At 37.4% G+C, this 72089-nt stretch overlaps 2 protein-coding genes across 3 annotated transcripts; both read left to right on the plus strand.

The window, feature by feature from the left end:
- Positions 1–18839: 18839 nt before the first annotated feature.
- Positions 18840–28848, plus strand: LOC113288863. Of its 2 annotated transcripts, XM_026537994.1 has the most exons (11): positions 18840–19299; positions 19408–20977; positions 21273–22607; positions 22696–23042; positions 23364–24880; positions 25778–26210; positions 26943–27105; positions 27299–27402; positions 27507–27598; positions 27722–27804; positions 28264–28848. In XM_026537994.1, exons 1-10 carry the CDS (start codon positions 19037–19039, stop codon positions 27796–27798), a joined length of 5901 nt encoding a protein of 1966 aa, XP_026393779.1. In that variant the 5' UTR covers positions 18840–19036; the 3' UTR covers positions 27799–27804; positions 28264–28848. The 2 variants fall into 2 exon arrangements, with proteins under 2 accessions (XP_026393779.1, XP_026393780.1); XM_026537995.1 differs by lacking the exon at positions 28264–28848 and having other exon boundaries at positions 27722–28245.
- Positions 28849–29272: 424 nt separating this feature from the next.
- LOC113288864 (flavanone 3-dioxygenase-like) lies at positions 29273–30971 on the plus strand. The gene is made up of 3 exons (XM_026537996.1): positions 29273–29744; positions 30013–30441; positions 30532–30971. Exons 1-3 carry the CDS (start codon positions 29379–29381, stop codon positions 30841–30843), a joined length of 1107 nt encoding a protein of 368 aa, XP_026393781.1. The 5' UTR covers positions 29273–29378; the 3' UTR covers positions 30844–30971.
- Positions 30972–72089: the final 41118 nt, after the last annotated feature.

Here is a 72089-nt window from a genome sequence, read left to right on the forward strand (position 1 = left end):
GGTTAAGGGGTACCTCAATTACTAAGGGGAACCTCAGTGTCTATTTACACCCATCAAGGCACGTACTATTCGCACCCCTACTCTGGATAGGTGGCAACCCTTTCTTCCCCACGGTTTGAATGTTTTTGGCGGGAAAACGGTGTGTGAAGCTGGCTGAAATGAGGGTTCATCTCCTGGACTGGATTTAAAGAGATTCAATCACTGGAATCTATTGTGATGGGCCTGTTTCGTCTTAACAGGCTTGGTATACTCGATGGATTTGATCAGGTTGGGCTGGATAAGCCGGGAGAAGAAAAACAGAGAGTGAGAAATTTCGGTCTCTGTTAATGATAAATTTGGGAAGTTTCAGTCGGATTTGGATGCAATTCTGAATTGGAAACACCCTGTTACACTTAAACAGGGTTTGTATGTGTTGTACGATCTAAAAGGAAGGATGATTACACGTATTCTCTTTAGGAAAGGGAAGAATATCTACTCGAGATATTATGGGATTTTGGTCGTGCCTTTGGGAAGGTTCCGTGTGCTACAAAGAGATAAACTCAATCTAAGTTATTTTTCCAGCGTGTAGGAGTGAATCTGCATATAACAGACGCGTGAAGGAATTAAAAATGGTAATTATTCCCAGTGAACTTCCGTGGAGAATAAAGGTCATTAATGGAGAATTACATGGATTTATGGAGGACATTTCTTGTGCATGGGAGGCTATATAAGGAGTTGAGGTGTAATAGAATGGTTAGGGAGAGTTTGGAGAGGATTTGGAACATCACAGAGGCGAAATACGATCGCCAGAGAAAACTATTGCTGCTGCTGCCATTGAAGAACATAAGACCCCAAGAAGCAGTCTTATTTTTCTACAGTATTTGCGACTGTTCATCGACAGTCTTAGATCTACAGTAACAGTGACACATCCTCTGTATCGTTTTTTGGTTTGTAACAATTATAAGCGTTACAAACCCGGTTTTGAATTATTTCTCCCTTTTCATCATTTGTAAACACCATTTGAGCAATGAAATCAACTTTTGAGCGTGTTTCCAACATGATAATGAGCTAATTCTCCCACAACCAAGGCAATGAGGAAGCTATTTACGCATGAATAATTGGTAACTATTTTATTTTCTCTTATTTATCATTTATAATTCACTCAATCACTGCTTTTGCAGAGTTTTAAATTGTTTTCATAATTTTCTTAATTAGTTGTGATTCAATCTGATAGGTTATACTTTGTTTAGTCAATTGATAACCTATGCTTAGGGAATACAATTGATATTTGAGAATTTGCCTGATTATTTGTGAACCAAGAAATAAGGGACTTAAAAGATAATTAGAGTTTGGATTATTTGCCATAATTTATTCATGTGTGATAGTGGAATCGATGTCTTTGTTATTCCTAATAATCTTGAATTAAGTTTTGTTTGTTTTTAAATTTCATTAAATCTAAAATCTTTTGCTTTCACAAGTCTCAACGAACTTTTTACTACAACTCCATTAAAAATCTTATCAATTTTTGACGTCGTCGACGCGGAATTGTCTTTAGGCTAGAGTTTTTAGATTTATTTTTTAGGTTTTTATTTGTTTTTCATTTTTATTTTATTTGTTCTTCTTTAAGTTTTTGGGTTTTTGTCTTTTCCTTACGGATTTTGGAGTTTGGAGCGAAAGAAAAAATTTCCAAAGTTTTTGGTGAATACTTAAAGATTTGGAGTAAAAGCAAAGTGAAAGGAACGAAAGAAAAGAAGAATAAAAATTAATTAAAAAAAAAGAGAGAGAGAAAGAGACAAATTTTTTTTTTAGAATTTTTTTTAGATTATCCTTTTCTTTTACACTTTATTTTTGGACTTTGGACTGTGGACTTGGGGGACTTTATTTTTTTGAACCCTACGGAAGGGTAGTTTAAATATAAACTGTTTGCAGAGAAGGACAGTGATTACGATTTCCGCCTCGGCCCCTCGGGTTCGTACATGACATAGGAGTCGTGGCCCGAGTCGACTTCAGCGGTTCATCCCCCGTCCGATACGTGAGGTAAGTTTGTCGAAACACTCGCGAATCCCCTGTTAGCGAGTTACTGTATTCCTTCGTTTGCATATATGCTGAGGATTTGAAAACGGCTGTTTTAATTTCCTAGTAAAGGGAAAGGACTGGCCATACAAGATAAGGGTTCGGATTTCATCACTGTTCCCTTCTTGCCCGCCTTAGGAAAACGAAACCAAACGCGAACCTAAGCCTAAAATTTGACTAGAACGAGACCTACAGGGTAAAGAGCTTAATAGGAAAGTCATTCGAAAAATATTGGTTACTCTTTTAAGCATCCTTCGAAGTTCATGATGGTTTCTGTGAGTTGAATACGCCGCCTTGTAACGCCGGTGAGGCCTTGGGTATCAATGCTCCACTGAGCTTCCCTCGTCTCGATTCAAGTTACTTAAACTCAGATTGATTCCAGAGGGGTTTGCTTAAATTGTAACGAATTATCTTTCGAAGGATTAGAAGTTGGTCTAGAAACAATCTAAGTGGAGCCATCATGCTTTTTGTTTGCTAGAAATCAGTAGGTTTGTTGTGGTGGAGTCATCCTTGTTTGTGTTTGCATAGAACTTCCCTTCTTTTTAGGATTTCTTTCTTTTTCTTTTGTTTTTCTAGTGTATGCCCAAGGTTATTAAAGAGCGGGCTTGGAAAAGAAACACTCTAGGTCATTTGATTAGTGATAAACCTAGTAGTTCTTCTTGTGAAGGCGGGGAGCTCGGAGACTCTTCTTTTGAGAGCCCTGTTTTTGGAAACTTCAGTTTTGAGAATCTATCTCTTCGTGAGGAAAATACCCCTAGTACTTCAGCTGTGCCAGCAATGGCGACTTTGAAAGATTTCATGTTCCCAACTAGGTCCACCCGAGCTTCGTGCATTAAATTTCCAGCCACTACGGCTAATTTCGAGATAAAACCTAGTATTCTTCAGATGATCCCTATATTATTAGGGAAAGATGATGAGAACCCTTATTTTCATATTAGGGACTTTGAGGAAATTTGTGGGACAATTAGAATAAAAGATCTTACTGATGAAGTCTTGAAACTTAAGATGTTTCCCTTTTCCTTGAGAGATAAAGCCAAGACCTGGCTGAACAACCTACCATCTGAATCCATTGAAACATGGCAGGAACTTATTGCTGCTTTCTATATGAAATTCTACCCTAAGCAAAAAACTGTGTCTGTTAGGCAGAAAATTAGTACTAGTGTGCAACAAGAGGGAGAGTCTCTTTATAGGTTTTTAGAGAGATTCAGTGATCTCCTATCCCAGTGTCTTCACCATGGATTTGATAAGATGAAACTCGTAGAGATTATTTATGATGGTTTAGACTATTCAACCAAAGCCATGGTTGAGTCTATGTGCGCTGGTGAGTTCACTAGTAAAAGTGATGATGATGCTTTTACCTTCTTAGGAGCTGTCGCTGAAAAATCCCAACAGTGGGAGTCTTGTGTTGAACCCCCCAAAAGACTCTTGGTCAATATAAGTAGCACCAATGTGGTAGATACAAGCTTCGGGTCTGATGCTAAGTTTGCTGCTTTTTCTAGAAGGTTAGAAGCTTTGGAAATGAATCATCCTAAACATAGGTCTCTTGTTGAACCTGATGATAGGTTTAGAGCCTCTCAAGTGTCTAGTTGTGGAGTAGAACCCAATAACTCGTTTTGGGAAGGTCAGGTTAGTGAAGAGCAAGCCGCTGTCTATAACAATGCTAGGTTTGAGAACCATCAGAAGTTTGACCCATACTCAGAGACTTACAATCCTGGTTGGAGAAACCATCCTAATTTTTCTTGGTCTAAGGGTCAGAATCAAGGACAGTCTAGTAATTCTCAGCCTCCCCCAGGTTTTGGTTATGCTAAGAACTCTTCAGGTCAACCCCAGTTTCAGAATGAGAAAAAGATCTCCACCTTAGAAGAAACCCTTACTATGTTAACAAAGAACCATGAGATGTTATCAAAGAACCACTATGGTTTTCAAGAAGAAACCAGGCAGAATTTTAAGAATAATTCCCAGTCTCTTGCTAACTTAGAACTTCAAGTCGGCCAAATAGCTAAGTTTCTTAGTGAAAGAGAAGATGGAAGGTTCCCTAGTCAAACTGATCCTAACCCTAAAGGAGAGAAATCGTACAATCATGTGAATTCTATAACAACCCTTAGGAGTGGAAAGAAAGTTGACAATAAGGTTGCCATGCCTGATAGTGAACATGTTGTAGTTCACCCTTCTGAGCCAGAAAATGAGGAGACTGATAGAGTCTCCAAAGAGACCAATGAGGGTCCTGCTGAGCCCGGCTTTGTTCCCAGAGCCCCGTTCCCCCAGCTGCTAGTTCCAACTAAGAGGGAGTCCAACTTTAATGATATATTGGAGGTTTTTAAGCAGGTTACTATCAACCTCCCATTGTTAGATGCGATTAAGCAGATTCCCGCTTATGCCAAGTTTCTTAAGGATATGTGTACGCGAAAGCGAAAACTTAGTGTCCAGAAGAAAGCCTTCCTAGCTAGTCATGTGAGTTCTATTATTCAGAATACCACTACTCCTAAGTATAAAGACCCAGGGTCCCCTACTATTTCTTGCACAATAGGTAAATCGTGTCGAGAAAGCTTTGCTTGACTTAGGAGCCAGTGTGAACTTACTGCCATACCATGTGTACCTTAAGCTAGGACTTGGTGAGATGAAACCTACCCAGATGACACTTCAGTTAGCTGATAGGTCCGTTAAAATTCCTCGTGGTGTGATCGAGGACGTTCTTATTGAGGTCGACAAGTTTATTTATCCAGTGGATTTTGTTATCCTAGATACCCAACCTGTCCCTGACCCAGAGAACCAAATACCAGTGATTTTAGGTCGCCCGTTTTTAGCTACATCCAATGCGATCATTAACTGTCGAAATGGTATTATGAATTTGTCTTTTGGTAATATGACTATTGAGCTGAACATTTTTAATATTAGTAAGCTACCCTCTGAACTAGATGACTCGAGCATAGAAGAGGTGAACATGATAGGAACATTAGTCGAGGAGTCATTACCAAACACTTTGTTAGAAGATCCATTAGAGAAATGCCTAGCCCACTTTGGGATTGATTTTGATGACGATGTGATTAATGAGGTGAATGCTTTGTTAGATTCAACCCCTTTGATAGACACTAGTAATGGCTGGAAACCTAAGTTCGAACCTCTACCCGTTTCTGAGTCTACCCTAGTTCCTTCGTTAGAAAAGCCTCCTAAGTTGGACCTTAAACCATTACCAGATTCCCTGAAGTATGTGTTTTTAGGCCCATCTGAAACTTTACCTGTGATTATAGCATCCGACTTGGATAGTGATCAGGAAAGTAGGCTAGTGACGTCCTTCAGAATAACAAGGAAGCTTTAGGGTGGACCATAGCAGACATTAAGGGTATAAGTCCTACTGATTGTATGCATCATATATTAGAGAGTGACACCAAACCTTCTAGGGAGATGCAACGTCGACTGAACCCTAATATGAAAGAAGTAGTTCGAACCGAGGTTCTTAAGCTGTTAGATGCAGGCATTATCTACCCCATTTCAGACAGTAAGTGGGTCAGCCCCGTTCAGGTTGTTCCCAAGAAATGGTATTACTGTAGTCCAGAATGATAACAATGAGTTAATCCCAACCCGGGTGACCACGGGTTGGCGTGTCTGTATTGACTATAGGAAATTGAACAAGGTCACTAGGAAGGACCACTTTCCCTTCATCGACCAAATGCTAGAGAGATTAGCTGGACGTAGCCATTATTGCTTTTTAGATGGATACTGCGGTTATAATCAGGTTGTATTCCCCAGAAGACCAAGAAAACCACTTTTACCTGTCCCTTTGGTACCTTTGCGTATAGACGCATGCCTTTCGGGCTATGTAATGCCCCTGCGACCTTTCAGCGTTGTATGCTGAGCATATTTTCTGACATGGTAGAACGGTTCTTAGAGGTCTTTATGGATGATTTTTCAGTGTTTGGTTCGTCTTTCGATGAGTGCTTGCATCATTTGTCATTAGTTTTGACTAGGTGTAAGGAAAAGAATTTAGTGCTTAATTGGGAGAAATGTCACTTCATGGTTCGTTCAGGAATTGTTCTAGGGCATATCGTATCTTCGAAGGGTATAGAGGTAGATAGAGCCAAAGTTGACCTTATTAAAACTTTACAGGTCCCAAAAACCGTAAGAGATATTAGGTCATTCTTAGGGCATGCAGGTTTTTATCGTCGATTCATTAAGGATTTTAGCTTAATTTCTAGACCTCTTTGCAATTTGCTTGCAAAAGACGTTAAGTTTGTCTTTGATGATGCTTGTTTAGAGGCTTTTGAGAAGCTTAAGAATTTACTCACTACCGCCCCCATAGTCCAGGCACCCAACTGGAACCTACCCTTTGAGATCATGTGTGATGCTTCAGATTATGCTATTGGTGTTGTGCTAGGTCAGCGAGAAAATAAGTTACTTCATGTGATTTACTATGCTAGCAAAACTCTGAATGATGCCCAGTTGAACTATACCACTACGGAGAAGGAACTATTAGCTATTGTGTTTGCCTTAGACAAGTTTAGATCCTACCTCTTAGGTTCTAAGGTCATAATCTTTACTGATCATGCTTTGAAGTATCTTCTTTCCAAGAAGGATACTAAACCTAGATTGATTAGATGGATCCTATTGTTGCAGGAATTTTCCTTAGACATTAGAGATAAAAAAGGTGCAGAAAATGTAGTAGCAGACCACTTGTCTAGGCTTGTTGTGGATACCCTTAATGATTTCCTCCTGTTAGGGATAGTTTTCCTGATGAACAACTGTTCTTTGTTACCCAAGCACCTTGGTATGCGAATATAGTGAATTATCTTGTTACTGGTCGAATGCCCCAACATTGGGGTAAACAAGATCGTTCTAGGTTTTTAGCCGAGGTGAAGCACTTCTTTTGGGATGATCCTTATTTGTTTAAGTATTGTCCAGACCAGATTATTAGGAGATGTATACCTGAGAGTGACCAGTCCAGTATTATTTCCTTTTGTCATGATCATGCTTGTGGGGGTCACTTTAGTGCTAAGAAGACTGCTGCTAAGATATTGCAGTGTGGATTCTATTGGCCTTTTGTTTAAAGACTCCCATAGTCACTGTGTTACTTGTGAGCGTTGCCAGAATTAGGAACCATTTCCCGTAGGAACATGATGCCCTTGAACCCTATTTTAGTTGTTGAGGTCTTTGATGTGTGGGGTATTGACTTTATGGGTCCGTTTCCTAATTCTTTTGGTAACCTTTACATCCTTGTCGCTGTAGACTATGTCTCTAAGTGGATTGAGGCGGTTGCGTGTAAAACCAATGACCATAGGGTTGTGATTGAGTTCTTGAAAAATAATATACTTACACGTTTTGGTACACCGCGAGCTATAATTAGTGATGGAGGGTCGCACTTTTGTAATGGACCTTTTAGGCTTTTGATGAAGAAATATGGTATTACACATAAGGTAGCTACCCCATATCATCCACAGACTAGTGGTCAGGTAGAGGTTTCCAATAGGGAGATAAAGCGTATATTAGAGAAAACAGTTAATCCTAATCGGAAAGACTGGTCGTCTAGGCTTACTGATGCCTTATGGGCTTACCGTACTGCGTTTAAGACCCCCATTGGAATGTCACCTTATGCTTGTGTATGGCAAGGCATGTCATTTACCTGTTGAGTTAGAACATAGAGCTTATTGGGCTGTTAAGCAGCTAAATTTTTCAGACAAGGCAGGAGCCCATAGGAAACTCCAGCTCAATGAGTTGGAAGAGATTCGTAGAGATGCTTACGATAGTGCGAAGGAGTATAAGAACAAAATGAAACTTGTGCATGATAAGAATATTTTAAGAAAGTCATTTTCTCCAGGTCAAAAAGTTCTTCTGTATGATACCCGCTTGCATCTTTTCCCTGGGAAGTTACGTTCTCGGTGGACGGGTCCTTTTATTGTTCGCACTGTCTTTCCTCATGGAGCTGTTGAGATTGAGACACCGGATGGTAGTAGTTCTTCGAAGGTTAACGGTCAGAGATTGAAACCCTTTTTAGAGCCCTTTCCTACAGGTGATGTTGAGGAGGTCCCTCTGGAGGACCCTGTTTACCCTTGATTGACCATCGAGGCGATTGTATGTTGTATATTAGTTTTTGATTTCTCTCTTCACCCAGGTACTATCTTTCCAACTTCTCCTCGTGTTATTTTACTTTTGGTACTGCTCTTTCATTAGAAACATTGAGGACAATGTTAGATTTAAGTTTGGGGGTGGGGAAGAACTTTTTAGTTGCATTTTTGAAACTTCTAGCGTCACATAGTATCCGGTTAGCTAAGTTTACATACGGTTTCTCACCGAAAAGATGGAAATTGGAATTGCTAGGGATAACATTCTTCTGAGACATTAGAGAAAAAGACATTGAGATCTTTGACATTCAGGAGAGAACTTGTTCCTTTTAGAGGGTAACCGTGATGGACCTAACCATCCATGATGGAAAGGCAAGTAGGTCAGAAGGAAATGCCAGAAAGACAAAGCAACCTCACAATGTAGTCTTAGTTACTGGATTACGACTCTCTCTCAGTAGAAACTTATCATCATCAACAAGCGGAGCGACAAAAATCTATGAAGAAAGTTGAAGACGTTTAAGGTTTAGAAGCAACAATAGAAAAGAATAATTCAAAAAAATCAAAGTTGAAGATTGAGTTACAAGAGCAAAGAAAATCAAACGATATACGTTGTTGAAGTTCATGATACCAAGACATTACAAGTTGTGAAGATCCAAGTTCTAAAGTCCTTCTCTAATGGCCATGTAAATTGTTTTTGTTGTTTAAAGCAAAAAGTACATTTAAATTTTTTTAATAAGGCCATAGGGAAGTAGAAATCTATAAGGAAGTTTCAAGCAAGAAATCGAAGAGAATTAATTGTCAAGGTTCTACGAAGTTCGAGGTTTATCATCAACAGTTGAAGACCGAAGAAGACGTTGTTTCTACTGAGCACTATGAGAGAGTCGAGGAGAGATGCATATTGGTTGCTTTTTAGTCCGCTTTCCATCTGGCACAAGATCTTTCTAGCACTGGTTCAACTCATCACACGTAATTAGTCCAGCTGTGTAGCAGATGTCCCTCTCATTTTTTTCTCTCTCCTAATCTTATCCAGCTGTAAAGCGGACGCATCTTACAATGTTTATCTAGCTGTGTAGCGGATATCTCTTTATCTAGCAGTGTTGCGGATGTGTCTCCCCTATTCTTTGTTCAGCTTTAGAGCTGGCACCTTTAATTTCTCTGGCATTCTAGTTACTTGGAGATAGGTTGAGAATCTGTATGTCCTCATAGCTCTTTGGATACTTGTGACCAATTAGAAGTCATGGTTTTGTGGGTACACCTCTGGTAAACCCTCCGAGACTATATCTCGGTCTGAGTTAGGAGATTTTATTTTTTATTATTTTTGCTCGAGGACTAGCAAATAATAAGTTTGGGGGTATTGATAGACACATTTTTGTGTCTAATTTGTCCTCAATGTTCTGTATTGTTGGTACTCGATTTCGTACTTATTATGGTATTTTATGTGTTTGTAGGTATTTTTGGGAAATAAACATTTTTGGAAAATTCGGCTCGAAAAGTTTTATTTGCACCCGGAGGACACATGTTATTCGGACTCTCGATATTGGTTAACGGGTACCTCAATTACTAAGGGGCACCTCAGTTTCTCCTCAATGCACCTACTATTCGCACCCCTACTCTGGATAGGTGGCAACCCTTTCTTCCCCACGGTTTGAATGTTTTTTGCGGGAAAACGGTGTGTGAAGCTGGCTGAAATTAGGGTTCATCTCCTGGACTGGATTTAAAGAGATTCAATCACTGGAATCTATTGTGATGGGCCTGTTTCGTCTTAACAGGCTTGGTATGCTCGATGGATTTGATCAGGTTGGGATGGATAAGCCGGGAGAAGAAAAACAGAGAGTGAGAAGTTTCGGTCTCTGTTAATGATAAATTTGGGAAGTTTCAGTCGGATTTGGATGCAATTCTGAATTGGAAACACCCTGTTACACTTAAACAGGGTTTGTATGTGTTGTACGATCTAAAAGGAAGGATGATTACACGTATTCTCTTTAGGACATAGAAGAATATCTACTCGAGATATTATGGGATTTTGGTCGTGCCTTTGGGAAGGTTCCGTGTGCTACAAAGAGATAAACTCAATCTAAGTTATTTTTCCAGCGTGTAGGAGTGAATCTGCATATAACAGACGCGTGAAGGAATTAAAAATGGTAACTATTCCCTGTGAACTTCCGTGGAGAATAAAGGTCATTAATGGAGAATTAAATGGAGTTATGGAGGATATTTCTTGTGCATGAGAGGCTATATAAGGAGTTGAGGAGTAATAGAGTGGTTAGGGAGAGTTTGGAGAGGATTTGGAACATCATAGAGGCGAAATACAATCACCAGAGAAACCTGCTGCTGCTGCTGCCATTGAAGAACACGAAGAACATAATCCCATAAGAAGCAGTCTTATTTTTCTACAGTATTTGCGACTGTTCAGTGACAGTCTTAGAGCTACAGTAACAGTGACACATCCTCTGTATCGTTCTTTGGTTTGTAACAATTATAAGCGTTACAAACCTGATTTTGAATTATTTCTCCCTTTTCATCATTTGTAAACACCATTTGAGCAATGAAATCAACCTTTGAGCGTGTTTCCAACATGATAATGAGCTAAATCTCCCACAACCAAGGCAATGAGGAAGCTATTTACGCATGAATAATTGGTAACTATTTTATTTTCTCTAATTTATCATTGATAATTCACTCAATCACTGCTTTTGCAGAGTTTTAAATTGTTTGCATAATTTTCTTAATTAGTTGTGATTCAATCTGATAGGTTATACTTTGTTTACTCAATTGATAATCTATGCTTAGGGAATACAATTGATATTTGAGAATTTGCCTGATTATTTGTGAACCAAGAAATAAGGTACTTAAAAGATAATTAGAGTTTGGATTATTTTCCGTAATTTATTCATGTGTGATAGTGGAATCAGTGTCTTGGTTATTCCTAATAATCTTGAATTAAGTTTTGTTTGTTTTTAAATTTCATTTAATCTAAAATCTTTTTCTTTCACAAGTCTCAACGAACTTTTTACTACAACTCAATTAAAAATCTGATCAATTTTTGGCGCCGCCAACGCGGACTTGTGTTTAGGCTAGAGTTTTTAGATTTTTTTTTAGCTTTTTATTTTTTTTTCATTTTCATTTTCTTTGTTCTTCAGTATATCATATGTGTACTGCAAATTATAGTGTCTAACACAGAAAACTCAAATATGTAAGCATAGGCATGGTTTTTTAATCAGTGTGGCAGTTATGTACTGAACATTCAGAGTTTTTTTTTCCGATTTCAGTTAGTGTTGCTTTTTAGTTTCTGATAGTATATCATATATGTATTGTTATATTTGCTTTAGTAGTTGAATTTTACCTGCTATAATGCTCTGGTGTTGGTTGTTGTCCATGAAACGTCATCGATGCTGCTAAACAAGTTAAATCGGGATTTGGGAAGAGCAATTTAATTGCTCTGGGCACTATAGCAGGTTCACTTGTGAAAATGATGGAGGAAGTCCTTGCATACCTGGAGTTAAAAGTGAATGAAAGTTTTTTCATCCAGTTTTTTTCCTTCAGTGCATCCATTGTGCACCCACTTTCTCAGTACGTATCAGATGTACTGATTTTTTGGTTGCATGTGAAGTACTTGAAAATCAGTATGTAATAAGTCAACACGCCTTGGTTTTTGCTCAAGATTATGTAATTTTTTATTTATTTCTTTCATTGCAGTCATTGCTAATTTTGAAGTTTTCACTGTGCATGTTTTTTGTAGTACAACCAATATACATTGTATTTGTTTTTGCAATACAACCAATATATACTGAATTTTTTTTTTTGTGGTACAATCAATCTATACTCTATTAACTGAATTTAAACTAGTACATGTGATATATACTTAAAACTAATTAAAGTTGTGTAGCAGATATACACTGAAATTTATCACATACATACGTTGAGTGAGACTACAAAACGGGCACCATAAAGTTAAAAGAATAAAATAATATGTGCATAAAAAATGCTCAGATGTAAATTTATTTGAGTTTTAACTGTGTTTTTTAGTACAACCAATATACATTGTAGTATTTTTTTCCCCAGAGTACAACTAATATACACTGCTAATATTGAACACCTTTACTTCCATAAGAATCTGGCTTTACTTCCATAAGTGTCCAATGCTTGAAGGGAAGTCCACGAATAACGATGCTTCATCTATCTTTTATAATTGCGCATCACTCAAAGTATATCCACTCAATCTCACGTTGGATACTAGAGTATGTAAGGCTTTGAGTCCCGATCTATACAACTTCGTACCAGGTTTCTGCTTTGAATCCCTACAGTTTCTGAGTTATGTACTGGCAAATCTATGTGCAAGAAACACAAACAATTTTATACAGGAGCATAATGAGTGCAACTATGTGCACCCCCACTAAACCAGGGGTGCAGGTTCCCCCCCTTTATTATTGGTTGTTTATCTAACTATAGTTTGCGATTTTTGTAGCTTAAAAATGGGTTATATACCTAGAGATTGGAGAAATAAAATTGAAAACAGAACCCAATTAATCATTTGTACATCTCTCTTCTCTACATGTGTTTTCGACTTTGCTCAATTCTTCTGATTGAACATTCAAATTTAACTTGAAACATCTCTAATTTTTCTGGATAAGAGCTTCTTCTACCTTATACGATCTTCCAGTTGAAACTTCAGACTCCAAATAGTTAATTAAAAAGTATAAAATTGATTTAATCTCCTATGATGTTGATTTAATTATACTGTCCATTATCCGTATTTGACATTGAAAAAGAGGAAATTTTCTGTTTGGTTTTAGTATCTATTTTATCTTCAGCCCAACATTTTATGCAGGTATCCATTCCAAAGAAAAACCATCGTTATCAAAAACAATTCCAATATTGTCCCATCTCCGTCTCAATATCGGCTACATTTAATGCCTTGCTAGTTACAAAATTTTTACTGTTGGATGCCTTCTGACCATGAAGACATTATTTGATGATTCTAGCAACTAGGATTCTTTTCAGTGTATAACAACTAGCATTTAGTATGTTGATGAATAAAAAACTACAGGAATTAGTGACAGATAAAAAAAATTGTTACATGACGATTTTACTAAAAAGGAAGTAGTAGTTTTGTTAATTTTCAAAGACATCTCATTTGGTGTCAATCGAAACCGAATCAAAATTTCGTTGAAGAGTGAATGATATGATCTGCTACTGGTAAAGGTTTCAACTATAAACAGATAAGAAGGGTGTTAAGAAGAAAAGATAACTTGAATTTCGTGCCGTTTTGTTTTTCCCGTTTCTCCGTTCTCAAGGTGGATTTTTAATTTAACATTTAATACTCTAAAGAAATCAAATAACCAAAGTTAAAACTAAGGCCAATGAATAGGGGAGGAATGTGCACCCCGGGTTAAGGGAAATTCACACTCGAGCATAACCAATGTTAATTAATCAGCATTAGCCTTATGTACTGCATACTCATACGCCTAAAACACCCAAAATCACATGTGAAAGCATAATAATTGTTACTCTTCAATAGGTGAGTTATGTACTTGATGTTCATAGTGCTTAAATCCAATGAAAGCATAAAAAACTTATTTCATAAGTACTATAGATATGTACTGGTGGATGATTATCTCATCAACCAAAAATAATAAACAAGATAGTGATTTTTTGATTATATAAACAACATAGTTATTTTTTACTTCGGTATTGTATATATATTGGTGGATCTATGTGTCAGAAAATAATAAAAACACAACGCATGTCACTTTGATTGTTATTCAACAGTTTTGGAGTTACGTACTGGCATCTATGTGCCAGAAACACAAACTGCATGTCAATTACGATGATTTTCATCAGTTTTTAGTTATGTACTTCTGATTTGAACAGTCAAAATCTAAAAAAAAAAACATCTTATACGCAATGATGTATCATATTGGTTAAAATAAACTAGGTTTTTTTTAGTATAACATATATTTACTTATGAATATTATACCTTTTTCTGCTACTGATTTCATTACTCTTGTTTTGTTTTTTGCTCGCTTATTTGATTTTTGGTGTTGGTGATTCTTCATAATCATCGTCTTCTTATATGAGAGCAGTACTATCTTCGTATATCTATAAAAAAATATTGATTCAATTTGGAAAATTGAAATCTAAGTTTGGATTTTTGAGTTTTGGTTGCTCATAGATCAGAATCTAGGTTTTTGGTTTGTGCCTCCCTAATTGAATCACAAGAATTTCTAATAGAACAGAGAAGGGAAAGGAAAAACGAAGAGAGAAAGAAGGTAGAGGATGAAATGTTTTCTGCTAATCAGTGGGTTCGAACTTCTAATAGAGAAAACAAAGGGGCAGTCAGGTTTTTTCCATCTTATGGGCCTAAGAATAATATTAATTTCCGGATTGACCCAGGAATAAATAACTATATGGGCTTAGGACCAAATAGCAAAATTGTGTTACCAAACTAACTTTGGGCTTTTGTTTTTTTCTTCGAGTGTAGAATCAAATGTTTTATAGTACCTACAGGTTTTGACCCAGTGTAGGATGCAGTGTTTTAGTAAACGCTGCCGACTCCAACAAAACTAAAACCCTACGCTCACAGGGGTTTTTCCTCTAGCTTGTGTTTCTGCTACCATTTAGCTCTTCCAAACCTAAACGAAATACAATCTAGGGGTTCAGGGTTCTAACTTTGGGCTTTTCTTTTTTTCTTTGAGTGTAGAACCCAGTGTTTTATAGTACCTAAAGGGCTTGACCCAGTGTAGGATGCAGTGTTTTAGTAAACGCTGCCGACTTCATCAAAACTAAAACCCTACGCTCACAGGGGTTTTGCTCTAGCTTGTGTTTCTGCTACCATTTAGCTCTTCCAAACCTAAACGATATACAATTTAGGGGTGCAAGGTTCTAATAGAAGAGGTAGTATCAATATCCCTTAAATATAACCATTACAGAGATGGTTGATTCTATTTCAAAGAAGAAATCAACAGATAAAAGCAGAAATAAGAAGAGAAAACTAGAAGGAATGAAGAGAATGAAAGAGATTCAGAACCAGCTCAAATAGTTCCAATAGAAGAGATAATACAATACATAAAAGATAAAATTGAAGAAGAAGAAGAACAAGGAGGTTAGAATAAAAAGACTAAACTAACAGAAGGTCCTTACCGTAACTTGGAATTGATTTCATCACTTCAGAAGAGAGATATAGATAATCAAAGGTTTGCATACATTTATACTTCTCAACTTTTATAACACATGTTAAACCTTTATAACACATTCTCAATAAATATTTCTCGTGATAGCCGCAACATTCTTGCTTTCCTGCCATAAGAGATATGCATGCCAAGAATACCCCTTGCTGACCCAAGTCTTTCACAACAAAATACTTTCTCAACTCTGAGTTCAACTTATCAATTTTGTTCTTGTCTTTTCCAACAATCATCATATCATCAAGATATAACAAAAGAATGAGAAAATCATCATTAACAAATTTTTGAATAAACACACAATGATCTGAAGTTATTCTCTTATACACACATTCTTTCATGAACATTTCAAAATTCTTGTACCATCTTCTAAGATGAGCTTTCTTCAAACCATATTAACTCTTCTTAAGCTTGCACACCATGTGTCTCTTTCATTTGACTTAAAAACCTTCAGTTTATGCCGCATACACATCTTATTCTAACTCACCACGAATAAATATTTTCTTGACATCTAGTTGCTCAATCTCAAAGTTCATACTAGACATTAATACCAATACCACCCGGATAGAAGGAAATCTCACTACTGGTGAGAAAATCTCGTCAAAGTCAACACTCTTTTCTTGCTAATTTTTTTTCACAATTAAGTGAGTTTTGTACCTTGGTTTTGAGTTGCCATCTCCAATCTTGATTTTTTACACCCATTTTTTTTTTGTCCCCAGGATTGTCAACTAACTCATAAGCGTCATTCTCATAAAAAATAAACAAATCACACTCTTGTTTCATGGATTTCATCCACTTCCAACTCTCAAGAACACAAAGAGACTTTTCATAGGATTCTGGTTCACCTGCCTCTGTGAGCATCACATGCTCATGTGGTTTTTACTTTGTTGAAGATATCTCAGGCCTGCTGGATCTTCGTAACTTAGCTTATTATGGTTCTTGTTGCACTTATTTCTCACTATTTCCAACTGGAACATCTTCATGATTATGTTCCTTTTCTGCATTACCATCAACATCATCATCATGTTGTTCAAGAGAAGGAATAACCGGATTTGGATCCAAGATCATGTCATCTTAAAGCTTTGGCATCTGAATCTTCTTAAAGTCTTCAATAGTTTGATCTTCAAGTAATATTGCATGTTTACTTCTGATAACCTTCTTGTCAACTAGATCCCAAAATCTGTAACCAAACTTATTTTTTATGTAATCTAGGATCACATGCATCTTGCTTCGATTTATCATCAAGCTTTAATCTATAGTCATTTGGGATATAAAGAAACACCTTGCAACCAAACAACTCTCAAAGTGATTATAAGTATGTTTTTTGTCTCTCCCATATCTCCTCAGCTACTTCTACATATAAAGGTCTTGAAGAAGATTGATTGATCAAGTACACAACAATATACACTGCTTCACCCCAGAAGTGCTTATGCAACTTGGAATGAGATAACATGCACATATTTCTCTCAATAATAGTGTGGTTTATCCTCACTGCAATACCATTGTGTTGTGGAGTCTTCGGAACTGATTTTCATCACGTGTAACCATGCTCTTGCAATATAATTCAAGTAATGTTTGTTTTCAACTGTTTTTGTCAAATATTTGTTGATGAAACTAACAATATGGGTCCAAATCGTATAGCTCAGTGGTTTCCTATCAAATCAGGTATTAAGGAAGTCAGGGGTTCAATCCCCACCGTAAAGGTTTGTATATAGTTGGGTTTGACGGGTTGGTACTGGCTTGGTTCGGTTTTCGTAAAAAACACAATCGGTGATACAATTAGTTATTGTCTAAATAAGATTTGATTTTGGTCGTTTTTGTTGAGTGTAGACGAAACCATGTTGCTGGTGACATTGTTAGTTTTAAATTAGTTTATTTGCAGGGGCAGAATGTGACAAGACCTATAAACGCTCAATGTATATACAGAAATTTAGTTCTCAAAATAAATCTCAATTTGAGCCAGGAAAATCTAATATACACTAGGAATGCGCTAGTAGTATTCCAAAAATGTGGAAGTAAAAGTAAAGAATCTAATTTACACTTTTTAAAAACGTTCCGAGAATGTTGTATCACTTTCGAGGAATATGATATTTTTATAGATTTTAACTCATGATTGGTGTTTTTGTATTATAAATTTGGTAATTTTGGCTTTTTATACCATTTTATAATTCTTAAAACAACCATTAGAGGAATATAGTTTGAGTCGTCCCAACGAAACATTGGATATCGACTGTGCCGAAAGGCACAAAACATGCATGCGTTGAAAATCCCTGTTAATGATCTGTTAAATCGCGCCAAAAGTCCATAGGATAGTCGGTTGAAAACCATTAAAACTACAATCGTCCTTCTTACGTCCCGTTAGTCTATCGGTATACCGGTTGCATATGAGCTACGGTCGAGGTGTATAGTTCATTTTCTCGTCCATTACCCTTCAACACGGTGAGTAGGCGAAACATGGGTTATATTCGTAGATTGTTCGGATACTAGAAATAAAAGTGCTTTTACTTCTCTAGAAGCATAAGAGGGCGTTTAGATAGCATATCATAACTTTAAAAATGACTTTTAAAATCAAAAAATCTATAATTTGCTTTACAAATTGTTTTTGCTTCTGAATTCTGAAATTGATTTCGGCTTGTGTGATGAAGCTTCTGATATCCAAATAGGTTATAAAAACGCTTCAAGTTAGAGCATTAGACTGGGTCTTATGGGCATGCCCAACCCCTTCCCAAACACAAAAACCGTAGCCATATATATCTCTTCCAGCTAGCCTTTCCTTGTGTGCGGGAATCCCGGCGGGAAGACTCCAAATACAGTTAATGGTTAGCCGTTCTAAAAAAGTGAAAAACGGATAATGATTGTCCATTCTTTCTTAAAACCCTTGCAACTTAGCGGAGCCAGGAGATATTTTAGCTTAGAAATCGTGTAGCTTATATAAACCGGATAACGATCATCCGTTTTGGGGAAAACTAGTGGGACTAATAAAGAAATAAGTGGGGTTCCAGGAGAAATAAATGGGGTTTCAAGATTTGGTGGACCCAACAAATTAGAAAACAGCCGCTCTACGAGGTCGTATCGATTGGTTGAAAGGTATGAAGGAGAACGTAGATACGGGAATCCAAGCCCGGGCTAAATGAAATGAGCCTCTTTCTCGCTGTTTCAACCGTCTACTCGATGGCAATACAGATTATTGGTAACAACACACTAGGCGCTTTAGGTGATCGTTCAGCCGGTGGGACCTGTGACAAATGACTTTTATCCCACACTATTAAAAGGGGGTTCATTGAAATCTTACGTTTTTCTCTTAAAACCGGGAACAACCACAAAAGCTAGGTTCTTCCCAAACTGATGTGTAAAGGTACTTGGGAATAGGCTGGAACCTATACAAGACCCGACCAAAAGTTATATTTTTCCCAGTGGAAAGTTATTTTGAAATTGGGTTCGCAAACTCACTGAAGTTTTTTTTTACAGGGCAGGACCTACGTATGTTTCAAAAGATGAGGTTACCAAAGTCGGGGTGCGATTGGTAACGAAGCCGCTTACATACCCAAAACTGAGGTTATCAGTGTTTGGTGTGCAAACACTGCCGACTCCAAAACTAAAACCCTACCTCCCGGGGTTTTTTCCTCTCGCTTGTGTGCTGCCATTTAGCTCTTCTAAACCTAACAGAGCAAAAACTCAAAAACCAAATACAATCTAGGGTTTCAATTGAAGAGGTAGTATTAATTTCCCTTAAACATTACTATTACAGAGATGGTTGATACTAGTTCAAAGAAGAAATCAGCAGATAAAAGCAGAAATAAGAAGAGAAAAGTAAGAAGCAGTGAAGAGAATGAAAGAGATTCAGAACCAGCTCAAATAGTTTCAGTAGAAGAGACAATACAATACACAAAAGATGAAATTGAAGAAGAAGAAGAACAAGGAAGTCAGAATAAAAAGACTAAACTAACAGAAGGTCCTTACCGTAACTTGGAATTGATTTCATCACTTCAGAAGAGAGATATAGATAATCAAAGGTTAGTATACATTTATACTTCTCAACTTTTTTTTTCTTTTTCTTTTCAGTGAATTGAATTATATGGTAATTATGATTTTTTAAGTAAATTAGGGTTTAATTCTTGTAGGAAACTTGAACTTGCATTGGAATACGTTAATTCGTGGAAGTGCAGTGATTATGATGGAGGTCTTCAAATAGTTAGCGATTCTCATTTGATTAAGGAACTCAATAAATGGGTTCAGTCACTGTTGATTGTTGACCAAAGACAAGGGGCTTTAAAATGTTGGGAGATTTTTAAATTCTGTTTAGAGAAGTCACTCTATTTACAAGTTCCATTAAGTTTTAAGCAGGAGAAAATTTTACGTGGAGTTTCTTGTGTTGGAAAAAATGCTTTGCTAGTACTGGAGAAGGAAAATTCGTGTATTCTGAGTGAAAATTCTGACTTTTACAGTTTTGTTTTTGATTCTGTTGCGTTGCTATTTACTTCACATGGAAGGGCATTTAGTGCTAATATGGATGTATTGTCCTCGACAGTCAGGACAATGGTTGATGTTCTTCACAAGGTTTACTTGGTTAGAGTATCCAATGACAAAGCAGGCGTTTTGTTAATTCGCTTATCATGTTTCATTTTTGAGTATTTTGCTAATTTTTTGAGGGTACATCCTAGTCCAAAGAAAGTTTTCCCTGATTTCTTAGATAAGCTTCTTGAACCATTGCTTAGTTTGTTAGTAATGGTGAATAAGCAAATTGATAATTGTAATTCTACATTGACACCAAATTTGTTGAAGACAGTGGAAGACATTTTATCTTACGGGTTGTTCCATTCTGCCCATGTCAAGGAATTTCTAAGTTTACAGGGTACAGATATGGGTACTGGATTTCGTGGTGGAGCTGAAATGAGCAATAGAAGTTATTGTGTACGTCTTTTTGAGAGATTGGAAAAAATCATATCTGAGAAAAGAATTTCTTCGTTGGGGGCTGTGGGAGAGCTGTTTCGCTTGTTTGTTGTCACAGTGAAGAGGCAAAAGGGAGTTGCTGTGCTGTCCCAGGGGATAAACATGACATGGGAAGTCGGGATTTTACAGCAACTGGAAAAAGTTAATACAAGTTCTGACTCCAACATATCTCTTGGGAATGCTAGGACAGTCATCGGCAGCACTCTTTCTTCTGATAGACTTGACATGGAAACCGGTAAGGCAGTATATGATATCTTTTTATGGTTCATAAAGCCTTTGAAGCGGGAGATAGAAATATATAATGAAAGGAATTTGGAACAGGGAGTCATGCTGTTGGATGCTGCTCGTTGCACTCTCGAAGCTACCAATAAGATAATTGCGGGGTTTATGCATCAAAAAGTATATCTGAGGACGGAGGATACATCTGATGGAGAGCGTCTTAATTTCTTGAAGGGGTTGTATCAGACTCTTGTCTCATTTTCATCGAGGATACTTCATTGGTTATCTGGTTTGGATAATGGGATGCCTGTAGATGGTGTACGTTTGATAGCAAAAGAGATTATAGTTGCTCTTGGGTCTTTGTTAGAAATTGAATACGAGGTTGCTGGAGAGGATTTGGTAATCTTGTGGAAAATTATGTTGTCATATTTAGCGGTTGATCTACCTGTAACAGGTTCCCTCTCTTCACATGTTCTGCACTTTGGACGCCGGTTGATTAATATATACAGTGAGCTTCGCCAGGTTAGTGAAATTCACTTTGATTACTTGCATTCAGAACTAAGATGCTTTCTGAACCCATATAGAAGTTAGTCTGCGCAATACCGTGGTAGTCATCTGATGACCGTTAAAGCTTTATTTCGCCTTGATCTTGGGCTTGAATATTAGTAGTTACTATTGTTTCTTAACATCTTTCGATAAAACATCATTATTCTTTTTGTCATTGCGTATGCGCATTGTTCTTTTGGTTTTACTGTACATAATTTCTTCCCTTTCCCTGTGTTGTTCTAATTACAGTTTTTGGTTTTTCTTGCTGTAGGTTAGTGAGCCAATATTTGCACTTTGTAAAGCTGTGAGGTTATTTTGGATTCCTGACAGTAAAGCATGTGTAAAATCGGTGACCATGTTATTATGCTTTCAAGAGTTCAGGCTTGCAGTTTGTAAAGCTATCAAAAACATACCAGAGGGGCAGGCAAGTGGTTTCATCAAACAGCTAGAAAAAGATGTCTCTGATTCTTTAGTCTGGATGAAGACCAGCAGTTCAAAGGGAAAGGGGGGAGAGTTTGGAGAACCTTTACATACACGTAGCAAGCAATATGTAAAATTGCAAGCTGAGCTTCTAGGAAGGGCACTATGTGAAGTATATTCAATTTTATTAGACAATTTAGCCGTCACAACAGGGAACAGTATTGTTGTTGGGAATTCCATACAAGACCTGGTGAAATTTCTAGGCACGTTTCTAAGTATTCTGGTAAGAAAAGAACATCCGGAAGTCGGTGAGTTCCTTTCGTATGTCACCGGACAAAGCTATTCTAGTGAGAGCAAAACATCAAGATTCAGTGCTTCATGGATTTCAGTGTTCTTCTTTCGCATATATACTTCCTGCAGAAGCTTATTCAGGGAATTGATAAGCCTCATGCCTCCTGAACAATCTAAAAAGGCGTCAAAAGCAATGGGAGATCTGTTGACAGCATATTCTGGAGACGACTGCATGGAGAGAGCCGAAGGTTATTTTTCTTGGATAATTAGACCTTCAGACTCTCCCTTGACCGTTATAAAATCTATAGAAGATTTTTGTGGTCAGGAAACTGTAAAAAGTTGTGCACCCCTGGTTTATGTGATGCATTCCATGGCTTGCCAGAGGCTTGCTGATCTGAGCCAGCAGATAGATTCTTATAAGTTCTTACAACAGGAGCAGAATAACATGACATTGACGGATGATGATACCTCAAGTCTGATTGTTAAAGAAATCAAAACCCTGAGGAAAGAAGCGAAGAGTGTTACCAAATATATCACGAAAAAGGTCAAAATGATGTCTGCTGATGTTTGTATAATTGCTGAAGGCAAAGAGCAACCCGCTACACCCGAAGATGATGCATGGGACTTGTGTATTCTCTCTCTGAATGAATATTCATTGCCTACTGCTGTTTGGTATCTTCTCTGCCAAAGTACTGATATTTGGGGCCCTCATGCCACGAAGAAGAAGTTGAAGATGTTCCTGCGTCTGTTGTTCCATATTTTCCAGACCAGGGCTATAAGCAGTGGCAAAGACTTCATAAAGCATAAAGTAGGAAAATCTCACAACATGGAGAAAATCGCTCCGTATGAGATCACAATAGAGCTGCTACATGATAGTTTATTCCATGAACAAACAGTAAGAAGCACTGCTACAATTTCTTTAAATTTTTTTTTTTTTTTGCATGAGATGGTTGTGATGTTTACATTGTTCATTCTCGTCCTAGTTTCTATGCAGGAATTTGCCATCATGCTTTTCTGATGTTCTCAAGCAATCTCTAGTATCTATATTTGGTGGTTCTTTCCTGGGACAAACTGACATTAATGAGTGGAAAGTAATTATAAACAAACTTGAGAAGGCATCATCAATTGCTCTTAACAGAAGACATGTGGCAGACAATGAAGTTTTGCCGATGAAGCCAGATTCCTTATGTCCTGATTCCCCTTTCATGAAAAGCACCAAGGAACTTTTAGCTTGTCGAAGCTTGCTTAATCTCTTAGCTTGGATGCCTAAAGGTTACCTAAATTCAGAATCATTTTCAGATTGTGCCACTAATTTACTCAATCTTGAAAGGTATGTTCACTTTTTTGTAATTTTAAATTTTCTTGTGTAATTTGCTGCGATCTTGTTATGTATCAGTCCAGTTTTCAGATTGATGCAATGCTTTGTGCATGTGTCTCCCCGGATAATCTACTGCATAAATATCTGGCTTATTGATTTAGGTTAATGATGTTACAAAATCAAGAATCTTTTCTTAATATCTGTCTTTCTTGATATCTGTCTTGTTATGTTGTAGTCATTTCTCATAACTTCGTATTACATTCTGCTGTGTAGTTCTTATGTGTATAAGCTTGAAGTCATGTTTTGAAGTTGTATCACTTAATCTCCTTTCAGGGTTTTGGTTGTCACGCTCTTACAGGATCAGGGTGAATTACAGGTGGATAGTTACTATGAGCTATTTAGATTGTTTGTAAGTTGTAGAAAGGCCTTTAGATGCCTGTTAATTTCATTTCACGGTGCTAGTGGTGAAGCTAAACAGTGTTCAATCAGTACAATATTTTCTGGGAATTCATATGCTGTTTTATGGCTTTGGAAATCCGTCACTGCATTGATTGAACTTCTGCCTGCATTTCCTGAAGAGCAAGCTACTGAAGTGAGGCATTTGAGTCTTTCTTTGATGGATGATACATCTTACATACTGTCGACATTAACCAAGGAGCAGTTTCGGCTTTCCGTTTTTTCCGCAATAAACAACAACGCAGAACTATTACAAGAGTTACCTATTTCAGATGGGCTCAGCAAAAATAGAAGTTCGGGTGAATCTTATCCGAGTTTAGGAACCTGGATGGAAGATATGATGAAGAGTTTGGAAAAACATGCGGATACTACTAAAGCTAGTCTCAAAACTGTGGAGTTAGACGATTTGTCTTCTTTAGTTACAAGCATTTATGGTTTCTTGTGGGGCATCAATTCCACTTTGCAAAGTTATAAGAAGAACACTGATGAGCACAACTTATTAGTTAGTTGGCTTTCTCCTGAGTCTGAGGACTCCAAAGACTCTAAACTCAAGCTATTTATAGCCTCTTCCGAAAACTTCATAAATTCATGCTTACACACATTCTTTGTTATGGATTCTAAAGATTTGAGCTTGAAAAAAAACCGATCTAGTTCGGACAATGCAAGCTTTACTGTCGATATTCTGATTGATTCGTATGAGAGACTACTTTTGAAGAAACCTTTATCAAGATTATTGAAAGGTGACAATCCTAAACTAGCAGCTTGTGTCAGGCAGCTTCTGATTGGATCTTCAGCTATTTTAAGTCTTAAAAGGCAGATATACAGCGGTAGTTTTTTTTCAAGCTCCATGCCTGTTTCTATCGCAATTTCACAGTACTTGCTGACAGAGTTCACAAATATGGTTCAGGAACCTCACTCATTTTCTTATATTTGTCTGGATGGAGTTGTAAAATATCTGAAAGTTTTGGGGAGTTATGTTTCAAAGAAGAACTCATTAAAAAATGTGTATGCTAGGTTGATTGGCATACATTTGCAGGCTATAGGGAGATGCATATCGTTATGTGGCAAAGAAGCTACACTAGCATCCCATGACACAGAATCTAGTACCAAGACACTCATGGGTCAAACGGGGTCATTTAAGTTATCTACTGGGCACGGATGGAATTGTCTGAATGAATTTAGAGACAAGCTTAGGCTCTCATTCAACGTCTTAGTCACTTCAAAGTTGCATCTAGAGACAGCTATTAAGGCTGTAGAAAGAGCACTTGTCGGAGTGAGCAACCGCTGTAGCATGGGTTATGAAATATGTACTGGAGGTCCAGATGAAGGAAAGGTTTCTGCAGTTGTAGCAGCTGGAGTTGACTGCTTTGATTCTGTTATCGAATCTGTTTCAGGTATTTGCCATTAATTTGATAATAACTCACTGGATCCACTTATAAAGATTTCATTAGGTTTACAAAAGTGTTCATTTGTCTTTACTCTTTAGGCTCTTCTGAATGATGATGTTAATGATAACATGTTAATATATCAAACACATTAGAAGGAATTAGATAGGTAAATACATCAGCCATCAGCTACTGGTATTCACAATGCATAATCTGCAGCTTTTAATTTGTTAATCATAGATTTTACCAGTCATTAACTTGCTACCGTGTAACTGTTATAGCCCCAATGTTCTTTAATCCTACTATTTATACAACTGTACCTGTTTTCAGCACATTCTTCCCTTCTATGATATATTTTCCTTTAAACCTTACTATCTTTGTGGAGTTGAGGTGTGGACAACTGTTACACTCCTTATCTAGAAAAGTCTGGAGCAGTTTTCTGGGAGAATGTTCATGGTAAAATTTTCAGCTGGAGAGAAGTTGGTGTTTGTTCACCTACCATCCTACGGGGGGTAGTATGTCGACCCCGAACAGTTTGATAGTTGCATCTCTTCACACAGATGCTAAAATTCACAAAGCTACCCTATTTGCTTGCTGCCTACTATCTCTATCTTTTTCCTCCTCTCTAGGAAGTGCTTAAAATAAATCGTACCTTCAGCTTCTCATGTAGCTTGGTAGCTTGCAATTTTCATTCCTTTGCTTGAGCGCAAGTTGTTAATTATGGCACTTGATGGTCTTTGGTTGCACCTTTGTTCTGGCACTAGACATTTTTCTCTCTCGATAACATTAAGTCGGTGCTATCCTTGAAGGATTTCTTTTTTTCAATTATGAATAGTAGTAGATATTACTTATGAAAATTGAATGCTTATTTGTATCGTAATCTTGCAATGTTGACATGTTATGTAGGCCGGGACTCTCTTCCAACCCTCCAAAAATACATCCAAAGTTTAACTAGTGCTGTGTTCAACATAGTTGTGCACTTGCGAGGTCCACAAATCTTCTATTCAAAGGTTACATGTAGCAGTGGAGATATTTGTCCAGATCCTGGAGCAGTCATTCTTATGTGTGCTGAGGTGCTAACTAAAGTTGCTGGAAAACCTGCTCTCTTTCAGCTGGATTCCTCACAAGTCGTACAATGTTTGCGTTTACCTGCGGCGCTGTTCCAAGATTTCTGCTACCTAAGAAATTCCCTAACTTCTCCTAGTTCCTCGGTGGTGTCAGCTAACGAGAAGTTCACTACTGCTGGCAGTCATCTATGTACTGTGGATCAGAGGTTCTCTGTAGATCTATTTGCCACATGCTGCAGGTTATTGTCTACAGTTCTTAGGCATCAAAAAAGGTATTTACTGGTGTCTTTTCCGTTGTTAACTTGCACGAGATCAGTTATATTGTTCTTTATACTTTCTACACTAAATCTTGGACTGCGATATACTTATTTGTGCTTCTTTTTTCGCTGCAAAAATCTCTGAAGTTTAGATTATGTTGGTCAAACTTTTATGGTTCTGTTGGATGCCATTGTTTTGGAATATAGCATTCTAGTCTTTTTGAAAATTGATCAGAAGTTGTAGTTTATTGAAGGTTCAAAAACAAAACCTTTTTCCCCCTTTCGTTATTCGTCTTCGGTTTGCCTTTGCTGAATTTTCAATGACCCAGCATGTTTAAGTCTAAGTTCTTTTAAGTGTGTTCTTGATTTTTTAGTTGTATTAGATCAGAATTGCAAACTGGGCTCCCAAACTCTATCCCAAATCTTGTTAGTTTGTATTGTGTGCACAGACATGCATACATATATAGTTTCATATCTTCATACACCTACTCCTCATACTAGGTCCTTCATCAACCTGTAGTTTTTCTTAGCATTTTTGTTTAGGTTCTCTTGTTGTTTGATAGCTACCATCTTTCCAGTGAAGCCATATTCTACATTAGTTTCCTTTTTTATTTGAATTTTTTTTTTCTTCTTGATGAAATGTAAATTTTGATAACTTATTTTAGAAGATTATGTTAGTTTTCTTTTAAAATAAATAAATGCAGATCAGCAGTTCACTGTGATGTGATGACCATGTATTTTTTGCAGAGAAATTAAAGAGTCCATCTCTATTCTCCAATATTCGGCCTCAGTTCTTCTTTGTTGTTTGGTAACAAGAGATATGGAGTCGGTTGACGAAAAAGGTTATTATACATGGGAGGTACAAGAAGGAAGAAAATGTGCTAGTTTCTTCTGCAGGATTTACGAAGAGGTTTGAGTTGTTCTTAATATCCCATTTTCTTTATCTTATAGACAAGCTTATTGTTTTGATCATTCCCTTTTGGCTTTCTTTATCTCCATATATAACTGAAAGGAGCTATTGTTTCTCAGATAATTCAAACCCTGATTGATTTATGTCGTCTCCTGCCCTCTTGTTAAGAATCATTCTGAATCTTCTTTTGCAGATAAAACAGCAAAAGGATGTCTTTGAACGATATACTTTGCATTTTCTATCAAATTATATATGGATTTATTCAGGACTGGGTCTCTCTAAAACAGGGATAAGACGGTATTGTTAATCATTTTCTCTTCAACTTACTTATGTCTATGAAACAGATATTTATTCTCAACTTTCTGTTTTACATAAAACTTTCTTTTATTTCGAAACAACAGAGAGATAGACGAAGCTCTCAGACCAGGTGTCTATGCTTTAGTAGATGCACATTCAGAAGACGATCTTCAATATCTTCATACTGTTTTTGATGGTTAGCAAAATAATCCTTTTTTTTTTTTGCAAAAAACAAAACAAGAAGGGCATCTATTCTGTAGGATGAAGATTTTCATGCTGAAATTTACTAATCATGTTCTCTGATTTTCGTATTTTGTAGATGGTCCTTGCACAGGGACTTTGAAGACTCTGGTACAGGATTACAAGCAAAATTACAAATATGGAGGGAAAGTCTGATTTTGGGTAATCCCTCAAACTGTTTCATATCAACATCAATTTTATGGAACTATTCATTGTATACTTGAAAATGGCTACAAAAACGATAAAAGAAGACAGATCTATGATGACATGCCCAAGTTCCTTGACCACAATTGTGGTCCCTTGAGCATAAAAGCTCAAGGTCTCATTTCAAATTTTATTCTAGTGTTTGTCTCGAGCTTACGTTTTTTGCAAGGGACATTTTCTGAGGTAAAAATCTCAGTAGGGGATTGAGTTTTATTATGTACGGGGTAACGGTTTACTGCTCATGCTTTTTATTATTCTTGATTTTGTACCAAATCTCAAGATGCCCTCTCTACATTATTCTGAGGTCCGGTAGAGCTGAAATTTTCTCTTGCTGTTCCATTGTATGTATACTAGCTATATTGATATTAATGAAATTGATTTCATGATTTTTTTCTTTTACTTATTCGTCTCTACCAGCAAGTCCTGTGATTGTTGAAGCTTATTATGAAGTGGTAGGCGAGTATTTCTGGTTAGCTCGTGACAAGTTAAGTTGGTTAGTGAGAAACTTAGATGTTCACGTGCATGTAGAAGGGAAAGTGACAAGTCTTGGAGTTAGGTATGGATGGATCCACCAACAGGCAGCAGCACTGCATGGTTAATGTATCTTGGAATCCTTCTAGAAGCTGAAATCTACGCATATTATTACTGTGTGCTAGAGTATGTACCTGGGCTGTTATTTGGGGTTTAAATGTGTCTGGTCAGTGTGGTGTACAAAATATCTTGGCCACACAATGACTCCGTTTGCTTGTTTGTGACTAAATGTCAAAAACTAGTACAGAAAGGGAAATGTATTCTAGAAGACTAAAAAGCAACTGTTGTTATTTGCTATCCTAGTTAATCTATCTGAGATATCCTACTTCTTGCGTCCCGTGACTCCCGTCACTTAGAAAGCTCAATGAAAAGATTTTTAGATGTTATACCATGTCACGAAAGATGATTGACATTGTTGCTCATGATTTTGCAATTGAATTTTTTTTTTCTCTCGGTATGATTCACCAATCATTGAAAGATGGAATTTTTTTAACGAAAGGCGAGATAACAATTGTTCGGGCAACTCGCTCAGCCGGCAACTGATGCAAGTTTTTTTGATTGGTAAAGAATTCGATGCCGACGAGTTTCGAATTTGATGCAAGTTGCAACATCTCCATGGATAAATCTCATGATAGAAGGTGAATAAGGTGTGAGATCCATTTGCGAATTTGCCCCCTAAACTTGTTACCATTTTGCCACAATTAAGCTGGTAATGAATGAGGAGTGTCTGTTTTGTTTTTCTTTAATTACTTAAGTCAGTTTCTTACTAAACCGTTGGTTAAAACATTTATGGCTGCTTTACTTCACAAAAGGGTAAGTTGGCACGAGAGGTAGGTAGAGCTGCCACGAGACTTTTTATATCTCACCTCACTTTCTTATTTAAACTCCTCCTCGCTTTGTCCGTCATTTACATCCATCCACCATTCTCGTATTCTACTTCACTCTCTAATTTGCAATAAATAGCCTAAAATTATCTGAAAACAAAACACAGTTTTAGAGTAATGGCTCCATCCACATTAACAGCATTGGTAGAGGAAAAAACATTACAGCAAAGCTTCGTACGGGACGAAGATGAGCGTCCGAAAATAGCTTACAATGAATTCAGCGACGAAATCCCTATCATTTCTTTATCCGGCATAGATGATAATGAAGCAGAAGGTAAAAGATCAGAGATTTGTAAGAAAATTGTTGAAGCCTGTGAAGATTGGGGTATATTTCAGGTTATTGATCATGGTGTTGATACGAGTCTTGTATCCGAAATGACCCGCCTTGCTAGAGAGTTTTTTGCGTTACCACCAGAAGATAAACTTCGTTTTGACATGTCTGGTGGCAAAAAAGGTGGTTTCATCGTCTCAAGTCACCTTCAGGTAATTAATAGGTCTTCCCATGAAAGTTCAGTACTTGAATTAATTATGCCCATGAAATTCAACTAACGTCAAGATTTTCAGTTTTCTACTTCAAGAATTTAAGACCGAACTCAAGTTGTTGATCATGACTTGGGTCCTCAAAGTCATGATGACGGAAATATTCATCTAACTTAACAAAAATGACGTCGAAAGAAGATAAATCAAATTGAACATTAAAGTTGTTTATAATTTGCTTGGTAAATATTTGATTGTGTACTCTGGATTACAGGGAGAAGCTGTTCAAGATTGGCGTGAAATTGTGACTTATTTTTCGTACCCGATTAGGAACAGGGACTACTCGAGATGGCCTGACAAGCCAGAGGGATGGAAAGAAGTGACAGAAACATACAGCGAGGAACTCATGGGTTTGGCTTGTAAATTACTGGAAGTATTATCCGAGGCCATGGATCTTGACAAAGAAGCTCTTACTAAAGCTTGTGTTGATATGGACCAGAAAGTGGTGGTTAATTTTTATCCAAAATGCCCACAGCCTGAGCTCACCCTTGGATTAAAGCGTCATACTGATCCTGGCACGATTACCTTACTTCTGCAAGATCAAGTTGGTGGTCTTCAGGCGACTAGAGATGGTGGCAAGTCTTGGATCACTGTTCAGCCCGTTGAAGGAGCCTTTGTCGTCAACCTCGGTGATCATGGTCATGTAAGTAGTTATGTCTACTGAAATGAAACATGTTAAAATATTGAGATTACAGTGATTTATACGGTGTCTTGGTTTTTTGTTGTGAATCAGTATCTGAGCAATGGGAGATTCAAAAATGCAGACCACCAAGCAGTGGTGAACTCAAATTACAGCCGTTTGTCAATTGCGACGTTTCAGAACCCGGCTCCTGACGCCACTGTATACCCACTTAAGATCCGAGAGGGAGAGACGCCAATCTTAGAGGAACCGATGACGTTCATGGAGATGTACAAGAAAAAGATGAGCAAGGATATTGAGCTTGCCAAGCTTAAGAAATTGGCCAAAGAGAAGATGGTGGAAGATTTGGATAAAGCCAAGATTGAAGCGGCCATACCAAAATCCACTGACGACATTTTCGCTTGAAAAGTTTGAGTTGTATGTTATTAAAGTTGGATCATCCGTCCAACCTATTGTTCTATTAAAATGTATGCAGTTTTTATTTTGTATGTTGCTTAATATTAATACAGTAGAAATTTATCTAATTGTCGCGACGATAATGTCAATGTATATCACTTGTCAGTGTCTATCTCTTGCCATTGTGATTTCCCTGACTCCACAGTGCAGATCCAAAACTGAACTAGAGAAAGGCTGAAAACCTTGTTTGGTATTCTGTGGATTTTCGCATTGTAGGAATTACCTATAGGTACTATTATAGTGGTACTAGTTAGTGGCAGGTCCACCCATTAAAGCCCAGTAACAGGAGGTCCATAGTTTTAGAGAAGAAAAAAATTGGACCCAAAATTTTATTCCCAGGTCCTAGACACGTGCGAGACTATTGGTGTACATATTTATAATACCCAAATTAACCTTTAGTGCAGTAAATATATAAACAAGGGATTGATTATTTTTTCCAGATTTGTTTTTTCTTTTCTCTTTCCTCTCACTGATGCTACTGGATTTTGATGAAATCCAATTCATTTTCTTCATCCTCTCTCGTTTGTGTATCATGAAAAGTTCTGGTGATGAATATTTTTATAAGGTCTTGATCGACTCACGAATCCAAGATCGATTATGTTTATATGGAGCTTCTGGTAAGTTGATTTAATCATTAATTAGTTGATGTTTGATTATGTTTTCCGGTCTTCGTGCTTAATTAGATCTGATATTTTAATTTCATTTTGTTGGTCTTTGATTTGTTTTTAGTTTGATTTTGTATATTAATCATCAGTACGTATATGATGTACTGGTGGAATTGATGAAAATAGTTCAGATCTAGTTATAAAATCATGTTTTATGTTCATTTCGTTACTAAATCTGATATTTTTAGTTTTGTTTTTGTTGGCTTTTGGTTTAGTTTCAGTTTGTTTTTATGTATTAACCATCAGTACGTGTATGACGTACTATTTTTCTGTGTTTACTATGCATCTATAGGTTTGGTTTCAGTGTTGGTTGTGTATTAACCATCAGTTCGTATATGACGAACTGTTTTTATGAATCTTGATCGTAATTATTCGATCTTTTTGGGTTAGATTATGATTTTTTTAGCTTATTTGAACTTTCAATTTGATTATCTTGTTATTTTCGTTTCTTTATTTTCTCAAAATCATGTTTGTTTGTTGTTTCACGGGTATTATCCGGCAGTACATATGTTGCATACTAATTTGAACTTCTTTTGATTTTGTTTTATTCTTAATTTTATCACTTGTTGTGGTTTGATCCATAAGTACATATCTTTCATACTAAAATAAGACTCTCGATTATGTTTTTTTGATAGATTCATTACATGCGGTTTGTTTTTTAGTTCATGAATCAGCAGTACATACGTGTCATACTGATACGAACTGCTTTTGATTATGTTTTATTCTTAGTTATATCATTTGTTGTTGTTTCATCCATAGTACATATATGTGATACTGAAATAAGACTCTCTTGATTCTGTTATTTTTCTCCATGGAGCTGTTTTAGATAGTGAATTAGCAGTATATATATTGAATACTGAAAAACTGCTTTTTGAATCAGTTTTATACATATATTTTAGTCAGTTAATTCTTATGATTTTGGCAGTACATATATGGAATACCGAAATAAAATTGATTCATGAGTACGTATGCAAATTACTGAAATATGTTCTTTGATTATGTTATATTCATGGATTCATCAATTCTTCTTTACATGCAGTTGATTTTTAGTTCATGAATATGCAGCACGTATACGTCGTACTGATAAAAACTTCTCTCGATTCAATTTTATCCATATTTTGCCACATTTTTTTGTTTGATCCATGAGTACGTATGCGAAATACTGAAATATGTGCTAGCTTTGTATAGCTTATTCTGTGTTTACTGTGCATATATATGTTTTCCTTTATTTTTTATATGATTTAATACTGTATTGAAAAAATATTAGAGATTAATTTGGTATGATCCTACAATATATGTGATGTAATATGTTTTCTAATTTATTTTTCATTGATTCTAATAGAAATATACTCTACCTGTAAGCAGTGCAGTAGATATGTACTCGAATTTGTGAGCAGTGTAGTACAGAAATATGTACTGAAATTTAAAAGCAGTGCAGCAGACATGTACTCGAATTTGTAAGCAGTGTAATATAGAAGATATGTACTCAAATTTGTAAGCAGTGCAACAAATATGTACTCGAATTTGTAAGCAGTGTAGTATAGAAGATATGTACTCAAATTTATAAGTAGTGTAGCCGATATGTACTCGATATAATGATGGTGTAGGCACACACGTTTGGCAGTAGAGGGTATTATGGTCATTTCAATGTTTTCAACTAATTTTGGACCTCCAAATAATAACAAATTCCGGTTGGACCCTACTATAAATAACTATATGGGCTTAGGACCAACCAACAAATTTTCCTTTCGCATTAGCTAAATTTGCAAGTGCCTCTAAATTTAGAATTGCTTGGTAGGCTAAAAGTTCTTGCGAAAATTCAAAGCTAATGCCAATGATATACATAGCAATGTGTAAAAGACCTTACTCAAACCTTCTCAAAGACACTACGAGTGGGTTTGTTTTCTATTGACTCGGCGTCTGAATCTGATTCGGCCCCCAACTCGTCTCGAGTTAGATGTGAAATCATATGTTATTTATTTTTCAGGTGTAATCTGAAATTTAAAATTGAATATTTACTTGATTTTTGCATGTTTGTCTGGGTGATCCAAGTCAGATTTGCCACTAGCTATCTGACTCGGAACGACATCATAACCATGGTTACTTAATGTAACTTGCGATCCTTTCAGAACCTGAAATCTAGGTCGGTAATGAGCCAACAACATTAATAAAAAGTGGAGAACGTGGGTTGTTGTTATTTGGGGTTTAAATGTGTGCACTGTAAAAGGAAGATATCTAGCCTAGGCCACACAGTGACACTTTTGTTCGGTAAATGACTACATGTCAAACTAGTATACAAAGGGATATGTATTCTAGAAGGCTAGAGAGGGACAACTGCTATTTGCTATCCTAGTTAATCTATCAGATACATCTTACGCCGGTACACCCCTTCATTTAGAAAGCTTGAATGAGGAGATTTTCCGTGAAGGTGTTACACAATGTCATGATCTTTTAATCCGATTGTTTTCTCTTGCCATGATCAACCAATTATTGGAATCCAAGTCTTTGCCAAAGTATGCACAAGTAAAGATGACAGTACCATAGTTATCGAACTATCTAACAAAACTAACGGTGTCTTCTTGAAACGATTCAAAAGGCCTACCTTCCCATAACGGCGGGCCCGCCTTCTTAGAATTAGCAAGGGTTACTTTTAGGAAACGGTTTGACGGGAACGAAAGATTAGAATGAGATTTACTTAGAAGGGATTTTGGGAAAGAACACAGTTCAGTCCAAAACCGCCCCAAAAAATACAGATTAGTCCACCCCGATCCAACTAGGAACAGATTAGTCCATAAAATGTATAAAGACGCCGCTGACCCCCACACGTGTTTCATAAAGCACCTGTGCATCGAATGGAATCAGTTTTGTAACTGACACAATGAACGTGATTGCGACACGTTTGCTCAAAAAAGAAATTGAATTAAAAATTAAAAACTGCGGCATAACGGACAAAACATTAAATTCATTTTAGTTGTTTTGCAGACTAAAAGCAGAAGAAGAAAATCTTGAAGAAATTTTGCAGACAAACCCTAGAAATTTCTTCAAATTATTGAAAACATTTAATCAAAAACCCTAAAATCTTACTAATCAAAACACCTAGATGATTGCAGTATCAGTAACATCATGTTGAAAGGAAAAAAAGTAGCTTCAAAGACAAACGCACCAACAGTGGGAGATTCAACATCAACTGAAGAAGATAATCCATCAGTTGCGGTAGAAGAAATTCAAAAATCAACATCAGCAACGACGAGATCAAAGTCAGCATTAAAAGATTCAACATCAATTTCATCCCCAACTCCATCAGTTGCAGCAGAAGAAATTCGGAAATCAACAGGACCAAAAACGAGATCGAAGAGATCATTAGAAGATTCAACATCAATTTTAGTACCAGAAACTTCAAAAACATCAACAGCTAAGAAGAAATCAAAGACTTCAAAGCCTACAAAGCCTTCAAATCCTTCAACATCTGTTAAAAGAAAAAAAAAGGTAACAATTCAAGTCCAGTTATTATGTTTTTGAGCAATTTTTATGAGATTTTTTGTATATGTGTACAAACCTGTACACCGCCATGTTGTTGTAGTGATTCATGTCCAGTTCTGTCTATTTTCGAGCAATTTTGTGAGTTTTTTTGCTGGTGTGTACATACTAGTACACCGCCATGTTGTTGCAGTGATTCATGTCAAGTTCTGTCTATTTTTGAGCAATTTTTGTGAGTTTTGTTGTTGGTGTGTACATACTAGTACACCACCATGTTGTTGCAGTGATCCATGTCCAGTTCTGTCTACTTTTGAGCAATTTTTTGTGAGTTTTGTTGCTGGTATGTACATACTAGTACACCACCATGTTGTTGCAGTGATCCATGTCCAGTTCTGTCTATTTTTGAGCAATTTTTGTTGATGGTGTGTACATACTAGTACACCACCATGTTGTTGCAGTGATTCATACCCAGTTCTGTCAGTTTTTTGAGCTATTTTTGTGAGAATTGTTGCTGGTGTGTACATACTAGTACACCAACATGTTGTTGTACTACTTCATGTCATGATATGTCTGTTTTTGAGCAATTTTTGTGAGAATTGTTGCTGGTGTTTACAGATTTGTAAACCAACATGTCTTTTTATATGAGTGTGTTAGTGGTTTTATGGTTAATGGCATGTTATATGTGTGTTGGAGTTGTTTCTTTTCAGATGTGTGTACAGATTTGTACACAAGCATTCTATTGCAGTGATTCATGGCATGTTATGTGTATTTTAAAGATGTTTCTGTAGCAGTGCACTGGTTTGTACACCAGCATTTTTGTATGAGTATCATGTGTTATGCTTCTCTTTTCTTATTCCCATTTGCCTATTTTCGTAGATACAAAAAAACCTTATAGATCAGGTTTTCATGCAATGAATGAGTTTGTGAACAAGCACCTTGAGGAGGATGGATAAGTAAGGAAAAAGGATCCTGAAAAAGTCTGGTTCACAGACTTTCAGTTAGAGAAGCAAAATGAGAGCCCTTTTGTCCTATATTAGATGTCTTTGTTCACAAGAAAGCTGAAAAGAAAGAGGAGAACAAGCCAGAAAAGAAAAAGGAGAAGAAGAGAGATGTGTGGTTCAAGAATCCAGACTCAATCTTGAAGGTTGTGAACCATTTCCGCCATGATAATTCAGGGGGAAATGTTTTCGTTTTCAATACTGCCGAGGAGAAAAAGTTTGTGGAAGTAGAAAGTATGCCAGAAGATTTGGTTTTAATTTTTGGATTACCTATGGTGGAATCGAAACCTGTAGAAGGAGAAAGTACCAAAACTCAAGATGAGATAAGATATGGTTTGCTGATAACCCGAAAGAAACTGAAGGATCCAACTAAGTTGGGGAAACTAGATATGGAGAATGAAATCTTGCATATAATGAAGTTAAAACCAAAGTTGGATAGAGAGATTGAAAGAAATGATGAGGACTTGGTAGTGTTGTTTTGGATGTACCTGTGCATCACTGTTTTTTTACCACAACAAATGGAAGTGCGCTTATCAAGAGCCATTTTGCTTACTACTTTGAATCATTGGATAGAATGAAGAAAACCAACTAGCCAGTTCATATACATAAATATCTAATGGATAACATTAGGAAACTTGTCGTGTCACCACTTAAAGTGAATGGTTGTATGGTTTACCTGTTGGTGAGTTTACATGTGTACATTTTTTTACACCAGCTTTAAGTTGTACCAATTTACATGTTTTGCTTCATGTGTATATTTGTTGGGTCCTATCACATTTCTAACTCTTTACCTGTTTTTCAATGCAGTACTGGTTTGCTGAACACAAAAAAGCATGACGCCAAGCAATGAACAAGGTTTCCCTAGGTTTCTAAGGTGGGTAATAAGTGACATCAGCAATACAATTGAGAAAGACATTAATGAAGCTATGAAAAAGGTAACTTGATAACTTTCTTACGATAGTGATTTCTTCCTAGATGTGTACATTAATATACACCTTGATAAGGTGTACAGAATGGTGACAAAATTCAAAATTCTGACTTGCAGGTTAAACATGAAAAGCTTGTTAGCTTCATTGAAGAAAAAAGTAAAAAAATCCATGCAGCTGATTCGAGGAATGTGGAAAATGATAAGGATCTTGTTGATTTATTTGTTGACATCTTGCAAGAAATCATTTCATTTAACAAAGAATTAAAACGAGAGGATGAACGTGATGATGATGAGCAGGAGGAGGAGGAAGGTGATAAAGGTGAGAAAAGTGGCAAAGGTGGTGACGATGATGATGATGATTGTGATGATGATGATGAGGAGGGTGAGAAAGTTAAGAAAGGTGGTGATCTACATGATGATAGTGATGATGATGATGAGGAGGAGGAGGAGGGTGGAAACGGTGGTGATCTACATGATTATGACAATGACAAAGATGTTAGCAAAGGTGGTGATGAGGAGGATAGAACTGAATCCGAAAAGAACAAAGTTCCATCTGAAACTCCTAAAAAGCCAAGGTATAACATCACTTTTATCAAATCGGCAAGTCATTTTTTTATATTATTTATGTGTTTACATAGTTGTACACCAGTGTGCTAAAAACTCATACCGTTTCTAAAAACTTGCATCTTTTAGCTCTACTTCAACAAAGATTAATGAGGGAAATGAAGAAAAGGATATGAAGGATGGAAGTGAATATGACAAAGTAGTTGAGTCTGAAACCGCTAACAAGCCGAGGTATGATGATCTAAGCTCGCATTTCTTTTCATTTTTTGTATATATAGATACTTTTATACCACTGATAAAAATCAAATCAAATTGTATTTCTCAGCAGCCCACTGTCAAAGTCGAATAAAGAAGAGGATGGTAAGGATGCAACAAGCCTAGGAGTTGAGTCTGAAACTGCTAACAAGCCGAGGTATAAAGAAATTGATCTCATCTCGAATTTCATTTCATTCTCTATATATGTGTACTAAGATGTACACCTTAGTGATTTCTTGTGTGTGTGTGTACAATAGTGTACAACTTTGTACAATCTAACAAAATTGTTTTTTTTTTCCAGCACGTCTATGCCACAGACAAATAAATATCAACAAGACCAGATGGACCTTGATAACAAGGATGTGAGAAATACCACTCAAACAGATGAAATTGATGAAGCTACGATAATCGCAGCTCAAGCCATATCTCAGCTGGACCCTAAAGGCATGTTGCCGGTTGAAGAAGATAGGATTTTACTCACACATGGAGAAGATCAAAAGAATGATCCTTATACATTAATTTAGGACCTTCTAGATAACTTTTCTAAAAGTGTTTTCATAAAGCTTGAAAAAGGTTGTTACAGAACGACACCATCTGACGTGAAGGAAAAGGTGGCAACCGTGATCCACGATTGTCCAAGCTTTCAATTATTGAGCCAAGAAGATCCAAAAGAAGAGTCATCGCAAAGATCATTATCCAATGAAGATGTACGAGAAAGGATCGTTTCTGAAGCAGTGCAGTTCATCCAACATCATGGAGATGAATTTTTTAGCAGTCAAGAAGTAGAAGAGCAGAAGACACCACCAGTAAATACAATAGCTGAGAAGATGAAGGAAGCGGAGATGTTGAAGATAAAAGCGGCTGGCAGGTTGTCCAAGACACCACCAAAGAGAGCCGCAAAGAAAAAACTAGATCCTGATTTCACTGCCGAGGGTAAAACCAGACAAGTTAGGAAGAAAGTGGATCAAAAAGGCAGGGGGATCCAAAAAGAGGGAGAAGAACCAGGTTATCATGCACCAATAAATAGAAAGGAAAATGAGTACCATCCTTATCGCCCACTGCCATGCCATGAAACCAGGACAGGACAAAAGAAGGATACAAAAATTCTTCGACTATGCAAGCCTGACGTAAGTTCACAAAACAGTACGTCGCACTATAGGAATGATTGAATCTTATTGAAAAAAAGGTAAGTGCACCACTATGTACACCATGTTAACATTTCCTTTATGATTCTGCAGCTCTGTAGCTTGGGAACTAACAAAACTCGAAGATCCAACAGTCATGGAACAAATTCTGATTGTGGGAAAAGTACTTCGTGAACTGATGTTCAACAAGTATCTGGATCAAGAGGTACTACAGTTTTACGTCCATCGACGTTGCGATGCAATGGTAAGAGATAACTTCCGTCAACCAGATGTTCATAAGTACATGAGATGTGAAATAATGAGTCCTACTGCATGTGTAAGTTTCTCAAAAACAAATCAAAAATGTCATATATAGATACTTTAATAATGTGTACATACTAGTACACCTTATTGACATGGTGTGTTCTATGTGTTTGTAGATTTCTTTAGGAGTGGACATAGATATACACCAGTATGCCATATGATTGACACATGCTCTGTTAAGTATTTGCGTGAATTCTTGATTTTTAGATTTTATATAGGTGTGTACATAGTTGTACACCTATATCATACGTCATGGATACATCTATATCATACGTCTGTTTGATATGTAGTACATGCTTGTTAGTTTTCTGGTCTGATTTAGGTGTACCTAATTCATTTTATTTTCCAATAAATTATTGATTGCAGTACTATGTGAAGAACAATATCATCGGCGAGGTACAAAGGCTTGTGGTTGATTTCATACGGGACATGCCTGAAAATCTGGAAGTTCTTGTAATCCCCGTCAATCACTCTACAGTACAAATGGCAGTAGGATTTCACTGGTCGCTTTTGAAGTTTGTTTCATAGCTGAAGAGTGGAAGTGGTACAAGTCATTGCACTCAAATGAGGACTATAAAGATGACGCACGGCAACTGGAAAATGTGGTGCAATTGGAACTCAACAAGAAGAGAGCGTTAAAGGGCGATGCACCTATAGAACCGCACGAAATAAACATCATGCAATGCCCTGCACAAGGAATCAATCCAGACTGCCTTCTGTACACTTGTTACTTTATGAAATTAAGTATGAAGAAGAGAAAGAGTATCGAAAGAGATCAGCAGAGGGTTGAAGTCATTTGTCAGGAAATGAGAGAAAAATTGGTGGCAAAGATGCTGAAAAAAGTCGGAATATATGAAAAGGTGTGGGATATAGCAAAGGATGAAGAGAACAAGCAGTGGAACCTGAGTATGGAAAATAATCCGTTGAAGAGGAAGAAGAGTTTTTAAGCTTCATTATACAAGATCACTTTCTGAATTGCCTCTAACGTTTTTTATATTCAGATAATCACTCTTTTTATTAGTACACTTTTCAAATTTCTGTTTTCAATACTATAAAGACCTTCAATTAATCTTTTTATTAGTTTCAATTTAAGACTTATGACATTAAAAATACTTAAGACCTTGAATTAATCTTTTTATTAGTTATGATATGCATGTGTTGAAAGTATACTTGTGTCAGTAATAAGGTGTATATTACAGGTTAGTAAAAAAATTAAGGTGTACATGATTGTGCACATTTACTGACACAACAGAGATTTATAATGGTACTGTAAGGTGTACATAATGGTACACATGTACTGACAGATTTTAATAATTATCCAGGCCTGCAGAACTGAAAACATAGAACTGAAACACTAAACATAGAATTGAACATGCATTATTAGCAAAATAAAAACAAGTAGCAATTATACATAAGTGAAAAACATAGAATATCACTAAACAAAATAGACTAGTAGCATCCATTGTACATCAAGGTGTACACAATGGTACACATGTAAAAAAGACATGTAAGGAAACTGAAGTGTACATGAAGGTGTACATAATGGTACACAACTTCTGAAACTAATTATCCTCGCTTAGAAAAATGAAAAGACATTACCAAAAGTAAAAATAAAAAACATAGAATCTTTTGAACAAATCAAACATAGTAAAAAGCATCAAATCATGGGGAAAGTATCTCTATTGTGGTGACCAAAGGTGAAGCACTTTGTGCACATCATAGGTCTATTTTGCTTCTCCCAAGCATTCTTGAAACGTTGTGCTTTTCGTCTACCAAGTGGAGGAACATGAACAATAATCCTATATTTAGGATCATAAGACTGCGGCTTGTCATAATTGGGTACACACAAGCATTCAGTAGTGAAGTATGGCTCAACAAATGAATAAATGTCCTCCCTCGTACCTTGAATGGCAGCATAAGCATGTACACAAGCAAAACCATTTACTCGCCACCTGTGACACGTATAAGTTCTCTCCAATAGATCTACAGAATGAGACCGGGAGACTTGACTTTATACAATATTTCCATGGACTAAACAACAGTCCAAGTACGACCAATGTCGACGTTATCTTTTAGTATAGCCTCGTATACGGGAGTGAGCCTAGTGTTGAAATTCTCAAGACCTTCTACCCTTCTCTCAGAATTCCTCTTCATAACCTTCAAACTAAGATAATAAAAACACAGAACATAAAATCAAAACATGATATAGAAGAAATACAGATAAAACATGTGTACAACAATGTACACATTAAGGAAATCCATGTGTACAACAATGTACACACAGTTGCAGAATCACAGATAAAACATGTGTATAAGTATGTACACATCAAGAAAATCCATGTGTACGACAGTAAAAAATAAATGAATGAAACATTAAACTTAAAACTCACCGTATCACATCGACAAAAGAAGGCAACTTTTTGAACTCAAGAATCCAGTTGTTGAATGACTCGGAAATAGATGAAGAGTGAGCAGCATATCTGCATACAGGGAAAAATGCATTTTCCCATTTCTCCTTTGGAATAATCATGATATAATTACCAACATGTCCACAATCGATTGCATGCATGCCCCGCAAAGCTTCTTCAAAGTTAGTTGTTGTGTAAGAATAATCCGCTTTGTAAAACAAATCAATACCGACCTTGGAATTCGCATCACCTGATCCAATAAGGAGATTGCACTTGATGTGGTAAAAGCAATAGCTGTGATGTGAACCAGGAAATACTCTTGGAATACCCTGCAAAAGTCCTTCGTGACGATCACTAAGGAAAACAATCGGACGACCATCGACAACTTGTTTAAGATTATCTTGAAACCAAAACCAATTATCTTTGTTTTCAGTAGACACAATAGCAAATGCATATGGGTAAAAACCATCATTTTCGTTGATACATGTTGCAGCCATCAAAGTACCCCTGAATCTACCAGTAAGGAAAGTAGCGTCCAAGTAAATCATGGGCCTGAGATACCTATATTTATGCTTGCAAGCACCGAAATAAATGAAAATCCGCTGAAATCTTCCGGTTTCTTAATCAACTTCATGTTTCACAAATCTATCAGGATTAGTTTGCTCAATGGCTTTGACATACCAAGTTAAATCGATATACGACTTCTCGTCGTCACCAAACTATTCTTCAAATACGGCTTCTTTCCCTCTACGGGCATGGTGATACTTAATATTGGACCCATAAGTCTTCTTAAAAAGTGACATGATCTGTCTGGATTTTAAAGTGGGATCACCCTGTATATTTTCAGCGATCAAATTCTTAACTAACTTGGTTGTCACCGCAAGACTTTTCAACCTCAAACCAACACCACATATACAAAAAAAAAACTGGAATAAGTAATGTGCACCACAATGTACACCTAATAAGATCTCAAAACCAACAACACATATGCAAAAAGAAAGCACAGACCAAGCAAGAATATGAAATTTATACCACAATGTGCCACCTAAAAAGACTACAACAAGTAAGGTGCACCACAATATACACCTAAAACAAGTGTACATATTAAAGCCTAAAAATAAATAACGTGGATCACAAAAACAAGAATAAGTAATGTGGACTAATATGAACACCACTAACCTGTGAATAACATTAGAATCTTTCAGCACAAACCGAGAAATGTCACCATTCACAGGCCCAAAGTGAATCCTCCAACCACAACCATCTTCTTCGCACTTTGTAGTAAAACGAGTCCTGTCATTTTTAAGAATAACAACCTTGTGACCAGTAGCCATCTTGTACTTATCAACAGCAATCCTTATATCTTTAACACCACCCATAAATTCTCTACCAATCTTATCAAAAATATAATTCCATTCATCGATAATGAGAGGCTTGGCTTTGTATGCATCATGATCGACCATCCTTACAAGCTTACGATTTTCACTTACACAAGAACAAGAAGTACTAGCACCAGAACTAGTGCTACAACCAGAATTATAACGAGAAGTATGCTTCGGAATCACATCGACATTCAAATAGAAAACTTCATTGTTCATATGAGTAACGAGAGCAATTAAACCTTTCAGTTGTGTATCACCTTGTATAAAAACTACTTAACCACTACCATATAGGAAAAACATATACTCCAAGGAGACAAATACCTCCACTGCTTATAGGCAAGATGCTTCAAGTCATCAATGGTGCTCAAAGTATTAACACGAAAAGTAGCAGAATGCTCACCATAATTCAAAATAACATGAATAAACTTCTCAGACATATTTGATACCCCTACATATAACAAAAGAAATAATAGTAGTTTCAGATTTGCACAACCTAAAACTTGAACAGTGCACAGGAAAGTACACATTTAATTGAAGCCAAACATCAAATTTCAGTAAACCTAAAATCAAAGATACTCCATCGACTAATCGAAGATATAAGCTTCAGAATATTACTAGAAAACATAATTGAATAAACCAGAAGCCTACAATCTAATATCAGTTCAATATCATATCATGCAACATAACACCAAAACCAAGAGTAATCAAAATCATTCAACGAAAATCAAAAGCTAAAATATAACAAAAATCAAATCAAGAACATACAAACAATAAGATATAACAGATCGAATTCATATCATCAACTGATAAAATCAAAAAAAAAAAAACTAAATATCAGAAACGAAATTCAACGATGAAGCAAAAAGAGAACTAACCTGAAGTTGAATTTTGTTAAATATCAGAAACGATCAAATCCAACCTAACCTCTATAAATATGTTAAATCACCTCTGAAATATATATCTGGATCGATCTATCTTTGAATCTGTCGTGAATTACAACAAATTCTCTCTGAAACTGTTAAATCGCCTCCTCAATACTTCTCTCACCGGCTCCCTGTGTTGAGTTCATGTTTGAGATCTGAAATTTTCGATTTCAAATACCGATTATATATATGGAATCGGTTCAAGGGTAGTTACGGGATATTGGCAGTACAGAAAATCGGGATCGTGAACCACTTTTGGACTAACTCGTTCATATTTGGACTAAATTGTTGGAGGCGGGGCTTTTTTGGAATAAAGAGTACTAGGCCTGAGATGAGTGGACTAAAGCTTCCAAACCCAGTAACTTTTGGACTAAATGTCAATTTCTACTTTGGGTAATGTCCCTTATCTGTTGGATGTGAATGACAGCTGCAGATTCTTGGCAAGTGCCCAGAAATGTTACGAGGTTTTGGATGAGAACACAAACCATTGGCACTATCAGAAATATTTGTGGGATAGCGACATCCCCAACAAGGTCAGTTTTATGATTTGGGCTCTTTTGAATAATTCTTTACCAACTAGGTCAGTTTTAGGAAAAAAACAGTTCAGTCCAAAACCGGCTCAAATACTACAATTTAGTCCAGACCTAGTTGACTAGGTACAGATTAATCCAAGAATTGTGTAAAGACGCTGATATCCTTCGAACGCTTTTAATAAAGCACACGTGCAGCGAATGGGTACAGTTTTGTAACTGACACCATAAACGTGGTTATGACACATAGCTTGAAGAGAAAAAAAGGAATTAAAAACTGAATTAAAACGGCGTAACGGACAAATCATTTATTCCTTCTTTTTCTATTGAAGAATGAAAAGCAGAAGACAAAAGTCAAAAATACTCCATACCTCAACATTTTGAACCCTAGAATATTTTCAATTCACAGAAACATTCAATCAAAAACCCTAACATCTTACTAATCAAAACAACTAGATGGTTGAACAATCAGTAACATCATGTTGAAAGGAAAAAAAAGTAGCTTCAAAGAGAAACACACCAACAGTGGAAGATTCAACATCAACTGAAGAAGATAATCCATCGGTTGCGATAGAAGAAATTCAAAAATCAACATCACCAACGACGAGATCAAAGTCATCATTAAAAGATTCAACACCAATTCAATCCCCAACTCCATCAGTTGCAGCAGAAGAAATTCGGAAATCAACAGGACCAAAAACGAGATCGAAGAGATCATTAGAAGATTCAACATCAGTTTCAGTACCATAAACTTAAAACAAATCACCAGTTAAGAAGAAATCAAACACTTCAAATCCTCCAAAGCCTCCAAAGCTTTCAACATCTGTTAAAAGGAAAAAAAAGTTAAGAATTCAAGTCCAGTTGTGTCTGTTTTTGAGCAATTTTTATGAGATTTCTTGTGTATATATATACAGATCTGTACACCGCCATGTTTTTGCAGTGTTTCATTTCCAGTTCTGTCTATTTTTGACAATTTTTGTGAGTTTTGTTGCTGGTCTGTATATACTAGTACACCAATATGTTGTTGCAGTGTTTCATGTCATGATATGTCTGTTTTTAACAAATTTTGGTGAGAATTGTTGCTGGTATGTACATACTAGTACACCAACATGTTGTTTTATTGTTTCATGTCATGATATGTTTATTTTTGACCAATTTTTGTGAGAATTGTTGCTGGTCTGTACAGATTTATACACCAACATGTCCTGTAATGCGAGTGTGTTAGTGGTTTTATTGTTAATGGCATTTATATGTATTTTGGAGTTGCTTCTTTTCAGTTATGTGTACATATTTGTACACAAGCATTCTATTGCAGTGATTTATGGCATGTTATGTATATTTTAAAGATGTTTCTGTAGCAGTGCACTGGTTTGTACACCAACATTTTTGTATGAGTATCATGTGTTATGCTTCTCTTTTCTTATTCCCATCTGTCTATTTTCGTAGATACAAACAAACCTTATAGATCAGGTTTTCATGCAATGAATGAATTTGTGAACAAGCAACTTGAGGAGGATGGAGAAGTAAGGAAAAAGGATCCTGAAAAAGTCTGGTTCACAGACTTTCAGTTAGAGAAGCAAAAGGAGAGTCGTTTTTGGCCTATATTAGATGTCTTTGTTCACAAGAAAGCTGAAAAGAAAGAGGAGAACAATCCAGAAAAGAAAAAGGAGAAGAAGAGAGATGTGTGGTTCAAGAATCCAGACTCAATCTTGAAGGTTGTGAACCAGTTCCGCCATGATAGTTCAGGGGGAAATGTATTCGTTTTCAATACTGCCGAGGAGAAAAAGTTTGTGGAAGTAGAAAGTATGCCAGAAGATTTGGTTTAAATTTTTGTATTACCTATGGTGGAATCAGAACCTGTAGAAGGAGAAAGTACCAAAACTCAAGATGAGATGAGATATAATTCGCTGATAACCCGAATGAAACTGAAGGATCCAACTAAGTTGGGGAAAGTAGATATGGAGAATGAAATCTTGCGTATAAGGAAGTTAAAACCAAAGTTGGATAGAGAGATTGAAAGAAATGCTGAGGACTTGGTAGTGTTGTTTGGGATGTACCTGTGCATCACTGTTTTTTTTACCACAACAAATGGGAGCGCGCTTACCAAGAGCCATTTTGCTTACTACTTTGAATCATTGGATATAATGAAGAAAACCAACTGGCCAGTTCATATACATAAATATCTAATGGATATCATTAGGAAACATGTCGTGTCACCACTTAAAGTTAATGCTTGTATGGTTTACCTGTTGGTGAGTTTACATGTGTACATTGTTTTACACCAGCTTTAAGTTGCACCAATTTACATGCTTTGCTTCATGTGTACATTAGTTGGGTCATATCATATTTCTAACTCTTTACTTGTTTGTCAATGCAGTACTGGTTTGCTGAACACAACAACAGCATGACGCCAAGCAATGAACAAGGTTTCCCTAGGTTTCTAAGGTGGGTAATAAGTGACATCAGCAATACAATTGAGAAAGACATTAATGAAGCTATGAAAAAGGTAACTCGATAACTTTCTTACTATAGTGATTTCATCCTAGATGTGTACATAAATATACACCTTGATAAGGTGTACATAATGGTGACAAAATTCAAAATTTTGTCACGTGTAAAACAATATACACCTGTAACACAGGTGTAAAAATATGTACACCTGTTATCCATATTGATACTTTGGCATATTTTCAGATGCAACCAGAATGGGTAAAAGCATGCAGTGATGAACAACAACAGATCTTGGATGAGTACAGAAAAAATAGGCAAGAAAATAGCACAGAAGCACTGAAGAGAAAGCAGTACATAGCACTACAACAAAGAGATAAAGTATTGGAAGAGATTTCTGACTTGCAGGTTAAACATGAAAAGCTTGTTAGCTTCATTGAAGAAAAATTAAAAAAAATCATGCAGCTGATCCGAGGAATGTGGAAAATGATAAGGATCTTGTTGATTTATTTGTTGACACCTTGCAAGAAATCATTTCATTTAACAAAGAATTAAAACGAGAGGATGAACGTGATGATGATGAGCAGGAGGAGGAGGAAGGTGATAAAGGTGAGAAAAGTGGCAAAGGTGGTGGTGATGATGATGATGATGAGGAAGGTGGGAAAGGTAAGAAAGGTGGTGATCTACATGATGATAGTGATGATGATGATGATGATGAGAAGGAGGGTGGCAATGGTGGTGATTTACAAGATGATGACAATGACAAAGAGGGTAGCAAAGGTGGTGATGAGGAGGATATAACTGAATCCGAAAAGAACAAAGTTCCATCTGAAACTCCTAAAAAGCCAAGGTATAATATCACTTTTATCAAATCTGCAAGTCATTTATTTTATATTCTTTACGTGTGTACATAGTTTTACACCAGTATGCTAAAAACTCATACCTTTTCTCAAAAATTGGATCTTTTAGCTCTCCTTCATCAAAGACCAATGGGGGAAATAAAGAAAAGGCAATGGAGGATGGAAGTGAATATGACGAAGTAGTGGAGTCTGAAACTGCTAACAAGCCGAGGTATGATGATCTAAGCTCGCATTTTCTTTTCATTTTTTGTATATGTAGATACTTGTACACCACTGATAAAAATCAAATCAAATTATATTTCTCGGCAGCCCACTGTCAAAATCGAATGAAACTGCTAACAAGCCGAGGTATAAAGAAATTGATATCATCTCGAATTTCATTTCATTTTCTCTATATGTGTACTAACATGTACACCTTAGTGATTTCTTGTGTGTGTGTACAATAGTGTACAACTTTGTACAACCTAACAAAATTGCATTTGTTTCGGCACTTCTATGCCACATACAAATGAAGATCAACAAGACCAGATGGACCTTGATAACCAGGATGTGAGAAATACCACTCAAACACCTGAAATTGATGAAGCTACGATAATCGCAGCTCAAGCCATATCTCGGCTGGACCCTAAAGGTACATTGCCGGTTGAAGAAGATGTGCTTTTACTCACACAGGGAGAAGATCAACAGAATGATCCTTATACATCCATTGAGGACCTTCTAGACAACTTGTCTGAAAGTGTTTTCATAAAGCTTGAAAAAGGTTGTTACAGAATGGCACCATCTGACGTGAAGGAAAAAATGGAAACCGTGATCCACGATTGTCCAAGCTTTCAAATTTTGAGCCAATAAGATCCAAAAGAAGAGTCGTCGCAAATATCATTATCAAATAAAGATGTACGAGAAAGGATCGTTGCTGAAGCAGTGCAGTTCATCCAACAACATGGAGATGAATTTTTTAGCAGTAAAGAAGTAGAAGAGCATAAGACACTACCAACAAAGACAAGAGCTGGGAAGATGAAGGAAGTAGATATGTTGAAGACAAAAGCGGTTGGAGGTTGTCCAAGACACCACCAAAGAGAGCTGCAAAGAAAAAACTAGATCCTGATTTCACTGCCGAGGGTAAAACCAGACAAGTTAGGATGAAAGTGGATCAAAAAGTCAAGGGGATCCAAAAAGAGGGAGAAGAACCAGGTTATCCTGCACCAATAAAGAGAAAGGAAAATGAGTACCATCCTTATCGTCCACTGCCAGATATTCGTCAATCACCACTATACCATGCCATGGAACCAGCACAAGACAAAAGAAGGGTACATAAATTCTTCGACTATGCAAGCCTGACGTAAGTTCACAAAACAGTATCTCACACTACAGGAATGATTGAATCTTATTGAGAAAAGGTAAGTGCACCACTATGTACACCATGTTAACATTTCCTTTATGATTCTGCAGCTCTGTATCTTGGGAACTAACAAAACTCGAAGATACAACAGTCAGGGAACAAATTCTGATTGTGGGAAAAGTACTTCGTGAACTGATGTTCAACAAGTATCTGGATCAAGAGGTACTGCAGTTTTACGTCCATCGACGTTGCAATGCAATGGTCAGAGATAGCTTCCGTCAACCAGATGTTCAGAAGTACATGAGATGTGAAATAATGAGTCCTACTGCATGTGTAAGTTTCTCAAAAACAAATAAAAAATGTCATATATAGATACTTTAATGATGTGTACATACTAGTACACCTTATTGACATGGCGTGTTCTATGTGTTTGTAGATTTCTTTAGGAGTGGACATAGATATACACCAGTATGCCATATGATTGACATATGCTCTGTTAAGTGTTTGCATGAATGCTTGATTGTTAAATTTTATATAGGTGTGTACATAGTTGTACACCTGTATCATACGTCATGGATACATCTATATAATACGTCTGTTTTATATGCAGTAGTGTACATGCTTGTTAGTTTTCTGGTCTGATTTAGGTGTACCTAATTCATTTTATTTTCCAACAAATCATTGATTGCAGTACTATGTGAAGAACAATATCATCAGCGAGGTACAAAGGCTTATGGTTGATTTCATACGGGACATGCCTGATAATCTGGAAGTTCTTGTAATCCCCGTAAATCACTCTACAGTACAATTGGCAGTAGGAGTTCACTTGTCACTTTTGAAGTTTGATTTCATAGCTGAAGAGTGGAAGTGGTACAACTCATTTCACTCAAATGAAGACTATAAAGATGATGCACATCAACTGGCAAATGTGGTGTAATTGTAACTCAACAAGAAGAGAGCGCTAAAGGATGATGCACCTATAGAACCGCACGAAATAAAAATCATGCAATTCCTTGCACAAGGAATCAATCCAGACTGCCTCATGTACATCTGTTACTTTATGAAACGAAGTATGAAGAAGAGAAAGAGTATCGAGAGAGATCATTAGAGGTCGGAAGATATTTGTCAGGAAATGAGAGCAAAATTGGTGGCAAAGATGCTGAAAAAAGTCGAAGTGTATGAAAAGCTGTGGGATATACCAAAGGATGAAGAGCACAAGCAGTAGCGCCTGAGTATGGAAAAGAATCCGTTGAAGGGGAAGAATAGTTTTTAAGCTTCATTATACAAGATCACTTTCTGAATTGCTTCTAACGTTTTTTATGTTCAGATAATCAATCTTTTTATTAGTATACTTTTCAAATTTTAGTTTTCAATACTATGAAGACCTTGAATTAAACTTTTTATTAGTTTAAATTTAAGACTTATGACTACTAAAAATACTTAAGACCTTGAATTAATCTTTTTATTAGTTATGATATGCATGTGTTGAAAGTATACTTGTGTCGGTACTAAGGTGTATATTACAGGTTAGTAAAAAAATTAAGGTGTACATGATTGTGCACATTTACCGACACAATAGAGATTTATAATGGTCTTGTAAGGTGTACATAATGGTACACATGTACTGATAGATTTTTATAATTATCCAGGCCTGAAAACATAGAACTGAAACACTTAACAAAGAATTGAACATGCATTATTAGCAAAATAAAAACAAGTAACAATTATATAGAAGTGAAAAACATAGAATATCACTAAACAAAATAGACTAGTAGCATCCATTGTACATCAAGGTGTACATAATGGTATACATGTAAAAAAGACAGGTAAGGAAACTGAAGTGCACATGAAGGTGTACATAATGGTACACATCTCCTGAAATTAATTATCCTTACCTAGAAAAATGAAAAGACATTACCAAAAGTAAAAATAAAAAACATAGAATCTATTGAAAAAATCAAACATAGTAAAAAGCCTCAAATCATGGGCAGGTAGCTTTGTTTTGGTGACCAAGGGTGAAACACTTTGTGCACATCATAGGTCTCTTCTGCTTCTCCCAAGCATTCTTGAAACGCTGTGCTTTTCGTCTACCATGTGGAGGAACAGGAACAATAATCCTATCACTAGGATCATAAGACTGCGGCTTGTCATAATTGGTGATTGGAAAGATGATCTCCTGGTATGTCTTCTTGTACCATTCAGTGGTGAAGTATGGCTCAACATATGAATAAATGTCCTCCCTCGTAGCTTGAATGGCAGCACAAGCATGTGCACAAGGAAAACCATTTACTCGCCACCTATGACACGTACAAGTTCTCTCCAATAGATCTACAGAATGAGACCGGGGAGACTTTACTTCATACAATCTTTCCATGGACTGAACAACAGTCCAAGTATGACCAATGTCGATGTTCTCCTTTAGTATATCCTCGTATACGGGAGTGAGCCTAGTGTTGAAATTCTCAAGACCTTCTACCCTTCTCTCAGAATTCTTCTTCATAACCTTCAAACTAAGATAATAAAAACAAAGAACATAAAATCAAAACATAATATTGAAGAAATATAGATAAAACATGTGTACAACAATGTACACATTAAGTAAATCCATATGTACAACAATTTACACACAGTTGCAGAATCACAGATAAAACATGTGTACAAGTATGTACTCATCAAACAAATCCATGTGTACGACAGTAAAAAATAAATGAATGAAACACTAAACATAAAACTCACCGTATCGCATCGAGAAGAGCAAAAGCAGGCATTTTTTTGAACTCAAGAATCCAGTTATTGAATGACTCGGAAATAGATGAAGAGTGAGCAACATATCTGCATATAGGGAAAAATGCATTTGCCCATTTCTCCTTGGAATAGTCCTGATATAATTAGCAACATATCCACAACCAATTGCATGCATGCCCCTCAAAGCTTCTTCAAAGTTAACTGTTGTATAAGAATAAGCATCTTTGTAAAACAAATCAATAGCGGCCTTGGAATTCGCATAACCTGATCCAATAGGGAGATTGCACTTGATGTGGTAAAAGCAATAGCTGTGATGTGAACCAGAAAATACTCTTGGAATGCCCTGCAAAAGTCCTTCGTGATGATCACTAAGGAAAATAATCGGGCGACCATCGACCACTTGTTTAAGATTATCTATAAACCAAAACCAATTTTCTTTGTTTTAAGTAGACACAATAGCAAAGGCATATGGGTAAAAACCATCATTTCCATTGATACATGTTGCAGCCATCAAAGTACCCCTGAATTTATCAATAAGGAAAGTAGCGTCCAAGTAAATCATGGGCCTGAGAAACCTTTAGCTATGCTTGCAAGCACCGAAACAAATGAAAATCCGCTGAAATCTTCCGGTTTTTCATCAACTTAAAGTTTCACAAAGCTATCAGGATTAGTTTGCTCAGTGGCTTTGACATACCAAGTTAAATCGCTATACGACTTCTCGTCGTCACTAAACTGTTCTTCAAATACGGCTTCTTTCCCTCTACGGGCATGGTGATACTTAATATTGGACCCATAAATCTTCTTAAAAAATGACATGATCTGTCTGGGTTTTAAAGTGGGATCACCCTGTATATTATCAGCGATCAAATGCTTAACTAACTTGGTTGTCACCGCATGACTCTTGAACCTCAAACCAACACCACATCTACAAAAAAAAAAAAAAAAAAGCTGGAATAAGTAATGTGCACAACAATGTACACCTAATAAAATCTCAAAACCAAAAACACATATGCAAAAAGAAAGCACAACCAAGCAAGAATATGAAATTTACACCACAATGTGCCACCTAACAAGCCTACAACAAGTAAGGTGCACCACAATGTACACCTAAAACAAGTCTACATATTAAAGCCTAAAAATAAATAACGTGGATCACAAAAACAAGAATAAGTAATGTGGATTAATATGAACACGGATGTAGTTTTTACAAGTGGTAAGAAAGATTCGTTGCTCGGACTTTTATGAAGATTTGGTTTTTGATTAATAAAAAAAAATACTAAGACAAGCTAATTAAAACTGATTTTTTTTTAATCAAGGAGAGAAGATTCTAGGGTTTTGGATTCCACTACTTCCAATGTTTGTAAACTCAATAATTAAAACTTTGACATAATACTCCTAATATACTCAAAACAATCCGAACTCAATCTCATGCTTTGGAAGATATAACGTTATAAGCTCTTTTTTTACGACTCTCGTCACTATTCTAAGGCCTAATTTTCCTTCGCTTATAAAAGATCGGCAGCTCAAACTACCCAAAACAGTTTTTACGAAGCATACAAAGAAGAGAAATTTTTTGGACAATTGTAAACACAAATATGGAGTAAAATATGTCAATGAACTTAAATACTAAATACTACTCATTAAAAATAGTTTCCTCCAAAACCCTAGAAAAAAGATTTAGATACTCATGGATCAAAAATTAGAGAAAATTTCATTCATCATTGTATTCAAAAAGATATAAATAAGCTTACAATGATTCTGCTCTTGCTAAAGGTCTTTAGCTACTGAATTGAGCAGCTTAGCTATTACACGACACAGTGACTAAAGATATTTCTCTACTGAATGGTAAACGATATATGCCTTATGTCTTTGATAAATGATATCTTTCTGCGACTGTATGTGCCAGGATATGTTCTTCGTGTTCTTTGTTTAGCAGCAACAGGTGAACTTTTTTGAAACTTGTGATTTTTTTGATTCTGCAGTATCTATTCTCTCCTAGGCTCTCCGTATGTCTTCTTGAGACTCCCGCAAGCCTTTATATACACCTCAGACCGAGTATCTTGCTTCCAAATCTTGTTTTTTTCCTCTCCACAAGTCATGGATTTTCTTTCTCTTTTCTCTTCTCTGTTACGTGTCTTTGGCTATATATTTCCTTCAAAACTATCCTCATGACGTAACAAAAACTTACATAGAATAAATCTTTCTAATAATTCCATGTAACTTCCATATATTATTGTAACTTCCCTGTTTTCGTGAATATGTATCTTCCTTTCTTCAGCGCAACCAAATCTATTACTGAGTCTGTATTCATCCAACATGTTAGTCCGAATCCAAATAGGTGAGAAAACTCGAACAGAAATAGCCCAAATCCAAATCAGAAGAACACGCAGGTGAATATTATTTCAAACCAAAACCCGAGGTCTCCAATCCGAGTTCTAGACAATTTCATTCGAATCCAAGAACCATACCAGGCCTGTTTATTCAATTAAGTCCAATCCAACTGAATCCAGTGATTGAATCTCCTCAGAACTCGTCCAAAATCGGAGCCCCAATTCTGCCCGTGAAAAACAACTTTTCCCACCAATTCCCGTGAGCTCTGATTCATCTTCTGCCGATTGTTTAGCCAATTATAGTCAAAATAAAGACCATTACCATCCCTGTTTAGTCTTTAGAAATAAACCCATTCAATTCTAGCAATTTAATCTCAATGTAACATCATCAATATTCAAACCCTAATTTTGTTCTTCTTTTCCCGCCAAAATTCGAAATTCAAATGGAGAAGATGACCTTCCCCTTATCCAACAGCGGTGCCTCTTTAGCAATTTGGGCTACATTTAGCAATTCCTGGGGGTGCGAATAGCAATTTGTGGGGTACAAAGATGACTTTTTAGCTGTATATAGTGAAAAAAAATTTGGGTGACTTTATCAACTCTTCTGGGACATTTCTGGGGGTGCCTTTAACACTTTTCTGGGTGCCTTTAGTAGTTTCTCGAGCCGCCATCTCTTACCTCTCATATCCACTTCTTTTCTTCAATTTTTATACATCACTAAGGCTGTCATGCTTTTCAGACATAACTCGCATCACTAAAGCCGACATGCCTTTCAGATAGAGAAGAAGTAAATAATGAGAAATAAGTCACCTCCAACAGCAGTTGCACATGAAATGACACTTTAGCCCCTTTTAAGCGACGTTTCTTCTTCTTTTGCTCCAAAGTACCTAAAACTCAAAATCAAACATAAAATACATAATTTACAAGAAAACTTAGCAAAGAAAGCATAAACAATAGATAACTATCAAGGTGTTTTAGACACCTATCAAACAACACTAACCTGTGAATAACATTAGAATCTTTCATCACAAACCGAGAAATGTCACCATTCATAGGCCCAAAGTGAATCCTCCAACCACAACCATCTTCTTCGCACTTCGCAGTAAAACGAGTCCTGTCATTTTTAAGAATAACAACCTTGTGACCAGTATCCATCTTGTACTTATCAACAACAATCCTTACATCTTTAACACCACCCATAAATTCTCTACAAATCTTGTCAAAAATATAATTTCATTCATCAATAATGAGAGGCTTGGCCTTGTCCGCATCATGATCGACCATCCTTACAAGCTTAGGACTTTCACTTACACAAGAACGAGAAGTACTATCACCAGAACTATACAACTAGAATTAGAACGAGAAGTATGCTTCGGAATCACATCGACATTCAAATAGAAAACTCCATTGTTATATGAATAACGAGAGCAATTAAACCTTGCAGTTGTATATCACCTTGTATAACACCTACTTGAACACTATCCATATAGGAAAAACGTATACTCCATGGAGACAAAGACCTCCACTGCTTACAGGCAAGATGCTTCAATTCATCAATGGTGCTCAAAGTATTAACAAGAAAAGTAGCAGAATGCTCACCATGATTCAAAACAGCATGAATAAACTTCTCAGACATATTTGATACCCCTACATATAACAAAAGAAATAATAATAGTTTCAGATTTGCACAACCTAAAACTTGAACAATGTACAGGAAAGTACACATTTAATTGAAGCCAAAAATAAAATTTCAGTAAACCAAAAATCAAAGATACTCTATCGACTAATCGAAGATATAAGCTTCAGAATATTACTAGAACACACCTACAATCTAATATCAGTTCGGTTTCATATCATGCAATATAACACCAAAATCAAAAGTAATCAAAATCAATCAACGAAAATCAAAAGTTAAAATATAACAAAAATCAAATCAAGAACATACAAACAATAAGATGTAACAGATCAAATTCATATCATCAACTGATAAAGTCAAAAAAAAAAACTAAATATCAGAAACGAAATTCAATGATGAAGCAAAAAGAGAACTAACCTGAAGTTGAATTCTGTTAAATATCAGAAACGATCAAATCCAACCTAACCTCTATAAATCTGTTAAATCACCTCTGAAATCTATATCTGGATCGATCTATATCTGAATATGTCGTGGATTCAAATCTGAGATAAAAATAATCAATTTCAAAACACTTCACCAGTAACCTGAAGTTGAATTATGTTGAAGAAGCGATGAATTACAACAAATTCTCTCTGAAACTGTTAAATCGCCTCCTCAATACTTCTATTCACCGGCTCCCTGTCTTGAGTTCATGTTTGAGATCTGAAATTTTCGATTTCAAATCCTGATTATATATATATGGAATCGGTTCAAGGGTAGTTACGGGATATTATCAGTACAGAAAATCGGGATCGTGAACCACTTTTGGACTAACTCGTCCATATTTGGACTAAACTGTTGGAGGCGGGGCTGTTTTGGACTAGAGAGTACTAGGCCTGAGATGAGTGGACTAAAGCGTCCCAATCCCAGTAACTTTGGGACTAAACGTCAATTTCTACTAGTGACATCCCCAACAAGGTCAGCTTTATGATTTGTGCTCTTTTGAGTAATTCTTTACCAACTAGAGACATGTTGAGAAGGAGAAGTATCTCTGTTGAAAACAATAAGTGTCCTTTGTGTAACGTGGTAGAGGAAGAGCCTGCACATTTGTTTCTTTATTTTTCTTTTTCCTTCGAGATATGGGACTACTTCATCAAAGCATTTCGATTTTCTTGGCCTATTCCGGAAACTGTACATCAACTTTTTGATACGTGGGACAGAAATGTTTTGAGGGGGGAAAAGGTGAGGAAGTTTGGAAGATTATTCACTTTGCTATTTTTTGGTTGATTTGGAAAGAAAGAAACAAACATGTGCTTGAAGGGCGTAAGAAGTCTACGGCAGAAATCATTGTTTTGATTAAACAGCTTGTTGCTCTTTGGAGCTGTGATAAAGGATCTTTTAAGTTTTTGAGTGCTACACAAATATTACACAATTGGGAAACTATTATGAGTTTGTAATCAAACCTGTGTCGTCTCTGTAATTTATTTTTTCTAAATACAGTAAAAACTCCATATATTGACACTCTAAATATTAACAAAAAAATCATAGTCCCAACTTGGGCCAATTATAATTAGTAATAACCTCCACATTTTAATGTTAATGGATTTTTCTGGTCCCGTCATAGGAATTTACCTCCATATATTAATATAATCATCATTATTGGAAACGTATGGATCTTGTTGCATCAAAATATAAGATGAAATAAAATACTTATCTATAGTTGTTTGAGAAAAGGATGCAACTTTTTAGATTGTTATCGCATCTTTTTATTTGCGGATGCGCAAGACCTCATCGTTATGGGCATATTCTTTTTGAAGCCAAAACCTTTCCAACTTTTCGAGCATATTTAAAGCTTTTTGTCTAATTCCATCGATGATTTCTTCTTCGGTCAAAGCATTTACGACTTCTTGCTCATTTTGATGATTAATGAAGACGTCCATATCCATTATATATCATTTTACATACTTTGAATTGGAAAAAAAAAATATTTTTATGGTATACCTCCCTATATTAATAAACTCTATATATTAATAATTTTGTAAAGCCCCAAAGCTATTAATATATGGAGTCTTTACTGTATAAACTTTTCTTTTTTAAAAAAAAAACAAGGGTTATTTCTGGGCTCCACAACAGCGGTGTGAGTGAGAGTTTTTGGGTTTGAAACACTCTTCTAATGAAATTTATGAAAAAAATAATATTTGAAAACGATTGAAAAATTCTTATTGGTGTTTCTTATGTAAATCGAGAAAATCATACTCACGATATTGCAAGGCTGCTAATGGGGGTACTATTTTTCTTGGGGGTGTACAAACCCAAAGGCAATTGCTTTTTTGTCCTATATGTATATTGGTACACCCCCAAGTAAAATAGTACCCCTGTTAGCAACCTTGCGAGATTGGGGTATACCCAAATTAGTTGGGGTATATGTTAAGATAAAATGAGGTCATTTGGAAGTAAAGTTCAAAGTCTTTTTATCTATATATATCTTTGGTAATACCGAATATGGCCTCTGATTAATTAGCATTAATCTACTGATTTGGTTATATTAATAATGTTAGATTAAATTTGCTAAGTAAACATTTCGATTGGTATTTTTGTTAAATTTAACTTTATAAATCTTGTTTGAAAAAAGAATTGGAAACTTTTAAATTTTTGATAATTTTATAACAAAAATAAATTACTTTACTTTAATCAAATACTTCTCAAGATGGAATTGGACAGGATTTTGTTGGTTTAATTCTTCAAATTATAGAAGGAATTAACACTTTTAGGATTTTTAGGCATGAAAAGTCATCATGCTCAGCATACCGACAAAAAAGCAAAATTTGACACAGGGAACCTTTTTTTTACGGTTGATGGTCGTCATGGTCGAAAATGCACCAATATGACAACCAATCAATAGTTGGCAATATAGATTTTAAAAACGTAATGAATAATTACAAAATTATACACATGAAAACAAGTGTTTGGCCGTTGTCCGTCGGCATGGTCATAATTGCACTAAATTGATAACCAACACCAAGTTAAGTTTTCAAAACCTTGACGACTAATAACAAATTTTTAACACAGAAAAACAAAGGTTTGGAATTTCATAGTCAGAGTGCTTTAGATTTTCAAAACTTATGACTTTTCATTCTACATATAAGGTATTTATATCAATACCATCCAATTTTGCAAATGTTACTTTCAAAAGAAAAAAATCGTCATGATATTAATTTTATGAAGATGACGACTATAAATAAACATGAAAAATTGTGAGGGTATATGAAAAGATACCCTGACGACCATAGAACATCAATTCTACAATTTCGATTTTTCTGACCAAATTCGAAATTCAAATAGGGGATCAATCGGTCGTTAGGGTAGAGGAAGAAGGATAATACGAAAAAAATTCAAATAAGTTGATTTACTTAAAATTGTCTAGGGTAGTTTCGTAACTTTATCCCATTTTGACATCTCTTAGCATATCCTATAGTCTAGGTCCATTTAAATACCAGTGTACCCAAACTAGTCTGGGTATACCCAATCTCGCGATTAAAATAATTGAGAGCCATTGTTTACAAGTTATATATGTTTTAGAAAACTTTACAATGCTATCTGCCACGTGATTAGCAGTTTCTGTTGGATATTTTAAACAAACCCTTGAATTGTAGGCATTTAGGCTGTTCCTAGGGTTTCTATTGTCAGTTAGAAAACTGAACAGAAATCTCGTTTCACTAATGGACGTATTGAAGGAAGAGACGCGCATGTTCACTCTGAAAAGATGCCTGTAGAGATGAAAAGTCATCTCCAAAGGGTGTGATTTCCTCTTTAAATATGAGACTTGTTTTCATTCAAAAACACATCTCTAATCTCTCTGTTTTCTTTCTTACAAGCATCACCAGAAACAAAACCATTGTGTTCTTGGTTGAATCAAGGTCGTACAAGCTTTGAATCTAACACTGTGGTGGGGCTTCAAGTATCCTGACAGCGATATTCATTGACCTGTTTGTACTCGCCAATTCAATTGGGAAATGGTCGAATAATTATCGAAAAGAATCTTTCATTAGAGCCTTGAACCCTATTACAACATACTTTTCTTCACCCTGTTTTACTGTCAATTTTCCAACAGTTTTCGACAAATACTATTGACATGGAGGGTGAATCTTCAATGGCTGCTGCGCAATCACTGCAAGTCATGAATCAAACTTTTAATAGGTTAGAACGATTTGATGAAGAGGGTTTTACTCGCTGGCAGGAAACTCTTAAATTCAATCTTATGTTTCTGAAACTTTGGTACATTCTAGAAGATGGGTTAGAGGCCATTCCTGCTGCTACTGACAATGACGATGAGGAATTAAACAAAAGGAAAAAGAAGCGTGAAGAAGATGATTTCATGTGCCGAGGTCATATTCTGAATGCTTTGGGGTTGAACGTTTACAATGCTCATCGTACTTATGGAACTGTGAAGGAACTATGGACTGCACTGGAGAACAAATACAAGATTTCTGAGGCCAGTAACAAGAAGTTCCTGATTTGCAACTTTATGGATTGGAAAATGGTTGATAGTAAGTCTATCATTTCCCAGGTCAGTGATCTTTTTCTTATTGTTAATCATCTTAAAGATGCTGGTATTAATCTTGTAAGTTCATTCATTGTTGGGGTTATAATTTCTCGTCTCCCCCCTTCATGGAATAGTTACAAGAAGAAACTTAAGCATGTTGAAACTGACTATGACTTAGAAGGCTTGCAACGTCATCTTCGCATTGAAGAGGATGCTCGTAAGCGTGAGATTAAGGATAGTCAGCAAACTGAAAATCAGTCTAAGATTAATAATGTGCAAGAATAAAAAACTTCGAATTCTTTGAAAGTTCGGAATGATTCTCAGTTTAAGAAGCAAGATCCAAACAAGAATGGTAAGAAGAAGGGCCCTTGCTACTTCTGTAAGAAACCCGACCATATTGCTCGTGACTGTCGTCAAAAGAAGAAACAAATGAATAAGGAAGCAAATATGGTCGATGATTCTAAACTTGTCATTGTTGTACAAGAGGCCAATACTTTTGCAGATCATGGAAGTGGATGGTGGTACGATACTGGTGCAACCCTTCATATCTGTAAAGACCGAAACCTTTACAAGACATATGAGCCTGTTGTCGGAGAAGATGTGATTTCTGCAAATCGTCTTCCTAGTAAAGTACATGGCAAAGGCACTGTTGAACTCAAGTTTACTTCTGGAAAGATTGTTACCCTTACCAATGTATTACATGTCCCAGACATATGTAAAAACCTTGTTTCTGGAGTCCTTGTTAACAAGGCAGGTTTCGAGGTTAAGTTTGGATCTGATAAGTTTGTACTGTCCAAAAACGGAAAGTTTGTTGGACAGGGATACCCTTGTAACAGAATGGTTAAACTTAATTTAATGAATAACGATTCTGCTTATATTGTTGACTCTATTGATTTATGGCATGCTAGATTAGGACATGTGAATTATGATTCTCTTAGAAACATGAAAAAATTAGGATTAATTTCCAATTAAATTTTTGATAATGTTTCTAAGTGTGAAATATGTGTGCAAGCAAAGATAACTAGGATATCCTTTAAGTCTGTTGTAAGAAATTCTTCCTTACTTGAATTAGTGCATAGTGATGTTGGTGATTTGAAAAGTCATGTTACTCGTGGTGGACACAAATATTATGTCACTTTTATTGAGGATAGTACTATATATGCCTATACTTACTTGATGAAATCTAAGGATGATGTCTTTGATAAATTTAGAGTTTACAAAGCCGAAGTAGAAAAACAATTAGAATAGAAAATTAAAGCGTTACGTTCTGATCGTGGTGGTGAATATTATCCTACTGAATTTACTGTATTTTTTCAAGAACATGGTTTAATACATGAATTTACTGCACCTTATACACCTCAACAAAATGGTATTGCTGAAAGAAAGAATAGGACTTTGATTTACATGGTTAATGCTATGCTTATTAGTTCTGGTTTGCCTAATTCTTTGTGGGGTGAAGCCATGTTGTCTGCATGCTATATTTTTAATATGGTACCTTTGAAAAAGAAAAATATTTCCCTCTATGAATTATGGTTTAAGAGAAAACCTAATTTGAAAAGACTAAAAGCATGGGGTTGTCTAACGTATGTTAGAAAACCTGAACCTAAAAGACCAAAGCTAGGAAATAGGCCTATAAATGTGCTTTTGTTGGATACTCTCTTAATAGTATCACCTACAAATGTTTAATCCTTGACACTTTTGAGATTATAGAATCTTTAGATGTGGAATTTTTTGAAAGCATGACAAGGACAAGTTTTCAGACACTACCCACTGAAAACCCATTGTCACCAAGTCTAGAACCAATGGAGACTAATAACAATGATGAACCTTCCTGCTCTACACAAAATAATGATATTTTAGTTCCTACTGAAGATATTGAACCTAGAAAAAGTAAGAGAGGAAGAATATAGAAAAAGCCTGACCCGGAATTCAAATATTATCTTGTAGAGGGTGATAAGAATGAAATTCTTAGCATTACCATGTATAATATGCATGATGAAGGTGATCCTAAAACCTATGCTGAGGCAATAAGCTCCAGAGATGCTAATTTCTAGAAAGAAGCTATCAATGATGAAAAGCATTCCCATTTGACAAATGGAACTTGGATATACTGTGATTTATCTCATGGTGCTAAGGCAATAGGATGTAAATGGATATTCAAGAGAAAGTTGAATGTTGATGGTACTATTGATAAATTTAAGGCCAGATTGGTTGCTAAGGGTTACAAAAAACAACATGGTATTGATTACTTTGATACATATGCACATGTTGCACGAATCACATCTATTCATTGCTTGATTGCACTAGATTCTATTCATAATCTAGTTGTACATCAAATGGATGTCAAAACCGCTTTTCTAAATGGTGATTTAGAAGAAGAGATATATATGGAACAACCTGAAGGTTTCATATTGCCAGGCCAAGAGAAGAAAGTGTGTAAACTAGTGAAATCTCTTAATGGCTTGAAGCAAGCTCCCATGCAATGACATGAGAAGTTCGAAAAAGTAGCTTTGTCATATGGTTTTGTTGTGAATGATGCTGATAAATGTATCTATAGTAAACAAGATAAATCTGAGTGCGTGATTCTCTGTTTGTATGTTGATGACATGCTTATTTTTGGGTCTGACTTGTATATTGTGGAACAAACTAAGAAATTCCTTAGTTCAAACTTTGACATGAAAGATCTAGGGGAGGCTGATGTGATATTAAGAATTAAAATCCTAGGAAACGGAGATGAGTTGGTCTTAACCCAATCTCATTACATTGAGAAATTTCTCAAGAAATATGGTCATTTTGATGACAAACCAGCACCTAGCCTTCTAGATCCTAGTGTGAAGTTAATGAAGAACACTGATAGAGCTCATCAACAACTTAAGTATTCCAATGTTGTTGGCAGTCTTATGTATGCTATGCATTGCACAAGACCGGCATAGCCCAAGCAGTGGGACTGCTATGTCGTTTCTCAAGTAACCCTGGAATTGAACATTGAAAAGCAATTTCAAGAGTGTTGGCTTACGTGAAGGGAACCATAAATTATGGTTTAGACTTCCAGAGATATCCCGATGTATTAGAAGGATACAATGATGCGAACTAGAACAATGTAGAATCCAAATCCAAATATACGAGTGGATGGATATTTACATTGGGAGGTGCTGCTGTGTCTTGGAGTTCTAAGAAGCAGACCTGCATTTCTGATTCAACAATGTAGACAGAATTGATTGCACTTACAGGTGCATGTAAGGAGGCAGAATGGCTTAGAAATTTACTAGTAGAAATCCCATTATGGATGAAGCGAACTTCTTCTGTTATGATTAACTGTGACAATCAGGCTACGATCTATAAGGTCTCAAACCAAGACTTATAATGGAAAGTCAAGACATGTTAGTCTTAGACATCATATTGTCGGACAATTACTCAAAAGGGGAGTAGTTGCAGTAAACTATATTGAATCAAAAAAGGACTTGGCAGATCCTTTCACAAAGTGTCTACCAAAGGATGTGCATTAAATAAAGTGTAAGGAGATGGGACTCAGGTCTGTGAAAGAAGTTTGATCACCAATAACGGAAACCCAACTTATGTTATATTTTGAAAAAGATAAACTAAGTTCAATATGGTACTAACAAGTTATTGTAGTGGTTATGGTACACTAAAACTAAAATTTCCCATTGTCCTTTTAGTGTAGTGATTCTGCATGATCTTAGGGATGGATGAAAATCCTTAATGAGTATAACTTTTATCACAAGGTGTCTCGCAAAAACACCTTCGAGACTTACCTATATGAGTATTTGGAAATCAGGCCGTTTCTTATGAGAATAAGACCCTTCTCCGAAAAGACTCATGAATCCAGGAAAAAGCACAGGGCCATTAATGTGCGAGCTACGGAACACACTACTTCATAAAATCAATATGTGTGGAGGTTCCGGCTTTATCACAAAGGGTACTTGGTTCAAGATTAAGTTCACCATAGGATCTCGTTAAAGCTTTGAATATCTTAGGTTCAAAACCAAAAGGTACCTATCATTTATGTATTGGTTTCCACGATGATGCTTTGTCTCAACTTAGCTTGAACTATGTTGGCTTGATCCCAGTCGGGTGCGTAGGCAGTCACTTAGGTGATGCAGCCACTCCAGTTTTAAAACTTTTTATTCCTTATTTTGGTTTTTTGAAAATAAGGGGAGAATGTTGGATATTTTCAACAAACCCTTGAATTGTAGGCATTTAGGCTGTTCTTAGGGTTTCTATTGTCAGTTAGAAAACTGAACAGAAATCTCGTTTCACCAATGGACGCATTGAAGGAAGAGATGCGCATGTTCACTCTGAAATGCCTGTAGATATGAAGAGTCATCTCCAAAGGGTGTGATTTCCTCTTTAAATAGGAGACTTGTTTTCATTCAAAAACACGTCTCAACTCTCTCTGTTTTCTTTCTTACAAGTATCATTAGAAACAAAACCAGTGTGTTCTTTGTTGGATCAAGGTCGTACGAGCTTTGAATCTAACACTGTTGTGGGGCTTCAAGTATCCTGACGACGATATTCATTGACCTGTTTGTACTCGCCAATTCAATTGGGAAAGGGTCGAATAATTGTCGAAAAGAATCTTTCATTAGAGCCTTGAACCTTATTACAACATTCTTTTCTTCACCCTGTTTTACTGTCAATTTTCCAAAAGTTTCATCAATAAAAATTACGTCCCAAGCCACAAAACAAATCGAGACTACTCTTGCATTTTTTATTCACAGATTTTCCCAAGAAACCAAAACAGTCGGACCTTTTTTTTTTAACAAAAGAAACCATCGATATTTTCCTTTTGAAACAAAAAGAGATTTATGCAGATAGTTATAATGGAGTACATGACGCATATCCTTCTCAAGTTGTAATCTGATAAAACTAGGGGAACATTGGACCATACATTGTTTAAACTCTCAGTTCTAGCATGCTTAAAAAGAATGTATGCTATCTTGTTCGTCTCTTTTGCAATATAATGATAAGACCAATAATTGATCTGATTAAAAAACGCGATTGATGTCTCTAACTAAGTGTTTGAGGATGAAAACATTTTCTGCTGATTTTGGTAATTTCGAGTGTGTGGGTGAGAAACGAGTCTAAACCCTAAACAATGTACTGCAAGGGAGTACTTTGATTCGAAGGATCAATCTGTACAAATCCGGCCTAAACCAAGAAATGGACGTTCCAGACTTGCTTCGGTCACAAAGTTAAGGAGAAGGGTTGGTCTAGGGAGGGAAGCGAAGAGAGTGTTGAGACCAGAATAGTTGATTCGGGAAGAGTAGTTGTTTGATGACTTGTATCAGAAAGTGGAAAGCTAACAGATGGGAAAGATAACAAGTGATTTCTGAGTGTTGTATTCTCCTGACCAAAACTTGTGTTTGGTCGAAATAGGTGAGACCTATTTATACAAGTCGCAACGAAACGTACCATGGTCTCGTAAGAAGTGGAAATGGTTGAGTAAATGGAAGAAAATGGTAACAGGTAACGCCTAGAATTGATGTTTCCATAATGAAGGAAACGTTTCACCATTACTTCTTGTATTTACTAACCGCCTCACCCTTATGACACTTTCCTGTAACGGGCGCAGTGTATGCTGCAGGCTGTAAACCGCCAGACCAATACCGTGATGAGCATCCCCCAGTTTGTGACATGTTTTGATGTCTCGAGTGTTTTCGTGGAAAACGTGTATCATGTTGCTACGTGTGGCGTGGCCAAAGGATTTGGCGTTTGTATCCAAGTTGGTGTCATGACCAAAGAATAGGCATCGTAGCCAAGTTGGTGTCGTGACCAAGAGTTAGCATCGCATCCAAGACATTGCCACGAGTCGTTTGGTGGCAGGTTTGTACGGATGAGATATGCATCTCAAGAGGAAGAGTATCCGTAGATTGTTGCAACCCTTTGTTTGGAAACCAGCGGCATGGTTGCAGCGCTTGCAAGTTCTTGGCACAGCCAAATTAGGGTTTTGGCGTCGTGGCCAAGAGATTGCCACAAATCGTTTGGTGGAAAGTTTGTATGGCTGAGATTCGTATCTCATGAGGAAGGGTGGCCGTTGATTGTTGCAACCCTTCGTTTGCAGCTAGTGGCATGGTTTAGGTACGGCCAAAATTAGGGCTTGGCATTGGGCCAAAAGTTGCCATGCGTTCTGTGGCAAGCTTGTACGGCTGAGATTTGCATCTCAGGAGGAAGGGTGGCCGTTGATTGTGGCAACCCTTCTTTTGGCAGCCAGCGGCGTGTGGTAGGGCCGGCATGGCTTTGGCATCTTTTAGGCGCGGCCAAAATTAGGGTTTTGGCAAACCGTGATGTTTGGCCTTGGGCCGGAAGTTGCCATGCGTTAGGTGGCGAACTTGGACGACTGAGATCTGCATCTCAGATGGAAGGGTAGCCGTTGATTGTTACAACCCTTCGTTTGGCAGCCTGCGGCATGTGGTAGGGCCGGCATGGCTTTGGCATATTTTAGGCGCGACCAAAATTAGGGTTTTGGAAAAATCGTGATGTTTGGCCTTGGGCCGGAAGTTGCCATGCGTTAGGTGGCGAACTTGGACGGCTGAGATCTGCATCTCAGATGGAAGGGTAGTCGTTGATGGTTGCAACCTTTCGTTTGGCAACCAGCGACATGTGGTAGGGCCGGCGTGGCTTTGGCATCTTTTAGGCGCGACCAAAATTAGGGTTTTGGTAAAACCGTGATGTTTGGACTTGGGACGGAAGTTTCCATGCGTTAGGTGGCGAACTTGGACGGCTGAGATCTACATCTCAGATGGAAAGGTAGTCGTTGATTGTTGCAACCCTTCGTTTGGCAGCCAACGGCAAGTGGTAGGGCCAGCATGGCTTTGGCATATTTTAGGCGCGACCAAAATTAGGATTTTGGCAAAACCGTGATGTTTGGACTTGGGTCGGAAGTTGCCATGCGTTAGGTGGAGAACTTGGATGGCTGAAATCTGCATCTTAGATGGAAGGGTAGCCGTTGATTGTTGCAACCCTTTGTTTGGAAGCCAGCGGCATGTGGTAGGGTCGACATGGCTTTGGCATATCTTAGGCGTGGCCAAAATTAAGGTTTTGGCAAAAACCATGATGTTTGGCCTTGGGCCGGAAGTTTCCATGTGTTAGGTGGCGAACTTGGACGGCTGAGATCTGCATCTCAAAAGGAAGGGTAGTCGTTGATTGTTGCAACCCTTCATTTGGCCGCCAGCGACATGTGGTAGGGCCGGCATGGCTTTGGCGCGGAGATGTGGCTGGCATGGTATGCCATTGGCACTGTGGTGCGGCTGACATGGTATGCCATTGGCACCGTGGTGCGTCTGGCATGGTTGGCATGCATTGGCGCGAATATGTGGCTGGCATGGTATGCCATTGGTACTGTGGTGCGGCTGGCATGCCTTGGCGCGGAGATGTGTCTGGCATGCCGTTGGCACGGTGGTGCGGCTGGCATGGTTGGCATGCCTTTGGCGCGGAGGTGTGGTTGGCATGGTTGGCATGCTGTTGACACGGTGGTGCAGCTGGCATGGTTGACATGCCTTTGGCGCGGTGATGCGACTGACATGATTGGCATGCCTTTGGCGCGGAGATGTGGCTGGCATGGCATGCCATTGGCACGGTGGTGCGGCTGGCATGGTTGGCATGCCTTTGGCGCGGAGATATGGCTATTAGGGTTTAGCGTGTCGAAACCCTAGTTTAAAATATGTGGCATGCGTGATTGGCACGTTTGGCTAGCATGTGCGGCTGGCATGTGCAGAGATGATGACAGTCAGTACCGAGGGCTCTGACGTGGAGCATGGCATATAAAAAAGGTACCCCGGTAATTTTACGCAGACATGTTGAATGGTTCAATAAATGTGCTAGTGGCGACATTATTACTCAAGTGTGACGTCATTGTCTGACTAAGGTTTTACGATTTTAACCCTAAGCTAAAAACCACCATTAACATTAAGTCCCATGCTTAGCTCGGAACAGGGGCATTGTTGCGAGGTAAGCATAAGATAGTGATAGACAAGGACAAAATCGAAATGACAAGTCATGAAAAAATGGTCAGGAAGATCCGGCTGACCTTTTTCGAGAGGTAAGGAGAATTCGTGATTCTTGTGTTGGTGGATTTGCGTAGATTCTGCTTGTGGTGCTGATATCTAGGCCGGGGAGTGGTAGAGGTGGAAACTGTCTTCGGTCAAGGTGAAAACTGGCTTCAGTCCGCGGAATGGTGGAAACTAGCTTCAGTCCCACGGAAGGATGACGACTGGCTTCATTTCCGTGGAAGGATGACGACTGGCTTCAGTTCCGTGGAAGGATGACGACTGGCTTCAGATCCGTGGAAGGATGGGAACTTATTTCGGAACTTCGGCTACCAAACGGTGGTGATGGCGCCTGAAAACTTTGTTTAAATTAGGGTTTGGCATGCCGAAACCCTAATTAGCGCTCCTTACTAAAATCGTTGTAGAATTCTCGTACGAACTCGTATTTTGACAGTGCGCCCCTCCATTCTGAACGGAAAAAGAATTTTCTAACTCCCTTCGCGGGAATATTTAGGTTTTGAGCTCGTTTAGGAGGTGAAAACAGTCCGACAGCAAAACTCAGGAAGTATTCAGGAGGGATGTTGCGGGCCCGAGGTGGCATAGTCGCACCCAGTCATCTATTCCCGTTCATGGAACAAGAAGGGATCTTTATTCTGTTCAAACTCTAGAAACTCCGTCCGCATGAAAAGAGGTAGCGATCCTCTTCTGTTTTCTGTTGCTCGTCTGGATCCGTGCTTTCGCCTGCAGTGTCTCTCCAGTGGATTCCAAAATTTTCCGAATTCCATTACATTCTTGGGATGGATGGATGAAATATATGCTCGGAAACGATCATGTCAGGGATAATCTTGGGGATTGTGGTTGCGTTGTCGGTCCATCATTGACTTTAGGTTGTTCAGTGTCTGGAATTTCCGATCGCGATGATGATATGCTGTGGATGATTGTATGGTAGAAATCTTTCGAAGCCATAAGATGAAATAGATGAGTTGGGAGACATTATGTTGCCGATTTGCTGCTATCAAGTCTTCAAGGACTTTTTTCCAAGAGACATCCTTCGAACCAGCTTCTGAATCTTGGACTATCGCATGGAATGGGATGCGGTGAGCAGTCCCCAGTTATATTTCTGTTAGATCCGATGGCATGGCCGAATATGTGAATGTATTTTTGTGGCATGCTTTTGGAGTCTTCGATGCACATGTACTCCTTCATGTTGAAAAATTCCTGCGGCTCGTAAAACTTCGGTAGTGATGATGTTGAAATCAGAAATAACCAGGTTGAGGGGATTGAAAGCGTCTCATACTGGTAGTCCCCATGTCTAACCTACTTTCATTGCATCGCCTTGAATCCATTTCCACGGGATTTGATACAAGCTTATTGTACTCTTCTGGATGTGACGCTGGGATGCTCAGGATATCACATAGACGAAATATTCTGGATAACGAAGAGGTAGGAATGAGAGAGTTATGTTGTTTATCGTGGCTCCCTCCGTTTCTTCAAGAAAATGTTTCAGCCGCGTCTCTGGAGTTATATCATGAGTCTTTGATGGTCATCGGGATAGACTGCGATGAGCAGGCCTAAGTCGCATTTTTCTTTAGGATCTGAAGTTGTTTTCCTCTGAGCAGGCTTGGGATCCATCGCGGCCTCGTAAAGTGTTGAAGTCGTCTTCTAGACAGAGAGGTGATGATATTCTTGTGCTACACCCTTGAATAGTAGATGACCTTGTTGTGGCTATGGCCTTTGGTTGACTGTGTCTTCTGAGCTTTGACAGTGAAGGGATTCCGTGTAGATCCTCAGTCCCCAAGTATGGTTTACATGTTTCCATCTTGTATGGTCAGTTGGTTGACCATGATAAAGACATCACCATTGTGCGTTCGTACTAGTGATTTTGTTACTTATTCCACATGAAACTAAAATATGGAGGATTACGGGTTACCTTTGTAGTGATTGCTGCTGCGGTGAAGCTCTGGCTGGTATCAACAAATGAGTGGCAACAGTTCTTGGTAGCAGATGTAATCAGAAGAGACTACATTGTCGTGGAAACAAAGTAGGTTGGCTGGAATTGTATGGGAATCCATGAAAGTAAAAGGATTGGCTGGATGTGTAAGCGAGCAAACTGTCCATGATCACAAGTTTTGGCGGAATGGATCAAAAGGTGGCCATGACTACGAAGATTGGCTGGCTACGATCATGATCCTTGACATGGGGAGTGTGGTGGCACGACCCTTTGCAGGAAGGAGTGGAGGCCATGGTACGATCCTTGGCAGGAGGGAGCGGCGTTGAAGCGGCTTCGGCTCTTGGAGAGGATGTTGAAACTTAAGGAGCCAAACGCTGAAGCTTCGGCTTCGGATCCTGGAGCAGCTTATGGAGAGAACGCTGAAGCGGAGCGGCTGCTGGAGCGAACGTTGAAGCGGAGACGCTGCTGGAGGACGTTGAAGCGGAGCGGCTGCGTCAATCAGCGTGCTGTCAAACTGGACACCCTTCAAGTGAACAGTGGTTAGGAGTCCCCAGTTCCATCTATTAATCGTGCTTTCCAGGAGAGGTTGTGGTTTGAGAACGACTTCTCTGGATGGAAACAGCTGCTTTCCTGATGTACTGCGGTTGAGCGCTGTAAATATGTCTTGACGCTTTGCCTTGGGGAAATATAGAATCTCATATAAGTGTTTCATCATAGACAACACGATTTTGTGGGCGAAGTCCCCGGAAATCATGCAGCTCCTGACAAGAAGAGAGTCTTTGTGAGCTCAAGAGGGTTGCTGATTTTGTTTGCCTCGATTTTGGAGAAGTCGTTCCTGATCTTCACCTGTGATGAAATTGGATTGCCGACTCCCTTATACTTGGCGTTCAAGAGCAACGCGAGCCTCTTCGTCTATAAACGCACGTCTTGCTGAAGTGCCTGCACCGGATGTTAACAGTATTCCTTGCCATCTCCATCTGGGGTTGACGTGACTCTTATGGTGGATGCTCCGTTAGTGTATTGAGGAAAATAGGTATCTCTTTCTGAGTTGTAGCCATGTATGTCTGAGCCTTACGAGATCCTTTCATCTTTCCATCAAATCAACAGCGGTAAAAGGAGGTCGGCTTCTTCTGGCTCCTCGAATCTCTCGTCCTGATGGTGGAGTAGCAGCGGCTCTGGTGACGGTTGGAGATATCACACTTGAAGAAACGTTAGGGTGGCGGAAGCGGCTCTGGCTCTGGTGATCGGAGGTGTAACGCCTGAAGGGACATTTTCTGCGTCGCTGCTGTTGATAGGTGGCATATGAATATCACTTTGTTAGGAGGCATGGAGAATCTGTGATCCTTGCATTCGCGGCTTTGCGTAAATTTTGTTTGGTCATTGAGTGTTGGCGTCAGCGCTGCAACTTTGGCTACTGATCGGTAGCGGTGGCACTGCAACTTGTTCTGTGAGACGGTGCTCTGACTGGCTACGGAAAGGGGGATGGCGCTGACCCGACCGGCTAAGGAATGACCCATGGCGCTGCTGGCTAGGAAGCGAGCTGTTGGCGTCGGCTTTACATGGAGCCGTCGGTGTTGGTTTTGAAGTGGAGCCGCTAGCATTGGCTTGGTGTGCGCCATCTTGGCTTGGTGAGCCGTCAATGTCGTTGGCTCGGCTTGGGACGCGGATCTGTTGGTGCAATCGGCTATGGGCGTAGAAGTTGCGCTGGAAAGATGTAAGCTGTTACCGCTGGAAGGACGCAAGCTGTTAGCGTTGGAAGAGATGCAAGCTGCCGGCGCTG

This window comes from Papaver somniferum, chromosome 6 (assembly GCF_003573695.1).
Source record: "Papaver somniferum cultivar HN1 chromosome 6, ASM357369v1, whole genome shotgun sequence".
NCBI lineage: Eukaryota > Viridiplantae > Streptophyta > Magnoliopsida > Ranunculales > Papaveraceae > Papaver > Papaver somniferum.

Bases quoted from the DNA above. Each gene is read 5' to 3' on its own strand.
- LOC113288863 (XM_026537994.1), top strand. From the start codon at position 19,037: ATGGTTGATACTAGTTCAAAGAAGAAATCAGCAGATAAAAGCAGAAAT. The intron at 22,608-22,695 runs GTAAGAAGCACT...TTCTCGTCCTAG, and splicing joins GTTTATTCCATGAACAAACA to TTTCTATGCAGGAATTTGCC. The intron at 24,881-25,777 runs GTATTTGCCATT...CATGTTATGTAG, and splicing joins TGTTATCGAATCTGTTTCAG to GCCGGGACTCTCTTCCAACC.
- LOC113288864 (XM_026537996.1), top strand. From the start codon at position 29,379: ATGGCTCCATCCACATTAACAGCATTGGTAGAGGAAAAAACATTACAG. The intron at 29,745-30,012 runs GTAATTAATAGG...TCTGGATTACAG, and splicing joins TCGTCTCAAGTCACCTTCAG to GGAGAAGCTGTTCAAGATTG. The intron at 30,442-30,531 runs GTAAGTAGTTAT...GTTGTGAATCAG, and splicing joins ACCTCGGTGATCATGGTCAT to TATCTGAGCAATGGGAGATT.